The 70,959-nt window shown below is 47.2% G+C and overlaps 2 protein-coding genes across 5 annotated transcripts; both read right to left on the minus strand.

Annotated features, from left to right (window-relative positions):
- Window positions 1-790: 790 nt before the first annotated feature.
- LOC140522127 (inner centromere protein-like) lies at window positions 791-34,297 on the minus strand. Of its 2 annotated transcripts, XR_011973218.1 has the most exons (9): window positions 33,354-34,297; window positions 17,388-19,271; window positions 15,274-15,418; window positions 13,499-14,190; window positions 7,428-7,561; window positions 7,017-7,143; window positions 6,195-6,337; window positions 3,008-3,162; window positions 791-2,267 (listed from the first exon to the last, which is right to left on the minus strand). XR_011973218.1 is itself a non-coding variant. In XM_072637205.1 (5 exons), the coding sequence occupies exons 2-5, from the start codon at window positions 17,542-17,544 to the stop codon at window positions 7,488-7,490; spliced, it is 1,068 nt and encodes a 355-aa protein (XP_072493306.1). In that variant the 5' UTR covers window positions 17,545-19,271; window positions 30,732-31,678; the 3' UTR covers window positions 7,424-7,487. The 2 variants fall into 2 exon arrangements, 1 of the variants encoding a protein (XP_072493306.1); XM_072637205.1 differs by lacking the exons at window positions 791-2,267; window positions 3,008-3,162; window positions 6,195-6,337; window positions 7,017-7,143; window positions 33,354-34,297 and adding an exon at window positions 30,732-31,678 and having other exon boundaries at window positions 7,424-7,561.
- An 11,835-nt stretch (window positions 34,298-46,132) lies between these two features.
- On the minus strand, window positions 46,133-63,517 carry LOC140522115 (inner centromere protein-like). Of its 3 annotated transcripts, XM_072637183.1 has the most exons (15): window positions 63,352-63,517; window positions 61,305-61,424; window positions 60,981-61,092; window positions 59,688-59,890; window positions 59,415-59,466; window positions 58,130-58,250; window positions 57,910-58,044; window positions 54,274-54,383; window positions 54,075-54,171; window positions 53,863-53,979; window positions 53,027-53,172; window positions 49,819-49,882; window positions 49,495-49,629; window positions 47,756-47,906; window positions 46,133-46,610 (listed from the first exon to the last, which is right to left on the minus strand). In XM_072637183.1, exons 1-15 carry the CDS (start codon window positions 63,500-63,502, stop codon window positions 46,411-46,413), a joined length of 1,914 nt encoding a protein of 637 aa, XP_072493284.1. In that variant the 5' UTR covers window positions 63,503-63,517; the 3' UTR covers window positions 46,133-46,410. The 3 variants fall into 3 exon arrangements, with proteins under 3 accessions (XP_072493284.1, XP_072493285.1, XP_072493286.1); XM_072637184.1 differs by lacking the exon at window positions 61,305-61,424; XM_072637185.1 differs by lacking the exons at window positions 59,688-59,890; window positions 60,981-61,092; window positions 61,305-61,424.
- Window positions 63,518-70,959: the final 7,442 nt, after the last annotated feature.

Below are 70,959 nucleotides of genomic sequence, written 5' to 3' on the forward strand. Positions count from 1 at the left end.
CAGGGAACATATTTTGGACTTTCTTTGACTTCCAGGCATATGCTTTAGACTGAGACACAGAGCCTCTTACATAGGTGATGCCTAGGGCCGTGGTCTCAAGACCCTACTTTCTACTTCCTGCAGGGGTTCTGGCCGTGGTTGCCCTAAGAGCAGTCAGTACAGCTGCCAGCTACTTCAGAACAAAGACAACTTGGAGAAGCTGGTCCAGGTGGTGGCTGAGAATGGCTCCGTCCCTTGTGAGACCCAAAGCAAAGCAGCAGTGGTTCCCTCGGTGCCTGCATCACCCACGTTGTTCCCCAAAATGTCCGGGAACCTGCCATCCTCAGGTAAGCTCATACCCATCATGAAGATCTTAGCGAGCAGCAGAGTGCCGAGAAGTGCCTAGTGGCGAGCAAGGCTAGGACAGCCAGCCAGAAGCTCTCCTTTGTCCACGCTTTGGAGTGTGAAGAGACATCTGTGCCAAAGGAGCAGGTGGAAAGCCTAGCCGATCCAGCATCTGGGACCTCCTCAATGGGACTCCCTGAGGCACCCAAGGTGAAAGATATGAGACCTGCTCAGTCTGTGGCCAAACTCTGGATAGCCCAGCCAGCTTCTCCAGAAGATGTAGCACCTGTGCTGACCAAGTCAGATTATGTGTCCTCTTCTTTAGGAACACAGCCTCAGCCAGAGACTGAGCTCCTCTTGGACTTGCCAGAAAGCTCCCGGACCTGAAGGGGCTCCCGCTGTGACCCCTGTTCTGTCTGTAGGAGCCTGGTGCACAAGTCCTCACAGGCCCAACCAGAGTCTAGAAGCCAAGCAGATAGCGACAATGGTAAGGTCTTGTCGGGGTGATGGGCTGTAGGAAGGAAGGGGAAGCTCTGGGGCTGGTGGTTTTCTGCCTGCTGCTTCCTTGTCCAACCTGCTCTGACTTTGTGTTTACTGGAGGAGCACCTCCCTCTATTCCTCCATTTCCTCGTTTCTTGAGTAAGGGCTGTCAGAACAGATGATCTCCTGGGGGCCATCCCTTTAGAGGCTGTCCCAGGCAGGGGCAGACCTATTAGGTCAGCAGACAATCACCAGTAACGTCTCAGACTCCACAGAAAAAGCTTGACTTTTCTCTAAGGCAATTGAGATGTCAGGAGGGCACGGAATTGTGCTTCAGAGAGAAAGTTGTGGAGGAGGAGGCTGGTGATGCCAGATTAAACCTGGATAAGTCAGGCAAACTCCACAGGGGTTGGCATCCTGGTCCAGACTGGCTGCCAGGCTCTGGTGGATGGGAGCAGCACCAGCAAAGCATGCAATACGTGGGTATGGGCTCTAGCGTCTTGCTGTAGCATTGGGGGCAGATGAAGGAAAGGTTCATGTGATAGGACTGAGAATAAAGAGGTCACATGGAACGTTCCTGGGGGGTGTTGGGCCATTGTTTTTTCAGAGAATTCAGCAGCCCAGTGGTCAGTCCAGGTTGGCCACTTAATTGAATCTGAGGTTTGGCTTGAACTTCAGATGGTGATTGGCTCCTCAGTGGACTACCCCCTCCTGTTCACCTGGGCAGGGGGGAGAATTGGGGGGTCACTTGGCAGCCTGGTGCCCTGGGAGTCAGTGTGACCTTGTTCAGGTCTCTTCTTTTGTCCATTTCCACTACTGTAACTTGGTTCCCTCTGTGCCCTAAATCTCTGACGAGGATCTAACAAGATAGCAGAGGTGAAAGGATCTGAGTAAGGGTGGTTCTCCATTGTGTTCTTCTCTCCACAGAGAGCAAGATGGACCAAGATGAGGAGCCCAGCAAGTTTCCTCAAAGCTTCCTCAAAATTTTTCTTTGTTAACCTAACCTCATAACCTAACCTTTTCTTTACCTAACCTTATAACGCTGGAGCTTGACATCAGCCTCAAACTAGCTATGTAGCAAACTAGCATTTATGTACAGGTGAGGGACTGCTGGCTTAGCCATGTGGGCCGTGTGTGCGCCATTTTCCCTGGAGTTCGCCCACAGCTTCTGGGGGTCTCCATCTCTGCTGCCCCCAGGCCTGGCTTTGACTGCATAGGATGGACAAGAGGCACTTCCCTTCTCCCTTCTCAAGGCGTCTTCAGGCCATTCGACAGACCCCTCAAGCGCAGGGACACTGGCAGGGGTGGAGAATGCCAGAAGGCAGAGCTGGTGCGAGTGTGGCAACACGGTTTAGTCTTTTGGAATATGTCCTGGAGGTCCAGGTTGAGGATGGTGCCAAAGAGGTGGTCAATGTCAGGAGGAAGGTAGTACTGATGAATGACGGCCTGCCTGAGCTGGAACCCTGGGGCAGGAGAGTCAGGGGTCACAGCAGAGCAGGGCACTCACAAGGAGATGCCATCCAAGTCCTAATGGCTCCCCCCATCAAGGCTGCTCCAATACTTCCCTTCTCATCATCCCATGTAACGCCAGTCCTCGCAGCTGAGAACCTTCCTCCCCTGACCTCAGGCCCCAGGCTCTCAGTAAGCCAAAGTCCTCTCCCAGCACCTCAATCCAATCCCTTCCTCTCTTGTCCCTGAAGGAGCCTCCTGAGAGCCCGTCCTGCAGCACGTCTCTTCCCTTGCCCTCCCTCCCTCCACTGAACTCCTTTCAAAAGTCAGATGCTCATCACTCCCTTCAAGTGCAACTGTCCCCAGCAATCTCCTCAGTACCAAATGGAACAGTCTTGTCTCTGCAGCCGATGGACTCCAGGCCACCTGCCCCTTGCCTGTTTCTCCTCTTTCCTAACTGACTGCTCCTCAGCCGTCTGTATCTAGGCTCCCTCCTGGGCCCCCTTCTTTCTCTCTATACTGTCTCCTCTGGTGAAGTGGATCACTCCCAGAGCTATGCATGCATGTAGCCCTCTCCTCTCTGCTGAGTGCCAGCCCGGAATCATCAAGGTGCTGCCCCTCACCCCTGCCCTGTCCCAGGAAAACCCAAAGAGACCAGGGGCAGTAGCATTTGAAGGAACCAATGGAGGAGAGGGTAAGGGGTAGGGCTGTAGCCAAGACCAAGGACCATCCCAGGTCCCACCCAGTGCCTCACCCTCTACTGCTTCTCCTCCACTTCCCTCTGAAATCTCTCCTTGTGTAGCTGCAGGGCTCGCTCCTTGCAAACCAAGTGTCCGTCCTTATCAGTCACCAGCACGGCGGGGCGCCACCTCCTGTCACTTTGCCCAGGGCTTAACTACTCTTCACCTACTGATGACAATGAGACAGGAGAAACTGAATCAGGATGAAAGTCAGGGAAGCGTAAGGTCCCAGATGCCAGGGCCTGGTTTGTTTCTGTCTTTGTACCCCCAGACCTGAGATACAGTGTCTTGTACATATAGTATCTACTTAATAAATGCTCAATGAATTGAATTCTATTTTCTGTTCCACTTTATCCAAGGACATTCCCAAACACTGATGCAGGAGCCGGCAATCAGTACTGCCTCCCACCAGAACACCCCCACCATAGCACTCTGAGTCAAGTGCTTTGAAAGAAATGGAATGATGAATGTGAGAGATGCGTAACTATACATGTAAGTATCCGGATGTGATTTCATATCTGGACCAGTAATTTCACCAAAGCAGGGAACCTGATGCAGAAACTGCCCCATCCTGGAGACAGAGCCATACGTCACAAACGAAGTGTGTTAAATGAGTGTATGTAAAGCCCATCTACATAACCTGTCTTTGCCGCATCCACCCTCTTTCCCTTACAACTCTCCACCTTGAATTCTCGACCTGTTATGGTCCAAAATGTAAAAGGGATTAGCAGCTGCCATCAAATCCCAGAATGCAGTGAGCCAAAGGATCAGTCAAGAGATTGGCTCCAAGAATGAATACAGTAATCCTGCAGCAGGAACAAATGCGCTTTTAACAGAATAGAGCACTTTCAAATGCCCTGATGAAAAGCTCAGAGTTGAGGAGAAACTTTGAAATTCAAACACGGGAGTCAAGGGAAACCAAGAAAGGTAAGGAACAAGTGGTTGTCTACTGATGTGTTTGACAGGCCTGGGGATGCCTCTACCATGAGAGCCACTATTACAGGGAAGGCCAAGACTAGCGCCCAGGCAGAAAACTTGAAAGGAGTGGAGATGGCAGACAATTGGGGAAATTCTCACTGAAGCACGCTAGTAAGTCAGAAAAAGTGAAAAGTACACAGAAGAATCAGTACCAGACCATAATTACCCTACGGAAGTTTCACTGTAAAGGGAACCCAAGAGCCCAGTCAACACTTGATGTGCTCAGGAAATGGAAAGGCACCAGCTCAAAATACAGAGTGATCCGTAAAGTGCCACGAAGGACCAGGACAGAGATTAATTAGGAGCAGGGCTGCCTCAGACAACTGCGGGAAGACAAGCTGATATCGGATGTGGCTGGAGTGTCGAAGTAAGCCCACTGTCCTGAAAGCATCAAAGGATGCAAGTAGGATGTCAAAGAGATGAAAACATGGAAAAGGTCTGCCGATTTCTCTGGGGAGCTGGGTTGCTCTTCATTCTTTAAGTTCCCAGTCCCTGCTATGCTACCTGAGGATATAGAAGGGCTCTCAGCAACACTGAGAGGCCGCAGCTCCCTGGGCAGAGCTGGAACCCCACCAGCGTGGAGGAAGTATCTCTACCAAAGAAGGAACACACCAACTGGGGAGGGGCCGATCAAACTGATCTATGGGTATAACAAGAATATTATTATGCAGCAAGAAATGAAGCTCTGGTACTGAGAAAAGACCAAGGAGAAGAGCAGGCACAAGGACAGAAGAGTGTGAGCCAAGAATCGTACGGAAGGGGAGATGAACTGAACAGCCGCACCAGCCCCTCTTCTTCCTGGACCTCAGCCCATTTGCTGTAGGGAGGTGGAGGGCGCAATGCTCCCCACATGAGGTCAGGGCAGCCCAGCTCTCCTTTACACAAGAAGGAATACTATGGGAGAGCAAACAATGTCTGTCAAAGACATTAATAAATCCTATTTTTAAAATACAGAAATAAAAATAAACCGTTGCTCACGCTCAAATCTGCTTCCAACAAATTCAACTTGTGTCTCAAGTTGTCTAAGCCTCAGGTTTCTCTTCTGCAAAATGGGGATGATCCCTGCAAATACACAACTCTCAGAATTGTTGTCAGATTTGGCAGAAGCGAGGGAGTTTGTCCCGCACAGCTGGACAGTCAACCCAAGGGAGGAAAAAGACCTTGCCTTCTGCTCTGGGCTGAGTGCGAGGGATCAAAGTGCTTGCTCATGTTCTAAGAACTAATGAGAAATGGCCCATCCAAGGGAAGGAGAACAGCGAGTCCCAGAACGGCAAAAGACAAAGAGAGAAAAGCAGGATGTGCATGGGGAATCATGCTCCATGACCCCAAGCTCCCCATTCTGAAAACTCATCCTCTCCATAGCCCTGTCTGCCAGAGATGACACCACGATCTCAGACTCCTCCTAAGGAGGCGGGAAACTACAAGGAGGGCCCAGCATGACCCTGTGAGCCTAACGACAGAGCCCATTTACCACCCACACGTTTTGGGAAAAGAAACTGAGTTTTGGAGAGGGCAAGGGACATTCTCAATGCCACGTGGAAAGCAAATAATGGAGTCAGCATGTGGCCTGGGGTAACCCCACGCACCTCCCTGCCCAAGAGGCCTTCTCACAGATGTGGGGTATCTGCAGGGAGCTCACTCACTCACAGCCTCTCTCTCACACACACATATACAATCTCTCACACACTCATTCTCACACTCAGCCTCACACAGTCACACACACACAATCTCTCACAGACACGCACGTCACACACACACACTCAGACAGTCTCACTACCACTCACACACACAGTCACACAATCTCTCACAGACACACACAATCTCACACACATTTCAATCTCACACACTCAGTCTCAAACAGCGTCTCAGACACATAGTCACACACAGACAATCTTAGACACAGAAACAGTCTCACACATGAACACACACAAAGGCACACAGTCACACACAGGCACACAGTCACAAACATGCACACTGGCACACATGCATGCATCTATACACGCACAGACACACACTCATGCACATACACAGTAACACACTGTCACACAAACGCACAGTCACACACATGCAAACACACACACCTGCATGCACCCACACATGCACACACACTGTCACATGCCCTGTCACACGCACACACTCATGCACACAAACACACACACACACACAGACATGAACACAGAGGCAGGGAAGGAACAGCTGTTCAAGAGGCAGACAGGCCCTCACCACTTAGCTTGGAGCCTCTCCTCCTCCCTCTTCCTCTGCACCTTCCTCTCCAGCGCCAGCTGCCTCTCCCACTGCCCCTGCTGCACCGTGTTCCTTAGGGCTTCTGCCACCTTCCTCTGCCACTTCTGCTCCCACTCCTCCTCCTGCTGCAGGTGGAAAGGAGAGGGATCCCATCAGGGAGGTGGGGAGGGATAAGCCAGATGGGCCCTTGAGCTCAGACAACTCACTGAGCAGGAGGAGGACTGGTATGGGCACGGACCAGGCTGCTCTAGCTCGCCCTCAGTATCCCCCCTGCTCTCAACAGTCTAAGATCTCCTCAGCTCTAAAATCAGTGGTTGTACAAGAATCATCCATAGTGTCTCCAGAATGGGCCCATGCTTCTGACTGACTGCAGAGTGAATATTCTGCACTTGGCATCATCCTCCTCCTTGCCCCAGTAAGACACAAGGCAGTGAGGGGCATCACGTATCCCAGAATGGACGGTGAAGAACTGTCCCCAGTCTGTCTCTCTCAGGTTCCTCTCTGACACCAGGAAGAATGATGCAGATCACAACATTTCAAAAGTGCTTGGCTTGGGATGTCTCATCTGGTCCTTACCAACACTTCTAGGAGGCAAATATAACTTTGCAGAAGAGGAAACTGAGGCAGGCAGCAGTTAAAGCAGCTGCCCAAGGTGGCACAGCTGGATCTGAACTAAGGTCCTCTTGCCTCAAGGCTCAGCACACAGGGGCACACAGTTGGCTGCCCACAAGTAAGTGGGGCTTAAGGACCAGAGGCTGGCCAGCTCCACTCCTCCCTCCATGGTGGCCCATCTGCACTCACCTGCTGGAGTCTCTTCTGCCTCCAGGCTTCTTCCTCCTGCTTCAGCCTCATCTCAGCCTCCTCTAGCTTCTTGGCAGCTTTCTTCTTGGCTTTCTCAGCCAGCAGCTTCTGCTTCTCCTGTGAGACCCTGACCAAGCAGGTCAGGGGTCAAGACCCTGCCCTGTCCCACACAGCATCTCGCCAGGGGCCCAGGGTTTGGGGCTGTCTCTGACCTCCAACTTCTGTTCAGTGCATTTCTTCTTCTCTACCTGCAGCTGTTCTGCCTGCTTGTGGGCCTGCAGGGCCTTCCACAGGCACTGTTCCCATTTCAGTGGGGCACAAGGAGGAATGGACACATTCTTGGGCTTGGCAAGCCCCCTCAGTCCTCCCCAGCACCCCACCCGTCCAAGCCTCCGGAAGGTGGTCACTCACATCTTTATTTCCTCCAGGTGCTGGCGCTGGTCCTCCTCCACCTTCTGCTTTCTTAGGAGCTCAGCCTCCTCCTTCTTTTTCAGGTTTTCCAGCCGCTGTAGTTCCTTCTCCTGAGGACAGGAAGGGGACTGCAGCTGTGAGGCAGATGGGGAGACCACCAGGCACCAAGACAGGTCAGAATCCCCAGACTCCCTTCTCCCCACCCCCTTTCCCTGGGAGGCCCACCTTCCCCCCATTCCACCTGCAGAGAGTATGTCACGGGCAGGACCTGAACCAGGTTCTGAAGGCACCTGTCTCTTCTTTCCACATGCTCTAGCAACCATTCTTGACATCAATGGGTCAAAGGAAGGGAAGCTGAGGGCATGGGGGGTGGCTGGTGTCCTGCCAGTGCAGCCTCCCATGGCTTGCTCAGCCACTAACTGGCTAGGTGGCTGTACACCATTGCTTCCCCTCTCTTAGATCCAAAAGTCATCATCTGTTAAATTGGCTCATTGCCCTTCCCTTCCATGGAGGCAGTATAGAAACCAAGGCTCGGAGGCTGTCCTGACTCCTCTTGATAGTCAATGTCAGGGGGCCACTGATCCAGATGGGCAAGGGGCTCATCCAAGGCTGCACATACAAGACACGGCGAGCTGGGCTTCACACCCATCAAAAGCTGTGAGGTGCAGCCAAATGATCAATGCCATTGGACCCTAGGATAACTGAGCCCACTAGCTCGAGGAGAGTGCAGCACCCACAAGAACGCCTCACACACCCCTTGGCCACCTGTCTGGAAAGAAGTCGTGGACCTAGTGTGCTGGGAGAGACCCCCGAGGGCCTTCTTGGCCTGTCAGCTCTGGGTACCCCTCCAGGGGAAAGACTGAGTAAGGCTTGAGAAACCTATCACATGGGGGCTGAAGAAAAAGGAGAACAGAGGAGGACAGAGACTAGCTCTGCTCTGCCCGGCCTCAGACTGCACACCCAGAAGGAGTCAAAATCTGGAAGAAACCAACGGGAGAACAGAATGGAGCCTTCTAACTCGACCCAATGCACAGGACTTTGAGGTCCACTGCACTCAAGCATCATGCTGACAATCATGCCTTGTGAACTAGGGAGCTCCCTGCTGCTCTGAGGTATTCCAGTAAAGGCTAGACAGATGACCCCATCAGGATGCTGTGGAGGGTACACCTCCCTCTCACAGAGCTAGAGTTGACATAACCTCCCAAGCTCACCACACAGACGCTACTCAAGGGATCTATCCCCACTCAGCTCCAGCTCCCTCCTCGCACTGCCCTTTCTGCCATCATCCAGAGGTAAAATCTCCCGATTCAGGCAAGTGCTTCAGCTTGGACTAAGAAGTGGGAGAGTGGGAAGCGTAACAATGGGGAAGATAGTGGGAGACAACATTTTAGGGATGACTGGTACAACTGGGTTTGCCTGTTCAATAATTCAGGTGTCAACCAATGTTCATCAAATCGAATATACCAAAACCCTTCCAACTGATGAAACAAAAGTCCTTTCTGAAAGAAATTAAACCAGAAATGCTTTAAGCAGCACTTTCTTGCAGCACATTTAACTGACAAACTAGGGGGATTTGGGGGAGAGCCACGTCTCAGGAGAATTCCCAGTTTGTAAATTCCCTCCACCACTCACTATCTACATCTCTGGACAAGCTAAAGAAAGGGCCCGGAGCACTGAAGTTCCCGTGACCTGCCCTTTAGTTCACAATCTCTTGAAGGTCAAAGCACTCGGATCCCTCCCTAAACAGAGACTTTGGGGTGAACAGCCTTCCCTGGGACTCCAAGGCCTTCTGACTCTCAAGTTCAGTGGGTCATCATGGGACAAAGCTCTCCTCAGAGGAGAGCCAAGACACCACAACCCTGGCCAGAAATGCTACCCCGTGCCCCAACGCTCCAACGCAAGGAACTCCCCATTCCCAGAGGGAGAAAAATATGGTTTCATTGACTCCTAATCATCTGCTGGGCTCTTTCTGGTCTCTAGAACATAAAAGGAAAAGGCTGCTCCCCCTGGAGGAAGCATGCAAATATTTCAAGATAGAATCAGCTGCTTGGCCTGGACCTTGGGCATGGCCCTGAAGTTTCTTACGAAGTATCCAAGAAGGTCAGCAGGAATCTCACCCCAGGAACCCAGATTTAGGTAAGTGAGAGACCTCCCCCAAACCTCGCACAGACACCCTACAGACAACAACCCCCTGCCTTAGCATGTGGGGATCCCGGAGGCAGTACCCCTGGCTGGGCACAGGAAAGTAGGCGAGACTGTGCCGACAGCAGCCAAAAGTTATGGAGACAGCTGTCCTGCTCCCCCAGGGTCCTTTTCTGATTCCCAGAGGCTGGTGATGGTGATAGACCTGTCTCTGCCCAAGACTCAGGTTCCCTTCACTTTCATCACTCCAGGTCTGTCTCATGGCTCTTCCCCCTCTTCAATTCCAAAAGGCAAATCACTTCCACAACTTTAAAATCAACTGGCTAGAAGGTTTTGTGGAATATTCCTCAGGGCAGGAACCAGCCTCAACAGTAGTGTGCTCCTTACATCAAACTCAAAGGAAAGTTCCAACCTTCTTAAGCAAGGATCTCAGAGACTTTGGGAATTAGGAATGAGACTTTGAAAACGTAGTTCTTCTCACTAACAGTAGCTGAAAAGGTCAACCCTACCATTCTAATGTGGGGAGCAGTACCATGGAGCCAGGGTACGGGGAAAATCGGGGGCAGGACAGGCCAAGCGGCCACTTGTTTCTTTGTGGGCAAGACCTCAGGTTTGAGGCCTCAGGATCAAGGAGGGTCAGGCACTGGGTCGTGGCTGCTAACACAGCAAAAGGCATGCCCGTGTTGGGTCATCTGTGCCAGGCCAGCAACCCGGGACAAGCCCTGCAGGGACTCACTGGGTGACCCTGAACCAGCAACTCGACCTCCTGGGATTCCCTTCCCCAGGGAGTTACTCTGCTGACACACTCACAAATTTGGTGTTCAAAACAAGTGATTCTAGTACTTCAGGAAGTAGTGTTGCAGTAGGGAGGGTGGGGATGGGTGATAGGTGGGTGGATTACTCAGGAGAAAACTGCCCTGTGAAAAGAGGAAAGGAGAAAAACCTGGCATTAACTCCTCTGACTGTCTCAGACACCCCAGCCAGGCACACAGCCAGAGGACTTGACCAAACTACCCTTGAAGGCCAGTCCTCCAGGCTGCTCCAAGGCAGGGGGCTGCCTGCCCTCCCAACCTCTGACCCAGCCATTTCCTCTAAAGTCTCGGACAAGCTAACCATAGTAGGCTGAGTTTCCCCTGATGGTCTTGCACAATATTTGGGCCAACACAATATTTAAGCAAGCTAAACTCCTACAGCTATACTGTACACAACCCATATGGAACATTAAATTGAGCCTCAGCTCTTAGTCAGGACCTAGAGTGCCAGGGTCAAAGGTGCCTCTTGGGTACACTCAGACCAAACCTTTGACTCACCTACAGGCACTGCTTGGACTACTTGGACCCCAGTTCTCTGAGAAGGTCACCAACCCAAAACTGCACTCCCAGCGGTCCCGTGAAAGGCCCAGGAACAGGACAAGCAAAGAAGGCTGTCTCGTGCCTATCCTGGGCCCTGGTGCTGCTCTTGGCATCGAGATAGTGCGAAGTGTTGCACTTTTAGAATGATTTAATGACACTGGGGCGGCTGGCTGAGGTCAGCGTCATGAGCGTCTGGGTCTTCTGCAGTGTGTGTAGGAATGTCCGTAGGGGCTGCACCGCCTGCCCAGGGAGACAAGCATGAAGGCGTGGGCATGGTGCCAGCATAGCAGCAGCCAGGATGAGAGCTATGCGCACCTGCCTTACCTTGCTGCCAGGGCAGACGTTGATGGATGCAAGGAGGAGTGAGAGCCTCATCATCCATGTGGTCACAGTTCTCACCCAGCTCACTGACAGCCTGCTTGTAGTTCCTCTTCTTTCCGTGGGGTCAGAAGCAGCGCCCATGGGGGCCCTGACAGGGATGACAGCAGCCCCCTGCCACAGCCCAGGCAGCCAGGCCCTGACAGGTGGGGTCTCAGCCTTCCCCCTCCCTCCATGTCCTGACCCTGGCACACTTCAAAAATCACAGACGTAGTGGCTCACTCCTAGAGGGCTCTAGGTAGACCTGGGGAGGGACAAAGGTCAAGTCCCCCCACCTGCCCTCAGGCAACACACAATCTAACAGGAAGACCAGATGACAACAGCCAGGGTGAGAATAACACACCCACTACTGTGTAATCATAAGTGTTTGATTAAACCAAATAGAACTTCTCTAAGCACCTCCTGTATTAAAAAGCCTTGTTCTAGGTTCTGAGGCTCCAGCAGTAAAGAGGGAACAAGTTCTGCCTTCAAAGTCTCACATCCTGTTAGGAATGTCTACAGTTAGGTGTGTGTGTGTGTGTGTGTGTGTGTGTGTGTGTGTATGTATGTAGGTCACCTATACATGGTGCATGAGTTTATTAGGGGAGGGAGGGAGAGAGGACACTTCCGTCTCCATTGGAGGCCACAACTCCTCCTGGAGCCACACACCAAGGCCACAGGGAGGGTTTACTCAAGGTCCACCAGCACTTTGCCAGCAACAGAACATCAAGAAAGCTTGAGAGGCCTTCCAATTCACCCATTTGACAGAGAAGGAAACTGAGGCACAGAAGAGTCATCTGCCCAAAGTCACACCAATAAGTCTGAGGTCTTATCATCCAGAGAACTTAGAGAGTGACTTCTTCCTTTCCTTTCACCTGCCCCACTAACCAGACTCTTCTTAAACGGTGATTCTGAGAATGAAGTTATTTTGGACATGACAGCTGTGTGTCAGGATGGGTTAGGCAGAGACCAGATCAAGGCTCTCTGGAGTGCCTCTGGGACCCCAAGCTCATCTGGAAAGTGGTTTTCCCCAACAGCCTAGCTTGCCTTTGTATATGTAGTTGGGGGTTTTGAGAAGGGCTGAGTCTAACCACCTGGAGGGCAGACCTTCAGCCCAGTGCCAGGATGTTTTCCTGACTGAGGCACACAGTGGCGCTTTAGCATCACTGAATCCTTGTGTCCCTTGGCCAGCTCTGGGGGCCATCATGAGTGGTCTCTCCCTGCCACTTGTGCTCATGGATACTCTCGGGTCACCCTACCTGATGCTCTGAGGAAGCTTCCTGGCCTCCTTGCTCTCTACAGAGAGAAGAAGACAATGGAGACCCACCCTTACTCAGAGCTTTTCACCCCCACTATCTTGTGAGATCCTCGTCAGAGACTTAGGGCACAGAGGGAACCAAGTCACAGTAGTAGAACTGACCCAAAAAGGGGACCTGCCCAAGGTTGCACTGACTCCCAGGGCACCAGGCTGCCAAGTGGTTCCCCCTCAATTCTCCACCCTGCCTAGGTGAGCAGGTGGGGGTAGTCCACTGAGGAGCCAAGTCACCATCTGAAGTACAAGCCAAACCACAGATTCAATTAAGTGGCCAGCCTGGGTTGACCACTGGGCTGCTGAATTCCCTAAAACAAAAATACCCCAACAACCGCCAGCAACCGTCCCACGTGACCTCCTCCTCCTCAGTCCTGTCCCATGAACCTTTCCTTCATCTGCCCCCAATGCTACAGCAAGACGCTAGAGCCCACACCCACACTTGGCATGCGACGCTAGGACTGAACTGTCAGCCAGGATCTGGCAGCCAGTCTGGACCAGTCTGCCAACCCTTGTGGAGTAGGACTGCCCTATCCAGGTTCAGGCTGGCATTGCCATCCCACTCTTCCACAATTTCTTCTCTGAAGCACAGTTTCCCCACCTCCTGACATCCCAATTGCCTTAGAGAAAAGTCAAGCTTTTTCTGTGGAGTCTGAGACGTTACTGGTGATTGTCTGCTGACCTAATAGGTCTGCCCCTGCCTGGGACAGCCTCTAAAGGGATGGCCCCCAGGAGATCATCTGTTCTGACAGCCCTTACTCTAGAAATGAGGAAATGGAGGAATAGAGGGAGGTGCTCCTCCAGTAAACACAAAGTCAGAGCAGGTTGGACAAGGAGGCAGCAGGCAGACAACCACCAGCCCCAGAGCTTCCCCTTCCTTCCTACAGCAGATCACCCCGACAAGGCCTTACCACTGTCACTATCTGCTTGGCTTCTAGATTCTGGTTGGGCCTGTGAGGACTTGTGCACGTGGATCCTACACACAGAGCACAGGTCACAGCGGGAGCCCCTTTGAGTCCAGGGACTTTCTGGCAAGTCCAAGAGGAGCTCAGTCTCTGGCTGAGGCAGTGTTCTTAGAGAAGAGGAGGCATCACCTGACTCGGTCAGCACAGGCGCTACATCTTCTGGAGAAGCTGGCTGGGCCATCCAGAGTTTGGCCACAGACTGAGCAGGTCTCATATCTTTCACCTTGGGTGCCTCAGGGAGTCCCATTGAGGAGGTCCCAGATGCTGGATCGGCTAGGCTTTCCACCTGCTCCTTTGGCACAGATGTCTCCTCATACTCCAAAGCGTGGACAAAGGAGAGCTTCTGGCTGGCTGTCCTAGCCTTGCTCGCCACCAGGCACTTCTCAGCACTCTGCTGCTCTCTGACGAAGCTCTCCATGATGGGTACGAGCTTACCTGAGGGTGGCAGGTTCCCGGACATTTTGGGGAACAACGTGGGTGATGCAGGCACCGAGGGAACCACTGCTGCTTGGCTTTGGGTCCCACAAGGGACGGAGCGGTTCTCAGCCACCACCGGGACCAGCTTCTCCAAGTTGTCTTTGTTCTGAAGTAGCTGGCAGCTGTACTGACTGCTCTTGGGGCTACCATGGCCAGAACCCCTGCAGGAAACAGAAAGTAGGGTCTTGAGACCACGGCCCTAGGCATCACCTATCTAAGAGGCTCTGTCTCTCAGTCTACAAGCATGTGCCTGGCAATCGAACAAAGTCCAAAATATGTTCCCTGCCCTTAAGGAACTCACAGTGGATAGAGTACTGGCTTGGAGTCAGGAAGGCCCGAATTCAAATCCAGCCCCAGACACTGACTAGCTAGGTGACCATGTGCAAGGCATTTTACCTTTTACCTCAGTTCCTTCATCTGTAAAAATGAGAGTCTTGAACTCCGGGACCTCCAAGGTCCCTTCTGGATCCAAATCTGGGTCCTGGATGCTCTGGAGGGCCTGCACGTCAGCACCAAACTCTCCCCTGCCCTGCTCTTGCTGCTTGCCTGGGTCTCCTCTCCCCTCAACATCTCCTTCTTCCCTCCATGTTTCCCACAGCACCAAGCACAGTGTTGAGAGTTCTACCATCATCACTGGACCACCATTTGAATGGATGGGACCTTGGAAGCCTTCTGGCCCAGCTCCCACTATTTACAGAGGCCTAGGGAGGTAGCACAGACTAAGGGGGCTGGAGATGAATGCTGACTCCCAACCCAGGCCTTTCTCCATTGTCCTGCCTTGCCCACCTAGCCCTGGGGAAGCCAGATCCTGATGGAGCATAGGAAGGGCAGGTCCAGAAGACTGGTCAGATCCCTTTAGAACACAAGATCCAGTCCACAGAGAAGAGAGTGTCTCATTCTCTGGGCTCCATACAATGCCTGGCATAGAGGGAGGCAAGAAGGGAGAGAAGGATGGAAGGAGAAAGAAAGCAAAAGAAGAAAAGAAAGAGGAGGGGAAGGAAGGAATGAAAACAGCCCAAAATGGCAGAGCTTTGAGCAGGAGGGTAATGGGACACGCGCTCGTCCTTGTTTGTGCTTTCTCAGTTCCTTTGGCTCTGCCTTGCAACAGGGGCCAGATTTCCCACACATTTCCCCCATTTTCCATAATGGTTTCTGTCACCAATCCCTCAGGTCACTCAGTTTTTGCCCAATACCCCATGCCCTGGGCTGCTGCACCTACGTGTGTCCCTTGGCCCCAGGCTTACCTGGAAAACGTTGTCACAGCCTCCTTCTTAATCTTCTGCAGCCACACCATGTCCTCCTTCTCCACATTTTGCCTGAACTCCCTCACTGTGGTGTTGTCTGCCTCCCCGATGCTCACAGAGCCTTTGCTGGTCCCCATGGTGCCATCTGCAATTTCAGAGCAGAAGGGAAGGTCGAAATGAGAATTCCCAGGTCACCTGCTGAGGAAAACCGTCTGAAGCAGGCTCCAGCGTTGCTCAGGTGAAAGGGACCAGGCCCAGTCTTTAAGGTCAGTCCCATCCCTCCACCCTGAGCCCACTACCCAGTAGTAGCGTCCTCAGATGCGAAGAATGTCTTCACTACAGCAGCACTCTGGTTACCTTCATATCTGCGCATGTGGATGCATTTCACTTTTTCCATTTCAAGTCACAATTCTGCACGTTGGCCTAGATCATATGGTTTCCTTCAACTCTTCCAACAGACCAGAGATCTCAGAACGGCTAAATGGTTCCAAGGAATCAAATGAACAGTTAAAAGTCAAGTGTACTCATTCTGGGTGGTATGTTTCAATCAGTGCCCCAGACTGGTTACCACTTCCCTGTGTTATCTACCACATAAGAACATTAGTGACTCATGAAGGCTGACACCAGCTTGGATTACTTGTATCTGCCATGCTAAGCCCAGGGCCAGGCACAAAGGAAGCATTCCTCTCCCTTCGAGAGAAGTGACATGGGTCAGACATCACTGGCTGCTGCCCCTTAAAATAAGCCAGGACCCAGAGGCAGGGGCAACCCTGTAATTAAGGTGGAGTGCCGGCCCAGCAACAAGCTGGCATTCTTCTCCCTCAGATGCTTTACACCCCAAATGCAGTAAGCAGTTGGTTGGGGACTCAGGCAACCCTGCCCACGGAGGCCATGGGGCATCAGAAGGAGCTCACATGCTCATTTCATACTGCTGCCCTGAGGAAAGAGAATCCCCAGGAACCCAAAATCCTCCCTCTGATGGCTTACTATTCTGCAAAGCAACCTCGGGCCCAGCACCCCACTGCTCACCAGTGTCAACATGACCCCTCTTCACGTTGATTAGTTCCCTTCAATTCAACACCCTGGGAACTAGAGGGGATGCAAATCCCCAGCAGATCCATTCCCCACAGGAAGAACCTATAGCCCAAGGATGAATCCAGAAAAAAGGGCCAAAGTAGGATGAAGGCAGAAAAGGCAACCAAGACCTGTCCCTGATGACTCATATCAATCCAAGCCCCAACTGCAGGTCTTCAGGTCTCCTCAGCTAAGTGAGCCCTGAATTCCAGAAGGGAACAGGGCAGCCAGGTAGAAATTGGGAAGTACAGACAGGGAGAGCCAGGCCCGTACACCCACTCCAAGCTCCACTGGGAACAAAATCCCTGGCTGGGAAAGGAGTTTTGAGATCTTAAGTCCATTATAATTGATGGGAATAATCGTTTTTTAAAAGTGCTTTCAATTCTGCCAAGTGCCTTACCTATACTATCTCCCTTGATCCTCACCACCCTGGGAAACAGGTGCTATGACTCTTCCCATTTGACAGTTGCGGAAACTGAGGTGGACAGAAGTTCAGTGACTAGCCCAAGGTGACACAGCCAGTAAGTGACCAGGTCCAGAGGAGAATCACCAATATTGGACCCGCAGTCTCCCACTATGGAGGGCCACAAACACTGTGACAGGTGACGAGGAAAGAGGTCAGGCCTTTGCAGTGCTGGCTGCCCCAGTGTATCTGAAGCTGAGCCAATGTCAGGTGTTCAAGGCCCTCAAGGCACAAAGATGAAAGAGACAACCTAACCATTGTCTTGACTAGACCTTAGCTTATGGTCCACCAGGGGAGCTCTGAGACAGACACACACAGCAGTGTAACCCACATGACAGTGCATGGAGCCGGGCCAGTCAGGAAGATGTGGGGGACAGAGAGTCGTCTCAGACTTTGGGATCTCTTATCAAACTGAGAGGCCCCTGGGACAAAGAGGTTGTCCAAGTGCCTTCTATGGGAAGCTTTTGAACAGAAGAAGAAAAATGGAGCCAAGAATCCACAGCCCCAGCCTTGCCTCCCCCCACGAAATGAACCTCAAGCCAGACTGATGCTCCCCCTCTCCCCCACTCCTGCTTACCTAGGGGTCTGCAGCCACACCAGCGAGACCTGGTCACACCTTGGTCTCCTACTCCCCAGTTTGGGGCCATTTCTTGATCTCCAGAGTCAACAAGCAACCCTCCAAACCAACTGTCCCTTTTGCAGTTATGCAGACTGTTGGGGTTACAGAATTCCATGGCAGTTAGGGACAGAAGGACCAGTGGGGGAGGGACGGGGTGGGGCACTAAGGTCTGGCTAGAGGGATGTCTTTGGAGCTAGAAACCTGAGGGGCTGAATCCAGATGCTTTGGCCACTTTACTACAAATGTGGCTCAGGCAAATCGTGTCCCCATCCCTGTACCTCAGTTTTCTCATCTGTAAAACAAAGGGCAAGGGTAACTACTCCTGCTAGTGCCCCAACCTCCTAAGACACTGAATTTATGAAATACCCCGAAAATAATGTTCTTGCCACCAAAGTTCTTGGTTCAAAATCACAAAAACTTCCAAATTGGAAACATAAGAATGGTCTGAAGGAATTACATTAAAGGATGCTGGTTACCTTATGTTTTCCTCCTGCACCATAAGAATGATGGGAACATGTCATCTGACTGACATTTGAAACCTACACATTGCCCTCTCCATTTAGAATAGGAGTTCCTTGAGAGCAGGGACTACTTGGCACCGTACTTTGTACCTAGTAAGAGCTTAATAAATGTTGTTATCCATTCAGTCATTCATTCATTCTCCTTACAAGGACACTCTCTTTTCTTTCCTTTGTACCCCAGTCGTAGAGTGCCTGATATAGAGCCAGATCTTAAAAAATACTTATTGCCTTATTATCTTTGCCTTGCCATGATCTTGGAACAAAACGTATCTTGAGTTGTTCCTAAGACTGTTCTTCTGATTTGTTCCCAAGACTGTTCTTCTGATTTGTTCCCATTCTCCCCTGTGTTCACGATCCAATCGTCATGTCTTTTTTCCTTATGATTCTTCAGTCTTTTCCTTTCTATTGACTTCTTAAGTCTTTTGCCTTTTTTGTATCCTCAGAGCTTAGCACAGTGCCTGATAAGGAGAAGGTGCTTAATAAATGTTTTTTGATTGATTATCCCATGCTTAGAAATAGCCTCACTTGCCACAGATGCTTCATGACCCCCTGTTCTCAATTTGACATTTTGAAGAAGGTGGTCTACACTTCTATTAGATGTAGTACCTCTAGCACACTTGACATGTGAGCATTTGTGTGATAACCACCCATGCTATTCTCGTATGCATTTAAAAAATTGTAATTTATATTAATACTGGAGCCAGTTCTTTTCTAGATTTTCTATCTCCTTCAAAGCACAAGACTGTGCCCTGCACATACCTGTAGTTCATTCAATGCTCATTGAGAAAAATTGGATCTTTCATGGATTTCAGTGTTACCCTCAAACCTAGGAGTATGGCTGGTCATTCAATTGGACCCTTCAAAGAAGCAACCCAGGAAATATAGATATGCCTGCCAGAATATTCTCCTGGTTTGACAATGAGAAACCTGAGGTACAGACAGCTTAAGTGACTTCTACCCACCACATAGCCCATCATGAAAGCTCATTGTTTGGAGCCTCCAGGCCTCAGAGAACAATCAATTGGTGTGCTATAAACATCATTCAAACAATTGTACCCTTTCACCAACTTGGTGTTTTGTTTTTTGATTCGATTAAGTTCCACCACCTAATCTCAGACACAGCTAACTAAGTATGAGGACAGATTCAGGAAGGAACTGCCTTCGCTTTATTGAGGGGAGGCTTTGCGGTGGATCCTCAGGATCACAGGCAACGTTGAGGTTTACATTCTACAATGAGTGGGCCCTTCGTTGACAAGATGTCCATTTGGTTCCACAAAAGCTTCTAGGAGGCAACACCTTTTTTAATAGTCTGCCATTTTTCCTAAAAAAGACAGAAATATGTGACTGTAGTTCAGCTACATATGCTATAATGCTATAAATGCTATGAATGTCATTCCAACAATTGTACTCTTTCACCCGCTTGGTCCTTTTTGATTCCATGAAGTCCCACCACCCAATCTCAGACACAGCTAAGTAAGTATGAGGACAGATTCAGGAACAAACACCTTTTCTAAAAATAATCTTCCATTTTTCCTCAAAAAAAGACAGAAATATGTGACTGTGGCTCAGCCCTTTCTTTGAGAATTGAGTAAGCACAAATTCTTACATCCCTGTTACTCCAGTCATTCCACAGAAAACAGGGATCCCAGCAGCCAGAGGTTAGGGATTCAACGTTGATTCGGTGTTCAGTGTTGGCATGAGCACGTTCAGGGAGAGGAGGAAGAAAGGAGAATTTGGAAAATCCAGGAATAAGTGACACATTTTTTTAATATTAATTTTCTTCATTTTGGGTGTTCTACAATCCTGACCGTATAATTTACATTTCTTTCGCCTCCCTCCCTCCTCCGTCCCTCCTCCTGCCCTCAGATGGCAAACAGTTTTATATAGGATGCATGCATACAATCCTATTAAACGTATTTTCATTATAGTCACACTGCGTAGAAGAATTATAATGAATGGGAGAAACCATAGGACAAACCAAAACATAATACACAGGAAAAAAATTATCTGCTATATTTTGCTTTTGAATTCCCTAGTTCTTTCTGTGATATGAAAGGCATTTTGCCTTAGAAGATCATTGGGAATATTTTTTAAGTCTTTGCATTACTACAAAATTCCAAGTCTACCAGAAAAATCTCTCTCCCACTGTGGTCATTGCTGTGCACAAAATTCTCCTGGTTCTGCTCCTTTCGCTCAGCCTCAGATCATAAAAGTCCTTCCAGGCCTCTCTGAAGTCTTCCTGTTCATCATTTCTTCTGGTGCAATAGTACTCCATGACATTTCTATACCACAACTTATTCAGCCATTCGCAAATTGAGGGGCATCACCTTGATTTCCACTTTTTGGCAACTTCAAGGAGCGCTGCTAGAAATATTTTGGTACATGTCGGACCCTTTCCTTTTTTATGATGTTTTTGGATACAGTCCTAGTAGCGATATTGCTGGGTCAAAGGGTATGCACATTCTTGTAGCCCTTTGGGCATACTTCCAAACCTCTCTCCAGAATGGTTGGATCAGCTCACAGCTCCACCAACAATGAATTAGTGTTCCAACTCTCCCACATACTCTGCAACATTTATCATTTCCCTGTTCTGTCATGTTTGCCAATCCTACAGGTGTGATGCTGTACCTCAGAGTTGCTTTGATTTGCATCTCTCTAATCAAAAGTGATTTAGAGCATTTTGTTCATATGGCTATAGAAAGCTTTAATTTCTTCCTCTGAAAACTATCTGTTCACATCCTTTGACCATTTATCAATTGGGGAATGACTTGTAATTTTGTCAATTTGACTCACTTCTGTATATATTCTTGAAATGACGCATTTATCCCCGACATTCTGTCAAAATCCTTTCCCAGTTTTCTACATCTCTCCGATTTTTGGTGCATTGGGTTTGGTTGTGCCAAACCTTGTCAGTGGAAGGTAATCAAAATTACCCATCTTGCACTTCATACTACTATCTATCTCTTCTTTAGTCAGAGAAATACACTATTCCTTCCTCCATGAATTTCTCCATAGGATCAATCTTTACGCCTAGATTGTGCACAAATTTGGATTTTACTCTTCTATATGATGACAGGCATGGGTCTATGCCTAGTTTCTGCCATAGTCTTTTCCAGTTGTCCCAACCATTTTTGCCAAACAGTGACTTCTTATCCCAGAAGCTGGGTCCTTGGGTTTATCAAACAGTACATTGCTATATTCGTTGTCCACTCTGTCTTGAGTACCTAGCTCATTCCACTACTCTACCCTTCTCTTTCTTACTACGTATCGAGTGATTTTCATATTTGCTGCTTTGAAAGACAACTGGAGATCTGGTAGCGCTAGGCCACATTCCCTGGGATTTCTTGTCATGGATGTTCTGGACCTTTTGTTCTTCCAGATGAATTTTGATACTATTTTTCCAGCTCTAGAAAATAATTATCACACACTTTGATTGATATGGCACTAAATAAGTAAACTAATTGAGGGAAAATTGTCATTTTTATTATATTGCTTTGGCCTACCCACAAGCAACTGATGTTTTGCCTCTTCCTTAGATCTGACTTCATTTGTGTGAAAAGTGTCTTGCAGAGGTGTGCATATACTCAACTCCATCTCAGAAAAAGACATTGAATAAGTCTCAATGATTTCCCCAGAAAAAGATATTGCCAGGGCTGGACGGATGTACCAGTGAATTCCATCAAACATTTAAAGAACAGTTAATTCCAACACTATGTAGACTCTTTGTGAAAACAGAGGAAGGAGTCTTCCCAAACCCTCTTAATGATACTAATATGGCTTTCATACCTAACCCAGGAAGAGGCAAAACAGACAAGGAAAAATATAGACCAATTTCTCTCATGAATATAGATGCGAAAATTTTAAATAAGATTTTAGCAAAAAGAATAGAGCAGGTTATCATGAGAATAATACATTATGATCAGGTGGGATTCATACCAGGAGTGAAGGACTGGTTGAGTATTAGAAAAACTATTAGCATTATCCATCATATCAACAAGAAAACCAACAGATACCACAGGATTATCTCAGTAGATGCTGAAAAAAGTTTTTGACAAAATACAACACCCATTCCTATTAAAAATATTGGAGAGCATAAGAATAAAGGGAACTTTCCATAAAACAATAAGTAGTATCTCCCCAAAGTCTTCAGTAAGCATTGTGTGCAATGGAGATAAGCTAGATGTATTTCCCATAAGATCAGAGGTGAAACAAGGTTGTCAGTTATCACCATTATTATTCAGTATGACACTACAAATATTACCTGTAGCAATAACAGAAGAAAAAGAGAAGCCAAATGGGCAAACGAGACACTAAGTTATCCCTCTTTGCAGATGATACCAAGATATAGGCCGAAAATCCCAGAGATTCAAGCAAAAAACTTCTGGACATAATAAACAAGTTTGGCAAAGTTGCAGGTTACAAAATAAACCCACACAAATATTCTGCATTTCTATAGAGTAATAAGAAAGCCCAACAACAGGACATAGAAAGAGAAATCCCCTCTCAAGCTGGAGTAGATACGACCAACTCTCTGGCAGTTTACCAACGAAAACAAACTCAGGGACTAAAGGACACAAATCTTGAGAAGTCAGGATAATTTTTTTCAGCTATAGAATCACATTAGGCTGATTATCAGGCTGGGAAAGAAGGGGATCCAGGCTCAGTCCTGGTGCAGGGAAGGAAATACAGCTCAAGATCTCATCTAAGGAAAGGAGCCATGCTCAGGGATCTTACCTCAGGAAAGGGAGCTACTCTAAACACTGGCTGAGACAAAGTGGCCAGGCTCAGCTCTCTAACCCACAGTAGAGAGTCTGGCTCAGCTTATGAATCCAAGAAAATCAACTGGGTTTGGTTCTCTAGGCTAGCTAAGAAATAAAAGGACTGGTCTAAGAATCTAGGACATCTACTCTGTTATTCCTTACATCTGGTACTGGGCTCAAAAATAGCAGCTAAACATGAACAAGTTCTAAGAGGATTGGCAAAAGATATGACTACAAACTCACTGAAGAATTTCCATTTTTCCTCACTTAGTTGTTTGACACATTCATTCTTATCTATTATGGTCAGCATGAGATCTCTCAGAAAACTAACGCGGTCCAAGGTGAACTTTCTCGTCATATTCATGGAAGTGGATGAAATACACAAAGAGAAATTATGACAGTTAGAGACACTGCTTTGGGCTGTTATATAATCTTTCTTTGCTGCCTTTTGATCCTTTCCCCATCCTTGATATAATTCCTGACTGAAGACACTCCAGCACAGACAGCAAAGGCTGAAGAAACTGGAGAGAATATGGCAACTCATTTTTTTGTTAATTCAGCCTGGAGAGGCAGGGAAATGGACTACAGGACCTCTCATGGATTCTCCATACCTTATACTTTGAGTTCCTTGAAGTAGAGTGATCCAGAGCATGAATACCCTGAGACCTAAAATGAATGACCCAATAGGTTCCCTGCTGTCAGGGCCAGATGAGTGGGGAATGCAACCCTCGCAGGGAGGGATCAGGCAGGGCAAGGTGACTCACCTTCACAGTAGTAAATCACCAAGCTAGCAAGCAGCAAAACGACAAGGAAAGGTCTCATCATAAGAAAATAAGGTTCTAAGGTACTGGGCTTCAGGAGGCTGGGAGTGCTTTGGAACTTCCAGAGAGCACAGGGATATGTGTGCCCTGCAAGGCTGCCCAGACCTCCCCTAGGAGTGAGTCATGTGATGTTATGATAAAGCCTGGAGCACACACACACCCCTTCCACCTCTCTCCAACAAGACTCCTGACTTCTCTTAGTGAAGTAATTCCTGAGACTCTCAGTTTCCTCAAAGTGTTCAGGCTAGATGGCAACCTCCCCATCTTTACTTCACGGGACTTGCTCATGAGACTGTGTCTCCTCCAGACATGAAACCCAGGTTGAAGTCAGCTTACATCCAAATGACTTCTTATGGTATCAGTTCTGCAAACGTCTCTTTCTTGGACGTTGGAGGCCAGGTAGTTCCTGGCAATGGGGGTTTGAGGCAATTACCCGTATGCTACTTCAAGGTAGAAGAGGCTGCACAACACCAAACGAAGTCCCAGCTTCTCCTCTGCTAACTGGAGAGTTCTGCCATTTAACCATGTATATTTACAAAATGTCCTTAGAGTCATCTGAATCACCATCCAACGGGCAGTGAAGCTTAATCCCAGTTCCGGAAAAATGCTCGTCACTTTTCTATCAGAGCACCACTAATTTGTCCCCAACTGCATACATCACTGACTTTCTGGATGTTTCTTTTCTCTAATGGGATTCCCAGAAGGATTTCACAAGATCCTGACTCAGGTAGCATCCTCTGTTGCGTATATAGGAACAACAAATGGTTCTAGCTTCCATAATTCTCTGAGGAAAGTAGATTCAAGAACTGGAAGAGAACCTAGAGAATGTCCAATCCAATCCTCAACATCTAACATAAGTAATTGGAAGTACACAGAGCCTCAAAGATTGGTAAGGTCAAATCGATCTGCAAGTCAGGGGGGAAAATTGAACCCATGCTCTGGACCTGAGAGCCAGTAAACTTTCCATTACATCTTACTGCCTCGATTATCTTACCTGCTTTATAGATTTGGAACCCAAAAGGATAAGGGAGCCAAGGAATGAAAGAGTGAAGTGCAAGGACAGACTGGATTCCCCTGTCCCTGATTTCATAGTGTTAACTTTCATGGTTCTCTGTGGTTTATCAAATTTCACTACAAAGAATTCAAGGTTGGAGATAACACGAGAAAAGGATCTATAAGCCAGGTCATGATTCACATTCTGCCATTTGTACCTGGAAGTGAAACAAAGAAACACATTCTTTGTTCCCTGATGTTGAGGGACACGTTCTGCACTCAGAGGCAGGAAAAGTGGTTTTGAATCTACTCTAAAACACTCTTCACTGCAGACTTATCACACTGGCAAGAAGCCTCTCTGAACCTCAGTCAGTCAATCTGTAAGAAAGAAACACGAATATTGGTACTTCCTCCTTTAGAGGGCTCCTGTGAGTGTGAAAAGTGTGTTGGAAATCTGCAAGCACTATCAAATAGGATGGATTTGATGTTGAATTACAGTGATTCTGCTGTACCTTCTCTAGCCTGAAACCAATTTATTCAGTAGCTTGCACGACTTGGGAAAAGTCAATGGCTCCTTGAGCCATAGAGACTTAGCATCATTCTGACACTTTCATGCCACTCTTCTGGATTCCAAGGCCTGCGCATGGGTTTTCAGACTCCCTGATGCTGCTCCCCTGCCCCAGCCTCTGTCCTTGGAGCTTGTTAGCATCTGAGTCTTGCCTGCCCTCCCTTGCACGTGGTGACTGGTACAATATCTGTGACCAATTTTCCTCTTAAAATCCTAAGGTTCACAGTTCTACTCCATTCAAACCAAAGAGGTGAAATCTTGGACCCTCAGAGTCATGCCTTTCCATTGAGAAGGGAACTTAGGGATTATGAAGTCCCATTACCTGGTTTCAGCAAAGAAGATCTGGGTTGCAGTGCTGGGTGGTGGCCCTGGAGTAAGGAGGAGCACTGCTCTGGTGGTGTTTGTGGCAATAATGGAGAGGAAGTCCTCGTCACAGTTCCAGGGCAGAAAAGAATGTTTGGGATGGTTCACAGATCAAAGCACAGACCAGGAGAGGAATGAACATCTTTTCTTGGATCATCAAAGCTTGGAAGAACTGAAAATTTACAGGTGCCCAGAAATATCTCTGAAAACAGCTGCACAACACCCCTGAAGTGTGGGCCAGGACACCCTTCACACTGGAAGCAGAGACCTAATTTAACAAAGAGCCTCAAAGTCAAGGAAGTGGCTGGGAAAATAAGCAAATAATGGGGAAAAATCGGAATATGAAATCTCACTTAGGTAACAAGAAACATCAAAATATACAACCTGAAGAAGGGAACAAAATCAAACCTCCTAGACCTAAAGTCTCCAAGGAAAGTATGAATTGGCCACAGCACGTGGAACAACTCACAAAGAATATTTCAAGTCAAATAAGAGAAGTAGATGGAAAAGGGAAAAGAAATGAGAGTGATGCAAGAAAATAATGAAAAACAAATCAACAGCTTGCTAAAGGAGACCCAAAAAATAATGAAGAATATAACACTTTAACAAATAGACTAAACAAAATATCAAAAGAAGTCGAAAATACCAACGAGGAAAAGGCATTAAGAAACAGAAATTGCCAAATAGAAAAGGAAGTCCAAAAGCTCACTGAGGAAAATAATTCCTTCAAAATTAAAACGGAGTAGATCGAAGCTAATGACTTTGTGGGAGATCAAGAAATTATGAACAAATAGAAAAGAATGTGAAAATAGAAGAGAATGTGAAACACGTCACTGGAAAAATAACTAGCCTGGAAATTAGATTTAGGACAGATCATTTTAAAATTGTTGCAGTACCTGAAAGACGTGATCAAAAAGGAACCTAGACATCATGTTGTAAGAAATTATTAAGGATAATTACCCTGACACTCTAGAATCAGAGGAGAGCATAGATATTGAAAGAGTCTTCTAATCACATCCTGAGATCCCCAAAGGAAAAGTCCTAGGAATATTGCAACCAAATTCCAGAGTTCCCATATCGAGGAGAAAATATTGCAAGCAGCCAGAAAGAAACACTTCAAAAATTGTGGAAACACATGTAGGATAAGACAAGATTTAGTAGCTTCTACTAAAAGAGATTGGAGGACTTGGAATACGATATTGCAGAGGTCAAAGGAACCAGGATAAAAATCAAGAATTACCTACCTCGCAAAACTGAATATAACACTTCAGCGGGGAAATGAGCTTTCAATGAAATAGAGGACTTTATTTATTTATTTTTAGTTCTCAACATTCACTTCCATCAATTTTAAATTTTCTCCCCCTCTCTGCTCTCTTCCCTCCCAAAGATGGCATGCAATCCAATTTAGGCGAAATAGAGCACTTTCAAACATTCTTGATAAAAAGACCAGAGGTGAGGAGAAACTTTCACTTTCAAATACAAGAATCAAGAGAAGCATGAAAAGGTAAGCAGGAAAGAGAAATCATAAGGGGCTTATTAAAAGTTCAACTGTTTACAGTCCCACATGGAAAGACGCTATTGGTAACTCAGGAGACCTTTCTTAATATTAGGGTAGCTGGATGAAATATACATCCATCCGTAAATCCATCCATCCATACACATACACACACTCACACACTCGCACACACACTCACACACAAACCCGACAATGAATGAGTTGCATATGAAGGTATCGTATCTGCAAAATAAAACTAAGGGGTAAGAGAAGAATGTACTGGGAGAGGGAGAAAGGTAGAGGTAAAATGGGGTAAACTATCTCACAAAAAGAGGAAAGAAACAACTCTTACAATGGAGGGCAAGAAGGGGGAGGTGAAAAGGAATGAGTGTCCCTTACTCTCATCAGATTTAGCTTAGGGAGGTAATATTTGGGTATTGGCACACTCAGTTGGGTATGAAAATCTATCTTACTTTACAGGACAGTAGGGTGGACGTGGATAACAGGAGAGGATGATAGAAGTGAGGAAATGGGAGGAAATGTTAATCAGAAGGGAACACTGTAGAGGAAGGACAGGGTCAAAGGAAGGAAGAGAATAAATGTGAGTGGAATAGGATGGAGGGAAATACAGTTAGCCTTTCCCAACATGATGGTTATGGAAATATTTTGCATGAGTACACATGGATCACCTATATCAAACTGCTTGCCTCCTCAGTGAGGGTGAGTATGGAGGAAGGGAGAGAGAGAGAATGTGGAAGCCAAAATTTGAAAAATAAATGTTAATAATAATTAATAAGGAACATGGAGGAAAGAAATTAAAGTGCCCTGGTGTTATTATGAAAGTAATCTTGAAGAGAACAACCTACTGAAAGAGCCTTGGGCACACTTGGGGGTCTCCAGACTACACTTTGAGAATTGCAGCATGATATCAATCTGACCATATCATTTTCTAACCTGAAGGCAGAAGTGTCAGACATGTAGTACATCAACGCAGAAAAAATTGCACAAATTCTTATTCTCAACCTTATAGGGCATGTACATCCCTGTTCCATATTTTCTCCTTCACCCTGCTTTCAATGGTCTATAACCAGCTTATCTGAGTAGTTTACCTCTTCTCCCAGCTTCTCCTGCTCTGCATAGTCTATATTCTCCTGTTCTGAATGCTGAGGTATGAAGCTTTCCTGGCCACCTTTTCTGTGGCCAGTCTAAAGTATATTGAAGCCTGATTTCATTGCTTTCCTTCGAGTTGCTGTCTGAAAAGTTTTTCATTCATTTTCCCTAAACTCCAATCCCCTTCCTGCTGAGCACTTAGTGTTTCATATCCCAGTGAGATAGATCATCTTTATTGTCCAGCTGTTTTGCCTTTGTATTCCTAGTGACTGTAATTTAGCAAAACTTCTTTGTCTATTTCTTTGTTTAATTCTCGCTTCCTTCCCTCCCTCCCTCCTTCCCCCTTGCCCCCCTGCCCCCCTGCCTTTCTGCCTTCCTGCTTTTATCTTCCTGCCTTTCTTCCTTTTCCTTTCTTTTTAAACTTGCCACCAGAACACAACATTGTGTTAAGTCAAGGAGGAAAGTGGGCAGTGTCACCTCCTACGAGAATTCTATCTTGCCTACTCTCGTACAAGTGCACTGTCCCTGATGCTTACTCTTTATTTAATTTCCAAATCATTTTTTAATTTAATTGTTTTCACACCAAGAGAGCAACAGTTTCTTAAGGGTGGAGACGGCTTTATCTTCAGTGAGTAAATAAATGAAGAAATCAGTGAGTAAATAAATCAAGAGCACAGGCTTTAGCCTTTACACAGTCATTATTAAGTCTGTGACAAATGGGTAAATGATTTCCCTTCTCAGACTCTTTTTTCCACCTCTGAACCTTGAGTCAATACTCTCATTCCTGACCACAGTCTCCCAAAATACCTCACTGCGATCTCCAAGCAATCCCATAAATATAAACTTCATTTTAAAATAGAAGAGTCCCATTGAATACCCAAAGGTTGGTTCTATGTATAGGAGAAGATTAGACTGTTTTGAGGACTGTATTTTTGCATCTGGAGTTGAACTCAAAAGACTTCCTTAACGATAATGGGAAAAAAACCTTTAAAACTCATGCAGAAATATCACACACTTTTGCACACACACTATTTTTAGTCCTCAAATGAACATCTTACTTCTGCACAACATGAATGGATTTGGATGATAAGCCCTTAGGAGGCATTATCTGAAATACAGAAAAAGAACGACCATATAGGGAGGGTCTGCTTTTGGATAAGTCCCAAATTGACCTCTACTTAGCCATGATGCTGTGCTCCTCTTTGGCATGATTCCCCAATAAAAACACGTAGGTAGGGAAGGGAGAGGCTACTGGAGCAACGATGCATTCTTCTCTCTCTCTCTCTCTCTCTCTCTCTCTCTCTCTCTCTCTCTCTCTCTCTCTCTCTCTGTATGTGTGGGTGTGAGAGTACGTGCACTTACCAACGGCCTACTACGTGCCAGATTCTCTGGTCAGCACTTCACAAATACCATCTCATCTTGTTTGATACTCACAATAACCCTAAGAATTAGGCATTATTATGATGCCCATTTTACAGCTGAGGAACTGAAGCAAATAGAGGTGAAGTGACTGGTCCAAGGTCACGTTGCTAGTCAGGATCTGAGGCCAGCTTGGAATTCAGGCCTTCTGGACTCTAGCCTCAGACACTTGCTATCAGTGCGACTGAGCCTCAGTTTCCTTAAATGTAGAGCAGAGATAATAGCATCTACCTCCTACGGTTGTTATGCGGATTAAATGAGATATTTATCACGTGCTTAGATCATTGTAAGGCACATAGTAGGGGTTATACAAATGTTAGTTCTTCCCTTTCAGGTCTAATTTTGGTACCTCTGACCCTGTCCATAAGGATATATTTACTATTTAAGACTTTTGTGCGTGAGAGAGTGAACGGGAATGAATTCACATTGCTGCTGGGCAATTGATATTGACACATATTAGTAATTGCCTGCTGCTCCATCTTAGAGCTACAAGAACTTGAATGTAGGAAACAGTGGACAAAAAGTCCTGAATGAATATTAATCATTTTATAGCAAGCTTTCGAATCTGGATCCTGGCTCGGGAAAGTTGAGAACTGCTCCCCTCTCCCCCCCGCAATTGATTACAGTTTTTAAACATATCGCATAACAGATCTGGGAACGCTGAGATCAGATGACACCTCACTTCCCCACCAATCACTGCCGTGGAGCCTCTGCAAAGTGAGGAGGACTGGTATACAAGTCAAATAATGAAAGGGGAAAATGCCAAATAACGTTTGAAGACTTCACCTCCCCACTCCTCATGAATCAGCCCAGTGAAGACAGACAATTGCCTCATTCTCTGGCTCCAGCCAACCTGAACCCTCAGGTGAATGTCAATAATGTTCTTTAACAAATCCCACGTAGATGTGTAAGTTGGTTTGGGCTGAAGTTTTCATCTGTTCCTTTCCTAATATGAATGGGGATGTCCCAAAGCATTATTCATTTAGAGAATAATTGTGTACTACACGTAGGAATTAAAATGTGCAAGAGAAGATGAACAATCATTCTTTTAAAGAAAATGACACATGAACTCAGCCATCCTGATGGCTTTCTCTCTCACTTATGCACCAATGCCCTAAGCTTTGAGCTGTTTGTTGGATGATAAACGGATAGCCTCATGTTTCCTATTTTAGTTCTCCTATTTCTTGGGGGAAGTAGATGTAAATCATGACCCTCTTCCTAAGGAGAGCTCAGCTGGTGCAAGATTACTCACTTTCACAGCAGGAGATGGCTGGGGTGATCCTCAGCAGAGCATCAAGGAAAGGTCTCCTGGTGGAGATGTTGGCCCGTGAGTTTAAAGAGGCTCAGAGTGCTTTGGGATTAGCAGAGTTCACAGGGATCTTTGTGTCCTTCAAGGCTGCCCACTCCCTCCCCAAAAGTCAGTCAAGTGATATCATGGCAAATCTTGGCACACCTTCCATTTCTACCCCTGTCCCCATACCCTCTCCTGGCGTCTCTCAATGAAACCCCTCCCCAGGGCCTCCAACCTGGCATGAAACCTCTCCCATGTTCCCTAGCATCTCCTCACTGGCAGGGAAGGGCGTATCCTCAGGGCATGGAGCCCTGGCAGCTGGAGCCCCAGCTCTGTGAGATCCAGTCCTTCCTCTTTCTTGCCAGTTGGTGGTTGTGGTGGGAAACTGGGTGCCTTGGACGCCTTTTCAGAGTTTGGGTGCTTGGAGACAGAACTAAACCTGATGGGAAGTCCTAGGGTTAGAAGAAGAGCTGACTGCAGCTTCTAAGCACTTTACAAGGGACATTCACAAAGCCACTCTGGGAGACATCAACACCTGCTCCAGTTCCTCTGACTTTGACAGCATGTGATATTTCGCTGACCATTTTGGGTACATTTCTCACTGATTCTTCCATCCACAGGGATCATGGAAATATCCTAACCTGGGTGGCTTTCTTTAAGGGGCACAGGAAGGTGGAGACCAAAATCCATATTGCCAGTGACTAGGAGATTCCATTGAGAGACCAGATGGCATGATGGATAGAAGGCAAGCCTTGGATTCAGGGGAGATCTGGGTTTGAATGTCAATTCTAACAGCAGCTATCTGTCCATGGAGTGTCATTTGATCTCACTGAGCCTCACTTTCAAAATAATGATACTTTTCGCGGTCACCTCATGGGATTTGTGTGTGATTCCAAGGAGATAAGGGCTCTCTAAATCATAAGGTAATGTCTGAACACGAGCTACTATTGTTATTATTATTATTGACTTCTTGTGCCATGGGTAGCATCTTCACCCCTGTTTTGTCAAAATGGAGCCTGTAGGAACACAACTAAGGGACTCAATCCCATTGCACCACCGTTCAGGTAAAGAATCCCCAACTCCTAAATTTACAGTGTGACCTCACATGCTTTCCAATGGTTTGAGAATTGTCAACACGAGAAAGCAATTAACAAGCCCTTATTAAACCTATATTACATGCCAGGCACTGTGCTGGCTGTTCAAAGACACAAAGGCAATAGTATCCATCTTCGAGGAACTTCCATTCTGTCTGACAACAAAAACGCATTCACACACAGGCATATTCAAAATCGATCCAAGAATCTAGCACCTCCCAGGCGGTGGTGTGGAGGTGGGGAGGCGAGGGCAGGTGGGAAAACTGAGTCCTAGGGAAACAAGGAAGTCTGAGAATACAGTTTCTGATCTATATTTTACCCTTGGTGACTGGGAGGGAAAGGGGAAAAGGAGCCCTTGGAGACTGGCACAGATGAAGCATTAGATTCAGGGTCCAAGAAGTTGCTCTCACAGCCAATGAACTCAACAAGCATTGACTTATTGTCTGTTACTTGCCAGATCCTACACAAGGTGCTGGGAATATGAAGACAAAAACAAATCAGCCCCTGCCCTCAAGGAACTTACATTCTACTTGGCAGAAACAACAGATACAAAGAAATTGTTCAGTCATATCGCACTCTTCATGACCCTGTTTGGGGTTTTCCTGGCAAAGATATTAGTGTGGTTTGCCGTTTTCTTTTCCAGCTCATTTTACAGAGGAGGAAACTGAGGCAATCAGGGTATAAATGCTAAATATAATCTTCATTTTAATGCAAAATTTTTACTTTCATGAAAAGAGAGAAAGAGAGAAACACACAGAGAAACATAGAGCGAGGGGAGAGAGACAGAGACAGAGAGACGGAGACAGAGCACACTAACAGTGTGGGAATAACATCCTCTCTGGGGTGGTATCTAAGTTCTGCTTTGAAGGAATATGAGGATTCTCTGAACCACAGGTGAAGAGAGCATTCTCAGCACACAACACTACCTGTCTACAAAGGCCTGGAGGCAGGATATGGAATGTCTTGTAGAAGGAACAGCTGGAAGGGAGCATCTGTGAGGGGCAGCAAAGTGAGATGAGTCAGGAAAGGTCAGAAAGGTTGGAAAGATCATGATGGTGAAGGACGCTGTATGCCAGAAAGAGAAATGTGTATTCTGTCTTCGATAAAATAAAGTCACAAAGTTTTGGAGTTGAACACTGACACAGTCAGATGTGTGATTTACCAATATCAATCAGACAGCAATCCTCCTTACACCATGAGCTCCTTGAGAGCAGGGGTTGCTTCTTGGTTTGGTTTTGTTCCCCCTTCCAGCCTCTGTGTTCATCTCAACAACTGGTATGTAAGAGGTACTTCCTAATGCTTGTGGAAGAACGGCTTTAGGAAATCTTAGTTGGTAACTTGATAAAGAAAAGGAAAGACTGGAGGTAAGGAGATGGATTAGGAGGCAGCTGGATGATAATACATTTACTGAAACTCTCTGAGCCTCGGTTTGGTAAAATAGGCAGAATTGGGAATGGCACATTCCGAGATTTCCACTCATGTAACTCACCTGGTAGAGGAGGCTGGGGAGAGTCACAATGAAGGGTCATCAATGTGGCTTGGAGAGACTTGGGATCATGTGTAGTCATTCTATTCCTGGTTTCATTCTGCAAAGGACATGGTAGATGATGGCATCTTAAGGAACTTGGGGTTCCTTCAGAAGGTGCTACCAAACCAGAGCCTTGACCATTCTCCTTGGCAGTTCTTCCTTGGTCCATCTCTGTCTCTTTCTCCCCCTGTCTCTCTCTGTCTCAGTGTTTCTCTTCTCTCTCTTTTGTTAGTAGCTACTAAGAGATAATGTCATCAGGGGGAGGCCTTGGACCTTCTCTCTCTTTAACGTTGACATGTGGGTCCATGAATACGGCCTTCATTCTCTGTCTGTCTTGGTGTTTGTTTATTTTGTCATTGAGGTGAAAGAGATGACTTTGAGACTGCAATCTTGTGGATTTTCAAAGGCCAAAGAAGTGAGCCTCTGGAAATCTGTGAGTAGGCAAGTCCAGCTTCAAAGTCCTAAAGAGGAATGAATGGGACCCATCTCAGAAGTACCTGACACACTCACTCATGTGACATCCACCTCATTCACCCACCTTCAATCATTTGACAAATGAGGCAGCCTACAAAGGTTCTGTCCCTTGCCCATGCCCAGAAATTTGCAAGGCCAATATTTGAACTCAGCTCTACTCACTCCCAAGGAAGTATTCTTTTTCACTATGATATCCGGCCTCTCTGCACCTACCTGTACTTCTGCAGTTCAGGTCTGTGTTCTGCCTTCCATCCTTCCTTTAGTGCTCAGAATTCTTTACCCAGAATCTCAGCAGTCTCCAGATGGTGAGGACAAGGTTCTGAGTGTCCAGACCTCAGGCCATTGCTCTCTCTTCCACCAAAGACACGGGACACTGGATAAATCCTCAGGACCTAGCCCTCTCCCCTTGATTCCGTAGTTGGAGCCCAAAGGCAGGGAATCTCCATATTTGTTCCTATTGGGGTCTTTCCCTAGAATGAGATACCACGTGATAGTGTCTAGATACTGGCTCTATTTGATCCCTATTCTGAAATTTCCCAAGAGAAACTCCTGAGTGAGGGAAATGAGCCAAAGAGACGCTGTTTTAGAGAACTCGTCCTCAAGATAGTTGCGGATCCATGGAAGCGCAGAGGAGAAATTTAGATAAAGATTTTAAGAAAAAATGGAGGAGAAAGAGAGTTGGTGGTAGGGAGAGGTAATATCACCCCACACAGGTTGTCAGGCTAAGGCTGAATATGACCAGGTTGCAGGCAACAGTCTAGCATGGTAGAAATTCAGAGCAGGTAAAGGGGAATGGTGTGAAACATGGCTAGAAAACTAGACCAGCATGGATATGGAGGGTCTCACATTCAATGGAGACAAGAAGCAGCCACCGAAGATTTTTTGGTGCGAAGAGTGTTTTGGTCAGACCTGTGCCTTGGCAAGATCTTTTTATTTATTCAAAGATACAGAGAGGTTTGTTTGCCTCTGAGCCAAGCCTTCACATTTATGAGATTCCCAGGCTTCTTTGCTGAGGGGCGATCAGCTTCTTGGCACATCTTATGCACCCAGAGTGTGTGGGTGCCTCCCACTGATGCAGACGAGGTGCTGGGGGTGTAGGAAAGGGGAAGAAAGCAGCAACTGAAGGGACTGACTTAGCAGCTAAAGGGGGAAATCTGCAGGAAGCTGTTTGTAGGGAAGGACTCACCAGCAACGAGTTAAACAGGCTGTGACCTTGTGATATCTCTCCATGAACTTGGATATGACCCAGATTTGTGCAGTTCTACTTTAGGACTGCTGTCCCTAGGTAAACAAGCTTTGCTGAGCACACACAGACTTAACAGCTCACATGTTATGCATTTCAAGAAATTCTTTGTGGACAAATCCGGAAGTGTCCTAATTAAAAAAGACTGTAATCCATTTGCTGCAAATTTCCAAGCTTCCAAAACAATACCAGGTGACTCCATCCTCTTTCCCCAGGGGTGTTGGGATATTTCTTTTGGCCTAATGCCTAGCAGAGATGGAGAGCTTAATCAATTTTCTGTCTCTCTATCCATCTATCCATCCATCCATCTTTATCAACTATCCATGCATCTATATATCTCTATCATCTACTCATCCACTGACCTATTCCTCCATCTATATCATCTCTTGCCTATCTAGCCAACTATCTACTATTCAAATATCCATCCATCCATCCATCCATCCATCCATCCATCCATCCATCTCTATCTATCTATAATCATCTGGATTCTCCTCCTCCACGTTTGTCTTTTTTTAAATGAGAGAACTTTTTCCATATTGCATTTTAAACATGTATTGATATAGATTGTTTTGACATCCCTGACATTTCCCAAGGTATCCCTTCCCCTTTCTTTTCCTTTTTCAGAGAGCCATCCCTTATGAAAAAAAAGAATAAAAACAAGAGTTCATACAACAAGTCTGATATAAGCAATGTTCACCCCCATAGTCTCCCTCCTTTGTAAAGGACTGAAGCAGGTGCCTTCCCCTATCACTTCATTGGGGCCAAAGTTGCTCAGAATGGGAATCTGAAGGCAGGGACCTGGCACAACATGGAGTCAGTGGGACTGCACTGCTCACTGAGGTTTAAATCCGAGCAAGAGTAGACTGATGGAGCAGGTCCAGCAAAACCACTCAGACACAAGGAGAGCCGGTGGGCTGGAGTTCTGAGCCATGGCTCTTCCCTCTTCCTCCAATCGCTTGCTGACCCAATCTCAGGGTTGTACAAATCTGCAGTTCCTTCCCTTATTTGTTTCTGAAAACTCAAACTCATACTGTGTTTTATGAATAATGTTGATCAAGAGAGCAAATGTCCCAGGTATGGGGTGGAGACTGGAGAGCAGAGTACATGCCAGAAAGATATTGAGGCCAACAGCAGCTGCCAAGCATCAGGAGTTCAGGAAACTCCAGGTAGTGGGAGGAAGGAATGGTGTAAATATATGTGCTCAGTTCCCTCCAGTGGGCACTTATGATACTGAAAGCTGGAAGGAACATTATTCCATCATGTCAGAGCAGTTAGGCACCCCAGGACAGAGAATCCTGCAACTAGAAGGGTCATGTGGACTCTTTTACAGATGAGGAAACTGAGTCATACCGAAAGAGAGCCAGGAAATGATATAGCCTACACTTCGACCCTGGCTGTCCTTGCTCTAAATCTAGTGACACTGTGTTCTAGGACGAGAGCCATGACTTCTATCCTTACAGGTACTAGGAACTAGGAAGGATTAGTGCCTTATTTGGGTATGACAGACTTAGTGCCATCAGACCCCTAGAGGTAATCTCAGCAATGCACCCATTTATTGATCATGAGGAATGGGAGAGATGTCCTCTATGAATGGAGGAAAGCCAATGTTGAGAAATTTTTTAAAATAAGGGAAGCAGATGTATATCTTGAAACTCTAGGTGAGTGAAGGTAATTTTGGTTTCCTGGGACAATTCTAGAATAGATAATCATAGAGAGACTTTGGGGACATTGAATCAAGAATGTTCAAGAACCAGCCTGGTGCTCTCTGGAACCTCCTGCACAGGATACATCTGATTAAATTTTTGTGGATCAAAAGTCACTTTTCTCATCTTCAGAACAGGAATAAAAATAACCCACAGGTTTTGAATTGGTATGAGGAAAATGTGAGATAGTATTTGTAAAGTGTTTTGCACAAATATTAAAGTAGAATATATAGGTTAGCTTTTCATTAAACAGCAGGTTTTCTGAAAAGCATCCGGGATTCTTAGTGGTTTTCCAGTGACTGTTCAATGATGATCCATTAATCATCATTACAATTACAGCCAAGATTGAGATGACACTGAAAGTTTTGTGTGACATTTTCCCTAGGTGATCCTCCTGAGATGCAGTCTTTGGGGTAGGAGCTTTTATTATCCCTGTTTCACCAATGAGGAAGGTGAGGTTCTGACATATCAATGATTGTTTGAGACAGCGTTTGAAGTCAGGTCTTCATGACCCCTGATTCTGGGCTCTCGAGGATTGCTCAAAAGCAGTCACCAGGTCACACACCAGAAACTCTCTAACCCCAGAATTGTATGGGTAAGAAAGCTGATGCGCCAGGAAAATGAGTGACTTGCTGAAGGTCATGCAGCTGGTGAAATCCAGGTCACTTTACCCCAAACTTATTTCTCCTTTCACTCCATCCTGTACCTTTCTCTACCACACTGTTGACATCAGGGTTCAGCACAAGGCTTGGTGTGTAGTAGGTGCTTATTCAAAGCCAGTCAACTGACTGACTGACACCCCTGGCGTTCATGATATATCTAGACAGGCAAAAATGTTAGAAGGAAAAAAAAAGATTAAAAACACTGTCGGGACATGGAAGCACGATGGCAGAGTAGAAAGACAAACATACTCTAGCTCTTCCCCCACAGCCCATAAAAGCACTTGTCAGGAATGACTCGACAAATTCTAGAGCACCAGAAGCCACAGAACGATAGAGTAGAGGAGACTTTCAGCCCAGGGTGACCTGCAAGGCCTATGGGAAAAGGTCTGTCTCGCCAGACTCAGGGGACAGTGCAGCCCAGTCCTGGTCACTAGTTGCCAGGAGGAGCAGAGCTGGCGGAGGCCTCGGGGGAGCAATCCCCAGGGACAGCCCAAATCCCTCAACCCACAGGCGCCAAAGGCCAGTGAGAGGGCTTTTTCAGCTGTCTGAGAAGGGAGCACAGTCCCCTCACAGCTCTTGTGCCAGGCTGAGGCAACAGAGCCCGCAGCCTGCAGCTCTCACGGCAGGCAGCAGCTGGCATCTGTTGCAGGAGGACCCATTGTAAAGCCTCTGGGGGCACTGACCAGTTGATTTGAACTTCAGGCCTTAGTGGGACCCTACCCTCACCTCAAGCTCCTCGGGGAATTGAGCATCTCATCTGAAACTCGGCCCCCAGGGCTGGCATGGTGTAACTGGAAGCGAGGTATATGTGGAGAGGAAATTCTACCACTCACAGATTCTGGGCACAAAACTTTTCTGGTTGCTCCCAGACCAGTGTGCAGGCTTGCTTGGGCCACCTTGGAGGAACTAAGATCTTACAGGGTCCCACAGTACACCCTACTCTTGAGAAAAAACCCAAAAGTCAAGTATCTGGCTCTGAACTTGTCTCTGAAAGGGAAGAAAAATGAATCTATAGAAGGTGACATCCTTGGTGAACAGATATCTTCTCTCATCTGTTTGGATGAGGAATAACAATGCCTACCATCAGGGAAAGACATAAAAGTCAAGGCTTCTGCATCCCAAACATCCAGAATAAATTTTTAATGGTCTCAGGCCATAGAAGAGCTCAGAAAGGATTTTCAAAATCAAGTAAGAGAGGTGGAGAAAAAATTGGAAAGAGAAATGATAGAGATGCAAGAAAATCATGAGAAGCCAGTCAACAGCTTGCCAAAAGAGACACAAAAGTGCTGAGAAAAATATCATCTTTTAAAACAGGGTGCTAACTCAATTGGCAAAGGAGGTTCAGAAACCCAATGAGGAGAAGAATGCTTGAACAACACAGAATTAGAAAAATGGAAAAGAAGGTTCAAAAGCTCACTGAAAAAATAATTCTTGAAAATTAGAATGGAACAGATGGAAGCTATTGACTTTATGAGAGACCAAGAAATCGCAAATCAAAACCAAAAGAATGAAAACGTGGAAGACAATGTGAAATATTTCACTGGAAAAACAAGTGACCTGGAACATAAATCCAGGAGAGTCAATTTAAAAATCGTTGGACGACCTGAAAGCCATGGTCAAAGAATGAGCCTAGACATCCTTTTTCATGACATTATCCAAGATAACTGACCTGATACTCTAGAAGCAGAGGGCAAAATACATACGGAAAGAATCTACTGATCACCTCCTGAAAGAGATCGATAAAGAGCAACTCCTAGGAACATTGTAACCTAAATTCAGAGTTTGCAGGTGAAGGAGAAAATATTGCAGGCAAGGAGAAAGAAACAATTCAAGTACTGTGGAAATATGATCAGCATAACAGAAGAGTTAGCATTTTCTACATTAAGGGAGTGAAGAGCGTGGAAAGGATATTCCAGACGTCAAAGGAACTAGGATTACATCCAAGAATCATCTACCCAGAAAAACTGAGTATAATACCTTAAGAGGAAAATGGCCTTCCAGTGAAGTAGAGGACTTTCAGATATTCTTGCTGTAAAGAAAATTTGACTTTCAAATACAAGAATCAGGAGAAGTATGAAAAGATAAACAGGAAAGAGAAATCATAAGGGGCTTCCTAAAGCTGATCTTTTTACATTCCTACATGGAAAGACAATATTTGTGACCCTTGAAGCTTTTCTCAGCATCTGGGTACTTGGATGGATTACACACACACAATCACACACAGACACACACACACACAGACAGAGAACACAGCTTGAGTTAAAGAGGAAGAGGTCATATCTGAAAAAAGTAAAATTAAGGGGTGAGAGAGAAATATACTGGAAGAAGAAAGGGAGAAATGGAATGGGGAAAATTATCTCTCATAAAAGAGGCAAGAAAAGCCTTTTCAAAGGAGGGGAAAAGTGAGCATATGAGAGGGAAAAAGTGAAGCTTGCTCTCATCACATTTGGCTCAAGGAAGGAATAAAATGCATGTTCAATTTGGTATGAAAAGATATTTTACATCATAGCAAAGTAGGGGAGAAGGGGATAAGCAGGGTGGGGGAATGATGGAAGGGAGGGCAAATGGAAGGAGGGAGTAATTAGAAGTAAACACTTGGGGAGGAACAAGGTCAAAAGAGAATAGAAGAAATGGGAGGCAGGATAGGATGGAAGGAAATAGAGTTAGTGTTCCACAACATAACTATTATGGAAGAGGGGCAGCTAGTGAATAGAGAACCAGTGCAGGAGTCAGGAGGAAGTGAGTTCAAATTTCACCTCAGACACGTGACACTCACTAGCTGTGTTACCTTGGGTAAATCACTTAATCCCAAAGACCTCATGCTGGGTCATCTCCAGGCATCCCGATGAATATCTGGTCCCTGGATTCAGGGGACTCTGGAGGAAAAGTGAGGCTGGTGACCTGCACAGCCCTCCCTCACTCAAAACAAAGTCAAGTGCAAGTCATGTCATCATTTCTCTGATGGCATGCTGTTCTTTGGCAATGAAGGATGAACACACACACACACACACACACACACACACACACACACACACACACTGGAATTATGTAGGTCATTTGCCAAACTGCACATATATAGCATATTTTCAATTGCTTGCCTTCTCAGTGCTGATGGGTAGGGAGGGAGGAAGGAAGAAAAGTTGGAACTGAAAGTTGGAGGACAAAATGTTGAGTATTATGCTTGCACACAACTGGAAAATAAGAACTACAGGTGGGGTATAGAAATTTATCTTGCGCTACAGGACAAAAGAGAAGATAGGTTCAAGGGAAGTGGAGGAATGTTAGAAGGGAGGGCAGATTGGTGGTAGGGGTAATCAGAATGCTTGGTGTTTTGGGGGGGAGGGGAGAGAGGGGGAGAAAATATGGTAGTCAAGATTTTGTGGAGATGAATGCTGAAAATTTAGTAGAAACTCTGTCAAATCAGGGTGTCCTCTAGACCAAAGAAACACAGATTGTCAAAGGAAAAGAGAAATAATAACTGACTCTGAAAATTAATGTTGGCATCTAGATGAGCACTAGACTAGGAATAACTTACAAAACACAGCTTTTCACTAATAGGAAGAGGCTTAAATCAAGGTATACATTCATGTGTGTGCATGCACATGTGAGCATGTGTGTGAATATGTGTGCATGTGTGTGTATGTGTGTGTGTGTGTGTGTGTGAGAACCCCATGAATCTTAGGAGATTGAGTTGCTTCCCTCACTTTGGCTTAGCTGGATTTCTATTTCAATTCTCTTGAATTCCCTTCCATCTATAATCAAAGAGAACATGAGTCTTGGTTTCTGGTTCTTGAAGGAAGGACGTCTCTGCTTCTCAGGCCAGGTGGAAAAAACTCTGGCCTCAGAATCAGCGAGGCCAGAAATCAAGGTCTTAGCTGGGGAATTTTGGCCCAAATCTCTGTGGGTCTCAGTTTCTTCACAGTCCTTCCCAGCTCTGACATTCGATGTTCTGAACCACTTTGGTGTGTCGTATCCTGCCCAAGGTCACCCAGGTTACAGTAAGTGGTGAGCCCAACAAGGTGTGTGGATATTAGTGATTACCTTGACATGGTTGTGGAGGGTTGACATTGGCCATGGTCCCCACCAGACGGGGAGCTCCTTGAGGGCAGGGAATGTCTTTTGCCTCTCCTCCTATCCCCAGCACAGTGTCTGGCACTAAGTAGCTGCTTAATCAAGCTTGTTGACTAGTCCACTAACTTGACATTCTTTAAACCATTTCTGCTAAGGTCCTGCTCTAACATCCTATCTTCCCTATTACAAGGTTACTCCATCCCAGGTTTGACCTTTTGGTTTTTAAAATTCTTCCCAATAGCTGGACCAGTATTCAAGACGTACCCCAAGGTCAGGAGACTAAAGAAAGAGGAAAAAGATTGCTATATCCCAAGATACTTAGAGCATCTCTTTTCATGGTAGCTTGAAGATGGAATCTAAGGGGCTACTCTCCTACTGGGGAGCGGCTGGACAAATTGTGCTGTATGAGTGTGATGGAATATTGTGTCCCAAGAAATGACTAAATGGCCAGTTTCAGAGGATCCTGGAAAGACCTCAATAAACACACAGAGAGCAAAGTGAGCAGAACCAGAACAGTTTGTATAGGGAACACATTGTAGGGAAAACCAACGTCCAGATGTCCAAGCAAGCAGGGGAAAATTGTGAGTCCAGAAAACTCAAAAGGAAACCGCCATCTCACTTTGATGGGAGGCTGATGACCTCCCAGTGCCAAGAAGGATGTATATTTTTGGGCAGGATCAAGACTGAGGATTTGTTTTGCTGCATTGTGCATGTTTATGAGGAGAGAATTTTTCTTTTCCTTTGTTTGGGACTGGGGGGATGAATGGAAGGGAAGATTATAAATATAGAAGAAAAATCAATTTTAAGAATTATTTCTTTAAAAAGATCCTTCCCAGCCCTTATATTCCACATTCCACATTCTATCACCACTCTGGCTTTTACATTACATAATCTGTATAGCTTGACAAAACAAATATTTGCATCATGTACTTCTGGACTACACTTTCACCCCTGTAAGACCCAACTGTTAGATGTAGACTGAGTCCAGGCTTCATTTCTGCACTTGTCTACTCCTCACTTAGTTGACCACTTCAGGGGTCCAGCGTCTCGAACAATGAAGCAGGTCTTCTCACCAGCCAACACCCAGTGTTAGGCCTTTGGGTGAGCAATAGCTCTCGATTTCCCTTCTCCAGTACCTGCCTAGGAAAGCCCAAATGGATTCCCAGAGAGTTGGGCATGACTGAACAAGAGGAGTGGGGAACCGTGCGCAAGGATGGGATGGGAACAGAGGAGGTCTCCATAATCCAAAAAAGTGTTCCACTTTTTTAGCTGGGGAGTCAGGGAAGCGTTACCAGATATAGTGAGGCATGACTTGGGCCTTGAAGAAAGAATTCAGTGGTCCAAAGAGTCCAGCTTCTGGGATAAGAACTCATGATTTCCTAAAACCTGCTGGGAAAAAGGGAGAAAAATATGGCAGAAACTAGGCATACACCAATACCTTACACTGCATACAAAGAGAAGTTCAAAATGGGTACATGATTTAGACATAAAGGTTGATGCCATAAGCAAATGAAGAGAGCGTGGAATAGTTCACCTGTCAGATCTACAAAGAAGGGAAGACTTTGTGACCAATCAAGAGAAAGAGAGAATGATAAAATGCAAAATGAATCATTGTGGGTATATGAAATTAAAAGGTTTTTGCTCAGACAAAACCAATGCAACCAAGGGTAGAAGAAGGAAAGCAGAAAGACTGGACACAATTTTCAAAGCCAGTGTTTCTGTTAAAGGCCTCATTTCTCAAATATGCAGAGAAGTGAGTCCAATTTCTAAGAATACAAGTTATTCCCCAATTAATAAATGGTCAAAGCAATTCAACAGGTAATTTTCAGATTGAATCATTAAAAGCTAACTATAGTCATATGTCAAAGTGCTCTAAATCACTATTGATTAGACAAATACAAATGCAAACAAGTCTGAAGTACCATCTCACACCCATCAGATTGTCATGGGTAACATGACAGAAAAGGAAAATGATGTTAGAGGTGTGGGAAAATTAGAAGAGTAATGCGTTATTGGTGGAATTTTGAACCAATCCCACCATGGTGGAGAACAATTTAGAACTGTGTTCAAAGGCTACGAAACTGTGTATACCTCTTGATCCAGCAATACCACTACTAGGTTTGTATCATAGAAATCATAAAAAATAGTAAAGGACCCACATGGACAAGAATATGTAGAGCAGCACTTTTTGTGGTGGCCAAGAACTGGAGACTGAGGGGATGCCCATCTCTTGGGCAATGGCTGAATAAGTTGTGCTATAAAAATATATCTTCTAAGAAATGATGAGCAGGCAGACTTCAGAAAAAGCTGAACTTACAGAAACTGAGGCTGAGTGAAGTCCGCAGAACCAGAACTCTGTACACAGAGCAGCTGCAGCGTACAATGAACAACTATGATAGACATAGCTCTTCTCAGCAAGGCAAGGATCTAAGACAGTTGCAAGAGACTCAAGATGGAAAATGGTGCCCATGTGCAGAGCAAGAACTAGCGGGTCAGAATGGAGATCAAAGCATGCTATTTTTTGGGAGTATGACTTTGCCCTTTTCTTATGTTTCTTCTTTCATAACATGACTAATGCAGACATGTTTTCATCGTGGAGTCTGCATAACTTATAGGAAAGTGCTTGGCCTCTTGTGGAGGGGGGAGGGGAGAATAAAGTGACTGATAAACAAATGTGGAATTCAAAACCTTATTATCAACAAAGGAATATTTACATGCAGTTGAAAAAGGTAAACTACTATTTCCAGAAAAAGAAAATTGTAAGTCATTAATAACTACTTTTAAAAGAATTTATATGGGATCACAGTTGCAGAGCTAGAAGAGGCTTCAAAGGTCGTCTGATGGAGCCCCCTCCTTTTACATATGGGGAAACAGAGGCCAAGAAGTGAAATGAATTGTTCAACGACCAAGCAGCAATATGTCTGACACTTTACCACCATGAGCTCATTGGATTCTCACAACCACTTTATGACACATTCTGATGCCCATTTTAGAGATGCAAGAGTTGAGGCTCAGCTTAAGTGACTTGACAGGGTCACACAGCCAGTTTCATCCCCATGGAGACATTGAAATTCAGCTTCGGGTTCCCCACCAGCTCTGGTCCAGGTTACCTCTGAAACACTGATGTGGTGGGAGCAGGTATGCTCTGGGGAGGAATGGAGGGTGATTAACTGGGGAAACACCCAAGACCTTTTAAACACTACTTGGAAATAAATAGTTTCATTCAGATTGATTCTGATTTTGAAAAAAAAAAATAACCCCCTCAGGAGAAATCAAAGGGGAGACAAAAATTGCAGGTGTATGTCTGGCCTCTTCCCTTCCATTCCACATCCACGGGAGTTTGGGGCCCACATGAGAGGCGATGTAAGCATGGTATTGTGCTGAAAACCCAGCAGTGAGGTCAGAGGCTGGGTCCAAGCACCAGCACCGAGTCTGCTCCTTGAAGCAGGGAGGGGAGTCTGGGCCTCATTTTTCTCATTCTTAAGTAGTTGTGGTTCTTGTCAAGGATGCAGGTGAAGCCTGCTGTAAGCCACAAAGCACTTCATCATCAGCCTAAAGTACGTTCAGTCTTGTCCAATTCTGTAATCCCATTGGCGGTTCTCCTTGCACGTATATGGGAGCAGATTTGCCACAGCCTCCTCTAGCTTATTTTCCAGGTGAGGAAACAGAGGCAAGCTGGGCGAAGCGACTTGCGCAGGGTCACTCTACTAGTGAATGTCTGCAGCAAGATGAAGAGAGCCTGGGCTCGAAGTCAGGAAGACCCCAGTTTCCAATCCTGCCTTAGACATGTACCAGGTGCATGGAGTGCAGGGCGAGTCAAGGAGCTGCTGCCTGCCTTGATTTCCCCAGCTGAAAAGTGAGGATCACAGCACCGAGTTACCAGGGTTGTGAGGGATAGAATGAAATGACCTTTGCAAGGTGCTCTATCAGCCTTAGAGAGACATGTCATTGTTATAACTATTAGTGGTATGGGCCTTAATCATCCTCCCTGAGCAGGCGTGCATTTCAGAGTTAAGATGCTGCAACCCCCAGATGGGCTCCCATTTGGGCCACACTCTTAAAGAGAAAAGAATTTCTGAACATTTCCCACTGCACCCTGACTGCACACCTGCCCCGATTCTAGGTCTCTTCAACACATCCAGCCCCAACCGGCAGGGTGGCACCAGAGAACACAGTACAGGAATGTCCGGGCTGGGGAGACCAGACAGCATGGGACATGAAATGTCCAGGCTGAGGAGCAGGGCAGCAGAGGAGGTCAAATATCAGCACTGGAGGAACCAGAGAACCCAGGATGTAAAAGGTTCCAGCCAGGAAGGAGACAATGACTGGGACAGGAGGGCCAGGAAAAGGCAGAGCTGGACAGATCCTTGGAAGCCAGGCTGTCAGGGCACAAAGGCATCTCAGAACCTTCTCTTGCTCCTTGACTGCTGCTGAGGGTCAGCTGTTTCACCCCAGTGCCAAGCCCAGGTCCCTGCTGGACTCGGAAACCTGAAACCGACCATTGCCACTCCTCCCAGCCCAGGTCACGCTGCAGAGTTTCTTGATCAAGTACCAAGACCTTCCTAAAAGGAACAATGCCACATCGTATGCCAGAAAATTTTTATTTATTAACCTAACCTTATCATCTAACCTTTTCTTAACCTAACCTTGTAACACTGGAGTCTGACATCAGCTTTGAACTAGCTACCTAGCAAGCTAGCACTTATGTACAGGTGAGGGACTGCTGGCTTGACCATGTGGGTGCTGTGAGCACCATTGTCCCTCGAGCTCACCCACAGCTTTTGGGAGTCTCAGTGAGGTCCGGCTGTGACTGCACAGGATGGCCAAGAGGGGCCTCCCTGCTCCCATCTCAAGGCGTCTGCAGGTCATACGACAGTTCCCTCAAACTCCGGGACTCTGGCAAGTGGTGGGGAATCCCAGAGGGCAGAGCTGGTGCGAGTGTGATAACGTGGTTTACTCTTTTGGAATATGTCCTCGAGGTCCGGACTGAGGATGGTGCCAAAGATCTGGTCAATGTCAGGAGGGACGTAGTACTGATAGATGGTGGCCTGCCTGAGCTGGAACCCTGGGGCAGGAGAGTCAGGGGTCACATCAGAGCAGGGGTCTCACAAACAGATGCCACCCAAGTCCTAATGACTCTCCTCATCAAGGTTGTAACAGATATTCCCTTCTCCTCACCCCTTGTAATGCCAGCCCTTGCATCTGAGAACCTCCCTCCCCTGACCTCAGGCCCCAGGCTCTCAGTAAATTCCCTTTCTCTCCAGATACCTCAATCCCATCCCTTCCTCTCTTCTTCCTGAAGGAACCTCCTAAGAGCCCACCCTGCAGCATGTCTCCTCCTGGCCTTCCCTCCCTCCACTGAATTCCTTTCACATGTCAGATGTTCAGCACCCCCTTCACATACAACTGTCCCCAATAACCTCTTCAGTGCCAAAGGGAGCAATCTTATCTCTGCAGCTGATGGATCCCGGGCCACCTGCCCCTTGCCTGCTTCTCCTCTTTCCTAATTGACTTCTCATCAGCCCTCTGGATCAAGGATCCTTCTTGGGCCCCATTCTGCTTTCTCTCTCTACTGTTTCCTCTCGTGAAGTGGATCACTTCCAGAGCTATGCATCCATATAGCTTTCTGCTCTCTCCTGAGTGTCAGCCCCAGATCATCCACTGCCAGCTGGCTCTTTCAAAAAGGATGTCTCAAAGGCACCTCCAGTTCTCTATATCTGACATGCAGAATTCTCTCCCCTAACGGACACCTCCACCTTGTTGTGGAGAGCACTGCCCACCTGGCTCACAATCTCAGCATTACCCCAGACTCCTCACTCTTTTTCCACGCACATGGCCCATCGAGGGCCAACCAGACCTTACACTATCTGAACTGGATCTGACCCAGTTATTGATGCTGCCTCGCCCACCACAGCAGTTCACACAGCCCTCCGCGACTTCACCTGCACACTGCCCTCCCTGTGGATCTCCCCCACCCATCCTCCACAAGGCTACACGGGAATTTTTCCAAAGCCCAGCAGGACGGACCACATCCCTTCCCTGCTTAGCCTCTAGATCAAATGGAAGTTTCCACTGACATTGAAAGGCCAAGCTTTACAACTTGCTATCAGCCTACATTTCTAGCCTTTTAAACATTGCTCCCCTTAGTACACCTCACTCCAATCTCATGAGGGGTGTCATTTGTCATTCAGGGAGACGGTCTTCACTTACCGGTGGCCCAAGCAGGAATGGGCCTGCCGGGCTGGAACTCATCATCTGTGGAGTCATCACTACACAGGTCCATTCCATCACTGTCTGGGATGATCTTGAGGCTCCCCTTGGGGCTCTGGGGGGTCATTTCAGAAGAGTTGCCAACTGGAGACTGAAGAAGAAAGGAGACCTCTTTATCTCTTCCTGGCCCCTTGGGGTGCCAGAGCTGAAAGAAGCTGGGAGATGATTCAGTGCAAACCCACCCACACCCCATCTGACTGATGAAGAGACTGAGGTCCTGAGTGGCCACAGGCCAGGAAGAACACTCTCATTATGTCTCCACCTCTATGTGGATCCGTTTCTCGATGTGTCAAATGTGGATAAGTCACACGCAGCTTCCAGCTGGGAGTCTCAGAGGAAAGGATGTGAACACAGAAAGAAATCCCTGTTTATGTGGAGGAAATCTTGTGTCTGGCAGGGTCCAAAGACTTCTTTTCTGGGAAGGTGTGCACTGACCCCACAGGGTTTGTGGGGCATCTTCAACTCCTCATAGACCAAGGACCTGATCACTGAGAGCAATGGGGAAGGGCGGTGGAGATGGCCACATCTTGATGTGTGTAGCTAAACCCTAGATAACACTCCTGAGGGCCAGGACCTCTTGGACTTGACCCTCTGCTGACCGAAAAAAGCCAAACATCAGGAAACTGCTGGCAGACAGAGCTGAGGCAAGCCTGCAGAGCTTGGTTAAGCTTTGGGATGACAGGCGGCCAAGGGGTCCCCACACTGGGCTCCCCTTGGAGAGTTCTCCCTAGGCTTTCTTTCCCTTCTCCTCTGTAGAGGTCACAGAATGTGGAGGAGGTTCAGAGTTTGAACCAAGTGGCACCTTGTGGGGTCATTGAGGTCATCCCACTGCCCCACGTTGCAAAAGAGAACTCTGGGTGCTAGTAATTGAAGAGTTCACACAGGAAATGGTGCATGCTATAGGCTGAACCCCAACGTGGTGTCCTGTTTGGTCCTTAGCCCCCACTGCTCTCAGATACAGCCTTGGGCTACGTTGCACAATGCTGGCGGTGCCAGCCCACTGAGCCCTAGTTCAGTGTTGAGAAGATGGAATTAAATAGGCATTCATGTCAATGTCAAAATATGGTTTCAGACAATCCAAATTTGCAAGGGCGAAGTGTGGAGAGTCATAAGGTCATGTGAAAAGGCCCCAGGACGTTCAAGGGACAGGAAGTTCAGGGTAGGTCAGCAGTGACACAGCATCCCAGAAAGACAGGGAGAGGCAGGTGGGCAGGGCTTCCAAAAACAAAGAGGTGGCCCTGGTGCCTCTAGCCTCTGCTCCCTCTGAGGCCCAGGCTACACCCCATCGTACAATATTGAAAACCAGACAGTCTGCAGAAAAGGGCAATCCAATGCCAAAGGACGTGGGACTGCTGAGCCAGGACAAGAGGAGACTTAATTTGTGTCCTCACGTCCACGTGTGGTGGGCACCTGGCTGAGACAACAGAGGATAGAACCAGGGCCAAAGTGGGGAGGTCCCCTGGGCACATCCTGACATTCAGAACTCTCCCAAAATGCAATGGGCTGGCTGATCAATTGATGGGCTCCCTGGTCTTGAGAGATCTTGAAGTGGAGGCCAAGGGACCTCTTATCCTGAGCACTGGAAGAAGACCGAGCGTGGACCTGGCTAGTGGCCTAACAGCCCCCTAGGAGCCTGCCTTTCTACGTTTCTGGGCAGTGAGATGCAGAAGGGGCCTCACCTGCACGTGCGTGGTCTCCTCCAACCATCTGTCAGGGGCTCCAGCAGCGGCTGCCACCACCTTGGCCTCCTTGGCCTTCTTCTCCTGCTCCTTCTGCAGCTTCTTTGGCTCCTGCTCTTGGCGCTGATCTTGCTCCTGGGGCCACAACAACATTGCGTCAGCCCAGACAACTGCCCAAGGTGCTGCCCCTCATCCCTGCCCTGTTCCAGGAAAACCCAAAGAGCCCAGGGGCAGCAGCCTCTGAAGGGACCATTGGAGGAGGAGGTAAGGGCTGGGGCTGTAGCTAAGACCAAGGCCCACCCCAGGTCCTGCCCAGTGCCTCACCCTCTTCTGCTCCTCTTCCAGTTCCTTCAGTAATCTCTCCTTGTGGAGCTGCAGAGCTCGCTCCCTGAAAACCAAGAGTCCTTCCTCAGCAGTCACCAGCAGGAAGGGGGCCAGTGGGTTGGTCCTGACTCAAATCCCTCCCTGCGGCCCCTCCTGCCACTTTGCCCAGGTCTTAACTACTCTTCACCTACTCATGACAATGGGACAGGGGAAAGAGTATCAGGAGGAAAGTCAGGAAAGCCTAAGGTCCCAGATGGCAGGGCCTGCTTTGTTTCTGTCTTTGTACCCCCAGAGAACTGAGACAGTCTCTTGTACATAGTAGGCACTCAAGAAATGCTCAAGGAATTGAACTCTCTTTTCTGTTCCACTTTAATCCAAGAACATTCCCAAACACTGATGCAGGAGCTGGGAATCAGTACTGCCTCCCACTAAAACAGACACCCACCATAGGCCTCTGAGTCAAGAGCTTAGAAAACTAATGGAATGATGAATATAGGAGATGCAAAACTATACATGTAAATATCAGGATGTGATTTCATATCTGGACCAGTAATGTCATCAGAGCAGGGAACCTGATGCAGAAACTGCTGCATCCGTGGAGACAGAGCCATACGTTTCAAATGAAAAGTCCACCTGTCATGGTCCAAAACGTTAAAAGGATTTGTAGCTGCCATCAGATCCCAGAATGCTACAGGGCCTCCTTAGTGAGTCAAAGGATCGGTCAAGAGATTCGCTCAAAAACTGAGTATAATTATGCTGCAGAGGAACAAAAGGGGTCTTGAGCAGAATAGAGCACTTTCCAACACCCTGATGAAAAGCTCAGAGCTGAGGAAAAACTTTGAAATTCCAACACGGGAGTCAAGAGAAAGCGGGAAAGGCAAGAAACAAGTGGTTGTCTACTGAGGTGTGTGACGGGCCTGGGGATGCCTCTGCCAGCAGCGCCACTGTTACAGGGAAGGCCAAGACTAGCGCCCAGTCACAAAAGTTGGAACGAGAAGAGATGGCACACAGTTGGGGCAATTCTCACTTAAGTAGACTAGTAACTCAGAAAAAGTGCAAAGGACACAGAAGATTCAGTGCCAGACCATCATTGTCCTACAGAAGTCTCACTGTAAAGGTCAACACTTGATGCCCGCAGGAAGTGGAAAGGCAGCAGCCAAAAATACAGAGTGATCCGTAAAATTCCACGAAGGACCAGGACAGAGGTGAAATACGAGCAGGGCTGCCTCAGACCACCCCGGAAAACAAGCTGATATTGCATGGGGCTGGAGTGTCCAAGTAAGTGCACTGTCCTGAAAGCGTCAAAGGCTGCAACTAGGACAGCAAAGAGATGAAAACATAGAAAAGGTCTGCCGATTTCTCTGGTAAGCTGGGTTGCTTGTCATTCTTTAAATTCCCAGGCCCTGGTATGCTACCTGAGCATATAGAAGGGCTCTCAGCCACACTGAGAAGCCACAGCTACCTGGGCAGAGCTGGAACCCCACCAGCGTGGAGGAAGCATCTCCACCAAAGAAGGAACACACCAACTGGGGAGGGGCTGATCAAACTGGTCTATGGGTGTAACAGAATATTAGTATGCAGCAAGAAATGAAGCTCTGGTACCGAGAAAAGTCCAAGGAGAAGAGCAGGCATGAGGACAGAAGAGTGTGAGCCAAGAATCATATGGAAGGGGAGATGGACTGAACAGCCGCCCCAGCCCCTCTTGCTCCTGCACCTCAGCCCATTTGCGGTAGGGAGGTGGAGGGCACAGTGCTGCCCACCTGAGGTCAGGGCAGCCCACCTCCCTTGTCACAGGACGGAATACTATGGGAGAGCAGACAACGCCTGTCAAAGACATTAATAAAACCTATTTTCAAAATACAGAATTAAAAACAAACCGTTGCTCGTGCTCAAATCTGCTTCCAACAAATTCAACTTGTGTCTCAAATCGTCAAAGTCTCAGTTTCCTCATCTGCAAAATGGGGATGATCCCTGCAAATACACACCTCTCAAAATTGTTGTGATATTGGACAGAAGTGAAGGAGATTGTCCCACACAGCGGGACAGTCACCCCAAGGAAGGAAAAAGACCTTGACTTAGCATCTGCTCTGGGTTGAGTGCGAGGGATAAAGCGCTTGCTCATGTTCTAAGAAGTAAGGAGACATGGCCCATCGAAAGGAAGGAAAACAGCTAGTCCCAGAAGGGCAAAGGACAAAGAAGAAAAGCAGGATGTGTCTGGGGAATCGTGCTCCATGATCCCAAGCTCCCCAATGTGAAAATCCATCCTCTCCATGGCCCTGCCTGCCAGTGATGCCAACATGATCTCAGGCTCCCAAGGTGGTCAGGAACTACGAGGAGAGTTCAGCACGACCCTGTGAGTCTCCCGACAGGGCCCATGTAGCACCCACACCTTTTAGGAAAAGAAACTGAGTCTTGGAGAGGGCAAGGGACATTCTCAATGACCCGTTGAAAGTAAATAATGGAGCCAGCATGTGGCCTGGAGTAACCCCACGCACCTCCCTGCCCAAGAGGCCTTCTCACAGATGTCGGGTATCTGCAGGGAGCTCACTCACATTCACATCCTCTCTCTCTCTCTCTGTCTCTCTCTGTCTCTCTCTGTCTCTCTCTGTCTCTGTCTCTCTCTCTCTCTCTCTCTCTCTCTCTCTCTCTCTCTCTCACACACACACACACATGCACACGAATACAATCTCTCACACTCAGCCGCACATAGTCGCACACACACAATCTCTCACAGACTCACACAATTTCACACACATTCCAATCACACACAGTCTCCTCATTCACACGCTCACACAATCTCACACCCAGAAACAGCCACACACACAAGAACACACAGTTACACAAATATGAAGACACAACCAAACACACGCACACAGGCACACAGTGACATGCACACACACAAAATCTCAGATGACCAGTCATAAACACGCAAACATTCATGCACAGACAGGCACAGATTCATGCACACATACAGTCACACATAGAGTCGCACAGAAGCACACACAGTCAAACACATGTACACACACATGCACCCACATAATCACACACAGGAACCCACACTCATGCACACAGTCACACACACGCACACACGGCCACACTTCTGCACCCACACGCACACACAGAAACATCCACAGACGCGCACACACACACAGACATGAGCAGAGAGGCAGGGGAGGCACAGCTGCTCAGGGGGCAGACAGGCCCTCACCACTCAGCCTGCAGCCTCTCCTCCTCCCTCTTCCTCTGCATCTCCCTCTCCAGCGCCAGCTGCCTCTCCCGCTGCCTCCGCTGCACCGCGTTTCTTAGGGCTTCTGCCACCTTCCTCTGCCGCTTCTGCTCCCGCTCCTCCTCCTGCTGCAGGTGGAAAGGAGAGGGATCCCGTCAGGGAGGTGGGGAGGGACGGGCCACATGGGCCTCCGAGCACAGACAACTCACTGAGCAGGAGGAGGACTGGTGTGGGCACGGATCAGGCTGCTCTAGCTCGCCCTCAGTATCCCCGCTGCTCTCAACAGTCTTTAAGACCCCCTCAGCTCTAAAATCAATGGTTGTACAAGAACCATCCATGCTGCCTCCAGATTGGGCCCATGCTTCTGACTGACTACAGAATGAATATTCTGCACCTGGCACAGTCCTCCTCCTCGCCCCAATAACACACCAGGCAGTGAGGGGCATCAGGTATCCCAGAATGGACGGTGAACAACTGTCCCCAGTCTTTCTCTCTTAGGTTCCTCTCTCTTGTGGGGCTGGGCCCTGACAACAAGAATGATGAAGATCACATTTCAGTTGTGTTTGGCTTGGCTTATCTCCTCAGGTCCTTACCAACACTTCTACTAGGCAAATATAACGTTGCAGAAGAGGAAACTGAGGCAGGCAACAGTTAAAGGAGCTAACCAAGGTGGCACAGCTGGATCTGAACTAAGGTCCTCTTGCCTCGAGGCTCAGCACACAGGGGCACACAGTTGGCTGCCCACAAGTAAGTGGGGCCGAAGGACCAGAGGCTGGCCAGCTCCACTCCTCCCTCCATGGTGGCCCATCTGCACTCACCTGCTGGAGTCTCGTCTGCCTCCAGGCTTCTTCCTCCTGCTTCAGCATCATCTCAGCCTCCTCCAGCTTCCTGGCAGTTTTCTTGCTGGCCTTCTTAGCCAGCGGCTTCTGCTTTGCCTGAGAGACCCCGAGCCAGGAGGTCAGGGATCAAGACCCTGCCCTGTCCCACCCAGCATCTTGCCAGGGGCCCAGACTCTGGGGCTGCCTCTGACCTCCAACTTCTGCTCAGTGCGTTTCTTCTTCTCTACCTCCAGCTGTTCTGCCTGCTTGCGGGCCTTCAGGGCCTTCCACAGGTGCTCTTCCCGTTTCCTGGGGGAACAAGGAGCAATGGACCCATTCTTGGGCTTGGCGAGCCCCCTCAGTCCTCCCCATCATACCGCCCGCCCATGCCTCCAGAAGGTGCTCACTCACATCTTCATCTCCTCCAGGCGCTGGTGCTGGTCCTCCTCCACCTTCTGCTTTCTTAGGAGCTCAGCCTCCTCCTTCTTTTTCAGGTTTTCCAGCTGCTGCAGTTCCTTCTCCTGAGGACAAGAAGGGCATCGCAGCTGTGAGGCAGATGGGGAGACCGCCAGGGGCCAGAAGAGGTCAGAATGCCCAGACTCTCTTCTCCCCACCCCCTTTCCCTGGAAGGCCCACCTTCCCCCCATTCGATATGCAGAGAGCATGAGAAGGGCTGTGTCACAGACAGGACCTGAACCAGGCTCTGAAGGCAGCTGTCTCTTCTCTGCCCATGCTCTAACAACCGTTCTTGACATCAGTGAGTCAAAGGAAGGGAAGCTGAGGGCATGGGGGGTGGCTGGTGTCCTGCCAGGGTAGACTCCCAGGGCTTGGTCAGCCACTAACTGGCCAGGTGGCTGTACACCACTGCTTCCCCTCTCTGAGATCCAAAATTCATCATCTGTCAAATGGGCTCATTGTCCTTCCCTTCCATGGAGGCAGTATAGAAACCAAGGCTCGGAGGCTTTCCTGGCTCCTTTTGATAGTCAACATCAGGGCCTCACTGATCCAAAGAGGCAAGGGGCTGATCCAAGGCCTCACGTACAAGACACGGTGAGCTGGGCTTCACACCCATCAAAAGCTGTGAGGTGCAGCCAAATGATCGATACCATCGGACCCCAGGATACCTGAGCCCACCAGCTCGAGGAGAGTGCAGCCCCCACAAGAACACCTCGCACACCCCTTGGCCACCTGTCCGGAAAGAAGCCTTGGACCCAGTGTGCTGGGAGAGAACCTCGAGGGTCTTCTTGGCCTGCCAGATCTAGATACCCCTCCAGGGGAAAGACTGAGTCAGGCTTCAGAAATCCATCACATGGGGACTGAAGAAAAAGGAGAAGGGAGGAGGACAGTGACTAGCTCTACTCTGCCCAGCCTCAGAATGCACACCCAGAAGGGGTCAAAATCTGCAGGAAACCAACGGGACAGCAGAATGGAGCCTTCTAACTCGACCCAATGTACAGGGATTTGAGGTCCACTGCACTCAAGCATCATGCTGGCAACCATAGACACAGGCCATGCCTTGTGAACTAGTGAGCTCCCTGCTGCTCTGAGGTGTTCCAGTAAAGGCTAGACAGATGACCCCATCAGGATGCTGTGGACGGTACACCTCCCTCTCACAGAACGAGGGTTGACATAACTTCCGAAGCTCACCACACAGACGCTACCCAAGGGATCAATCCCCACTGAGTTCCAGCTCCCTCCTCGCACTGCCCTTTCTGCTGTCAACCAGAGGCAAAATCTCCCGATTCGTGCAGCTGGCTCAGCGTGGACTAAGAAGTGGGAGAGTGGGAAGCATGACAATGGAGAGAATAGTGGGAGACAGCATTTTCAGGATGACTGATACAACTGCGTTTGCTTGGTTCAAAAATTCAGGTGTCAGCCAATGTTCATCAAATCGAATAGACAAAAGTCCTTCAAATGGATGAAACCAAAGTCCTTTCTGAAAAGATTCGGCCCAGAAATCCTTTAAGCAGCAGCTCCTGAAGAACGTTTAACTGACAAACTTGGGGGCTTTGGGGAGCAGCCAAGTCTCGTGAGAATTCCCAGCTTGGTACCTCCCTCCACCACTCTCTATCGACATTTCTTCACCAGCTAAAGCAAGGGCCCAGAGCACTGCAGATCCCGTGACCTGCCTGGGAGTCCACAATCTCTTGAAGGTAACAACACTCTGATCCCTCCCTAAACAGAGACTTTGGGATGAACTGCCTTCCCTGGAATGCCATGACTCCCAAGTTCAGTAGGTCATTGTGGGACAAAGCTCTCCTCAGAGGAGAGCCAGGACACCACAACTCTGGCCAGAAATGCTACCCCGTTCCCCAAGGCTTCAAGGTAAGGAACTCCTCATTCCCAGAAGGAGGAAAATATAGTCTCCTTGAGTACTAATCACCTGCTGGGCTCTTTCTGGTCTCTAGAACATAAATGGAAAAGGCTGCTCCCCTTGGAGGAAGCATGCGAATATTCCAAGACAGAATCAGCTGCTTGGCCTGGACCTTGGGCATGGCCCTGAACTCTTAAGAAGTAGCCAAGAAGGCCAGGAAGAATCTCACCCCAGGAACCCAGATTTAGGTAAGTGGGAGAACTCTCCCAAATAACCCCCAGACCCCTTACAGAAAACTCCTGGCCTTAGGATGTGGGGATCCTGGGGGCAGTACCCCTAGCTGGGCACAGTGAAGTAGGCGAGACTGTGCAGTCCTCAGCACAAAGTTACAGACGCAGCTGCCCTGCTCCCCCAGGCTCCTTTCCTGATTCCCACAGGCTGATGATGGTGATGGGCCTTTCTCTGCCAAAGACTCAGGTTCCCTTCTCCTTCATCACTCAAGGTCTGTCTCATGGCTCTACCCCCACTTCAATTCCAAAAGGCAAGTCATTTCCACAACTTTAAAATCAACTGACCAGAAAGTTTGTGGAATGCCCCTGGGAGCAGGAACCAGCCCCAACAGTGGTGTGCTCCTTAGACCAAACTCAAAGGACAGGTACAAGCTCCTTAAGAAGGATCTCTCAGAGACTCTGGGAATTAGGAATGAGACTTTGAAAACATAGTTTTAATCACTAACAGGAGCTGAAAAGGTCAATACTAGCATTCTAAAGTGGGGAGCACCATCGCCTACCATCGAGCCAGGGTACGCGGGAAAATCAGGGGCAAGGTAGACCAGGGGGCCATTTGTTTCTTTGCTGGCAAGAGCCCAGGACTGAGGCCTCAGGATCCAGGAGGGTCAGGCGTTGGGTCGTGGCTGCCGACAGTGCAAAGGGAATGCCCGTGTTGGGCCATCTGTGCTGGGCCAGCAACCCGGGACAAGCCCTGCAAGGACTTGCTGGGTGACCCTGAACCAGCGACTCGACCTCCTGGGGCTCCCTTCCCCTGGGAGTTACTCTGCTCACACACTCACAAAGTTCAAGTGTAAAACAAGGGATTCTAGCACTTCAGGAAGTAGTGGTCCAGTAGGGAGGGTGGGGATGGGTGGCTGTACTACTAAGATGATAGGTGGGTGGATTACTCAGGACAAAAGTGCCCTGTGAAAGGAGAAAAGGAGGAAAACCTGGCATTAAGTCTTCTCGCTGCCTCACACACCCCTGCCAGGCACACAGCCAGAGGCCTTGGGCAGCCCTGCCCTTGAAGCCAGTCCTCCAGGCTGCTCCAGGGCAGGGGGGCTGCCTGCCTGCCCAACCTCTGACCCAGCCATTTCCTCTAAAACCTCGGGCAAGCTAAGCAGAGTAATCTGAGTTTCCCTTGATGCTCATGCACACTATGGGGCTGACACACCACTGAAGAAAACTCATCTCCTAAGACGATTCTGTATACAACCCACATGGAACGTTCAATTGAGCCTCAGCTCTTAGTCAGGACCTAGAGTGCCAGGATTAAACCTGCATCCTCTCTACACTCAAACCAAACCTCTGGCTCACGTACAGGCACTGCTTGGACTATTTGGACCCCAGTTCTCTGAGAAGGTCACCAACCCAAAACTGCACTCCCAGCTGTCCCGTGGAAGTCCCAGGCACAGGCCAAGCAGAGAAGTTCCTCTGGTGGCTACCCCTGGCCCCGGTGCTGACCTCGGCATCCAGATGGTGGACAGTGTTGCTTTTCATGAACGACTTCATGACACTGGGGCGGCTGGCGGAGGTCAGCGTCACGAGCATCTGCTTCTTTCGCACTGTCTGTAGGAACATTCGTACGGGCTGCACCACCTGCCCAGGGAGAAAAGGAGGAAGGCGTGGGCATGGCGCCAGCCTAGCAGCAGCCAGGATGGGGAGTGTGCCTCACCTGCCTTACCTTGCGGCCGGGGCAGACAGGTAAGGCTGTCTTGGTGCAAGGAGGAGTGAGAGCCTCATCGTCCATGTGGTGCCATTTCTCAGCCGCCTTATTGACAGCTTGCTTGTAGCTCCACCTCCGCCTGTGGGGGCAGAATCAGCACCCATGGGTGCCCTGGGACAGATGACAGCAGCCCCCTGCCACAGCAGAAGCAGCCAGACTCTGACAGGTGGAGTCTCAGCCTTCCTCCTCCCTCCACATCCTAGACCTGGCACACTTTAATAATCACAGGCCTAGGCACTCACTCCTGGAGGGCTCTATCTTGGCCTGGGGAGGGACAAAGGTCAAGTCCCCACTGCCCTCAGAGAACGCACAATCTTACAGGAACACCAGATGCCAACAGCCAGGATGAGAATCACACACACACACTGCTACGGAATCATATGTGTCTGATTAAATCAAATACAACTTTCCTAAGCACCTCCTCCATCAAAAAGCCTTGTTCTAGGTTCTGAGGCTCCAGCAGTAAAGATTGAACAAGTTCTGCTATCAGAGGCTCACATCCTACTGGGAATGTCCACAGGGAGGGGTGTTTGTGTGTGTGTGTGTGTGTGTGTGTGTGTGTGTGTGTAGGTCACCTATACATGGTAGACGAGATTATATGGGGAGGGAGGGAGAGAGGACACCTCCCTCTCCACTGGAGGCCAAAATTCTTCCTGGAGCCACCCACCAAGGCCACAAGGAGCGTTTACTCAGGATCCACCACCACTTTGTCACCAACTGAGCATCAAGAAAGCTTGAGAGGCCTTCCAATTCACCCATTTGACAGAGAAGGAAACTGAGGCCCAGAAACGTCATCTGCCCAAAGTCACACCAATATGTTTGAGGTCTTATCATCCAGAGAACTTAGGGAATGGCCTCCTCCTTTCCTTTCACCTGCCCCACTAAGCAGACTCTTCTTAAAGGCTGATTCTGAGAAGGAAGTTATTTTGGACGCCTTAGCTGGGTGTCAGCATGAGTTGTGCAAGGACCATATTAAGGATCTCTGGAATGCCTTGGGGACCCCAAGCTCATCTGGATGGCGGCTTTTCCCCAAAAGCCTAGCTTGCCTTGGAGGTTCTGAAAGAGGCTGAGTCAAAGCGTCCAGAGGGCAGACCCCCCAGCAGTGCCGGGATGTTTTGCTCACTGAGGCACACAGTGGCACTTTAGCAGCACTGAATTCGTGGATCCCTTGGCCAGCTCTGGGACCATCCTGTGTGGTCTCTCCCTGCCACTTGTGCTCACAGATACCTGCGGCTCCTCCTACCTGATGCTCTGAGGAAGCTTCCTGGGCGCCTCACCTTGGTCCATCGTGCTCTCTACGGAGAGAAGAAGACAATGGAGACCCAACCTTCCTCTGAACCTTTCACCCCCGATATCTTGTTAGATCCTTGTTGCAGATTTAGGGCACAGAGGGAACCAAGCCACAGTAGTAGAACTGGCCCAAAGAGAGGACCTGTGCTAGCCTTGCTCACCACCAGGCACTTCTCGGCACTCTGCTGATCGCTGACGCCAATCTCCACGACGGGTACGAGCTTACCTGAGCATGGCAGGTTCCCTGACATTTTGGGGAATTCCGTAGGGGAGGCAGGGAGGGAGGGGACCGCTGCTGATTGGCTTTGGGTCCCACAAGAGACGGAGCCGTTCTCAGCCACCCCCGGGACCAGCTTCTCCAAGCTCTCTTTGACCACAAGTAGCTGCTGGTGGTGCTGACTGCTCTTGGGCCTCCTGGGGCCAGACCCCCTGCAGGAAGCAGAAAATAGGGTCTTGACACCACGGTCCTAGGCATCGCCAATCTGGGAGGCTCTGTCTCTCAGTCTACAAACCTATGCCTGGCAAACAAAGAAAATCCCGAATATGTTCCCTGCCCTTAAGGAACTCACAGTGGATAGAGCACTGGCCTGGAATCAGGAAGGCCTGAGTTCAAATTCAGCCTCAGACACTGACTAGCTAGGGGACCATGGGCAAGTCATTTTGCCTGTGTACCTCAGTTTCTTCGTCTGTGAAAATGAGAGTCTTGGACTCCAGGACCTCCAAGGTCCCTTCTGGTTTCCAATCTGGGTCCTAGACTCTCTGCAGGGCCTGCACGTCGGCACCAAACTCTCCCCTGCCCTGCCCTTGCTGCTTGCCTGGGTCTCCTCTCCCCTCAACATCTCCTACTTCCCTCCATGTTTCCCACAGCACCAAGCACAGTGTTGAGAGTACTACCATCATCACTGGACCACCATTTGAATGGATGGGACCTTGGAAGCCTTCTGGCCCAGCTCCCACTATTTACAGAGGCCTAGGGAGCTAGCACAGACTAGGAGGGCTGGAGATAGATGCTGACACCAAACTCAGGCCTGTCTCCATTGTTCTGCCTTGCCCACTTAGCCTGGGGGAAGCCAGATACTGATGGAGCATAGGAAGGGCAAGTCCAGAAGACTGGTCACATCCCTTTACAACATAAGATCCAGTCCACAGAGAAGAGAGTTTCTCATTCTCTGGGCTCCATACAATGCCTGGCATAGAGGGAGGCAAGAAGGGAGAGAAGGATGGAAGGAGTAAGAAAGGAAAAGAAGAAAAGAAAGAGGAGGTGAGGGAAGGAAGGAAAACAGGCCAAAATGGCAGAGGTTGGAGCAAGAGTGTAATGGGACACATGCTTGTCCTTGTTTGTTTGTGCTTTCTCAGTTCCTGTGACTCTGCCTTGCAACAGGGTCCAGATTCCCCATACGGTTCCTAAATTATTTTAAATAATGGTTTCTGTCCCCAATCCCTCAGGTCACTCAATTTTGCCCAATGCCCCTTGCCCTGGGCTGCTGCACCCATGCGGGTCTCTTGGCCCCAGGCTAACCTGGAAAAAGTGCTCAAACCCTCCTCCTCCTGCATCTGCTGCAGCCACACCATCTCATTTCTGTGGGCCTCCAGGACTCTCCCAGAGCCTATGGTGGTCCCCATGGTGCCATCTGCAATTTCAGAGCAGAAGGGAAGGTCAAAATGAGAATTCCCAGGTCACCTGCTGAGAAAAATCATCTGAAGCAGGCTCCAGGGTTGATCAGGGGAAGGGGACCAGGTCCAGGCTTTAAGATCACTCCCATCCCTCCACCCTGAATGCACTAGCCATTGGCAGCATCTTCAGATGCCAAGAATGTCTTCACTGCGGCAGCAATCTGGATACCTTCGTATTTTCTGATGCTGATGCATCTCACTGGCTCCCTTTCCAGTCTCTGCACTCCATCTCTCTGGAGGTCGTAGGTGTTTCGACGACATTGGAAAGGCAGCAGTGATCTCAGAAAGGCTAAATGGTTGCAAGGAATCAAATCAACAGTTCAAAGTCAAGTGTACTCATTCTGGGTACTATGTTTCAGTCCATGCCCCACACTGGTTACCACTTCCTTGTGTTATCTACCATGTAAGAACCTAAATGCCCCATGAAGGCTGGCACCAGCTTGGCTTGCTTGTATCTGCCACGCTAAGCCCAGGGCCAGGCACAGAGAAAGCATTCCCTTCCTTCCTAATTGTCATCTGAATATTCTCAAGCTGTTAGAAGTTCCAACAAGTGCCATTTGATCTTTGTGTCTTGGCAGCAAGCTGGGAGGTCAGCACCTAGCAGCACGCTGGGCAGGAAGAAAGTGATTAATAGGAGCCTTGGCGCCTGGCTGGCGGGCCACAGGGACCAGTGAGTGTACATCTGTGGTCCCAGGGTGAGGCAAGGAAGAGAGAACTGACTTGAAGAGAGAGGCCCAGAAGTCAAACCTCTCTCAGACATGGGTCAGACATCACAGGCTGGTGCCCCTTAAACTGAGCCAGGATCCGGAGGCAGGGGCAAACAGGGAACGAAGGTGGAGTGCCGGCCCAGCAACTACCTGGCATTCTTCTCCCTCAGATGCTTTACACCCCAAATGCAGTAAGGAATTGGTTGGGTACTTAGGCAACCCAGCCCAGGGAGGCCATGGGGCATCAGAAGGAGCTCGCATGCTCATTTCATACTGCTGTCCTGAGGACGCCGAAGCCCCAGGAACCCAACATCCTCCCTCTGATGGCTTACCATTCCGCAAAGCAACCTCGGGCCAGCACCCCACTGCTCACCAATGTCAACATGACTCCTCTTCATGTTGATCAGTTCCCTTCAATTCAACACCCTGGGAGCTAGAGGGGATGCAAATCCCCAGCAGATCCATTCCCCACAGGAAGAATCCATATCCCAAGGAGGAAACCAGAGGAAAGGGATAAAGTAGGATGAAGGCAGGCAAGGCAACCAAAACCTGTCCCTCATGACTCACATCAACACAAGCCCCAACTGCAGGTCTTCAGGTCTCCTCAGCAAAGTGAGCCCTGAATTCCAGAAGGGAACAGGGCAGCCAGGCAGAAATTGGGGAGTACAGATAGGAAGAGCCAGGCCCATACACCCACTCCAAGCTCCACTGGGAACAAAATCCCTGCCTGGCAAAGAGGCTTTGGGATCTCAGGTCCATTACTATTGATGGGAATAATCATTTTCAAAAGTGCTTTCAATTCTGCAAAGTGCCTTACCTATACTATTTCCCTTAATCCTCACCACCTTGGGAATCAGGTGCTATGACTGTTCCCATTTGACAGTTGCGGAAAATGAGGCACACAGAAGTTCAGTGATTAGCCCGGGCTCACACAGCCAGTAAGTGCCCAGATCCAGAGTTCCAGCCACTAAGCCACCAGCTGAGGAAATATGCTACCAGGCTCCCCAGAGGAGAAAGCACCAACATGGGACCTAGAGTCTTCCCCTACGGAGGGCCACAAACACCGTGACGGGTGATGAGGAAAGAGGTCAAGCCTTTGCGGTGCTGGCTGCCCCAGTGCGTTCGAAGCTGAGGCAGCGTCAGGTATTCAAAGCCCTCAAGGTACAAAGATGAAAGAGCCAACCTGACCATTGCCTTCACCAGAACATAGCTCATGGTCCACCAGGGGAGCTCTGAGACAGACACACACAGCAGTGTAACCCGCACGACAGTGCAAGGAGCCAGGCCAGTCAGGGAGATTTGGGGGACAGAGAGTCGTCTTAGACTTTGGGATCTCTTATCCAACTGAGAGGTCCCTGGGACAAAGGGGTTGTCCAAGTGCCTTCTATGGGAGGCTTTTGATCAGAAGAAAAGAAAAGCAGCCAAGAATCCACAGTCCCAGCCTTGCCTCCCCTACGAGATGAACCCCAAGTCAGACTGATGTTTCCCCTCACCCCCACTCCTGCTTACCTAGGGGTCTGCCGCCACACCAGCAAGTCACCCTTTGGACACCTGCGCCCCAGGTTTGGCCCATTTCTTCACGACCGGAGTCACCAAGCAAACTTCCACAGCAACTGTCCCTTGTGAAGTAACGCAGCCTGTTGGAGTTGCAGAATTCCATGGCAGTTAGGGAGAGAAGGACCAGTGGGGGAGGGGATGGGTGGGGCACTGAGGTCTAGAGGGATGTCTTTGGAGCTAGACAACTGAGGAATTCAATCCGGCTCCTTTGGCCATTTTACGAGAAATGTGCCTCAGGGAAATCGTTTCCCCATCCCTGTGCCTCATTTTCCTCATCTGTAAAGCAAAGGGAAAGGATAACTCCTCCTGAAGGTGCTAGAGACCCAACCTCCTCAGGCATTCAATTTATAAAATACCCCGAAAACAACTTTCTTGCCACCAAAGTTCTTGCTTCAATACGCCAAATGCTTCCAAATTGGAAACATAAGAATTGCCCGAAGGAATTACATTAAGGGATGCTGGTTACCTTGTGTTTTCCTTCTGCACCCTAAGAATGCTGGCAATGTTTCATCTGACTGACAGTTGAAACCTATACATTACTCTCTCCATTCAGAATAGGAGTTCCTTGAGATCAGGGACTACTTGGCACAGAACTTTGTACCTAGTAAGAGCTTAATACATGTTATTCATTCATTCATTCATTCATTCATTCATTCATTCTCCTTACAAGGACTCTTTTCTTTCCTTTGTACCTCAGTACTTAGAGTGCCTGATATACAGTCAGCACTTAATAAATACTTGTTGCCTTATTATCTTTGCCTTGCCATAATCTTGGAACAAAATATATCTTGAGTTGTTCGTAAAACTACTCTTGTGAGTTGTTTCCATTCTACCCCTGTATCCACCGTCTAATACTCGTGTCTTTTTTCCTTATGATTCTTCAGTCTTTTCCTTCCTCTTGCCTCCTTAAGTCTTTTGCACTTTTTGTGACCTCACAGCTTAGCACAGTGCCTGATAAACAGAAGGTGCTTAATAAATGATAATTTTTTGATTATCCCACGCTTACACATAGCTTCACATGCCACAAATCCTTCATGGCCCCCTGTACTCAATTTGGCATTTTTAATGCTTCTATTAGACTTATTAGCTGTAAAATACCTGTCGTGTGAGCATTTGTATGATAGTCACCTATTCTATTGTCTTAAGCATTTAATAAATTGATATTTCTATGAATGCTGGAGCCAGTTCTTTGCTAGATTTTCTATTTTCCTCAAAGCACAAGACCGTGCCCTGCACAGCCCTGTAGTTGGACCAATACTCATTGAAAAAAATGGATCTTTTATGGATTTTCGTCTCATCCCCAAGCCTAGGAATTTGTCTGGTCATTCAGTTGGACCCTTGGAGGAAGAAGCCCAGGAAATATAGATATGACTGCCAGAATATTCCCGTGGTTTGCCAATGAGAAACCTGAGGTACAGACAGCTAAAGTGACTTCTACCCACCACGTAGCCCATTATGAATGCTCATTGTTTGCAGCCTCCAGCCCTTAGAGAACAATCAAGTGGCATGCTATAAACGTCATTCCAACAATTGGACCCTTTCACTCACTTGGTCCTTTTTGATTCTATTAAGTACCACCACCTAATCTCAGACAGAGCTAAGTAAGTATGAGGACACATTCAGGAAAGAACTGCATTTGCTTTATCGAGGGGAAGCTTTGCAGTGGATGCTCAGGATCACAGGCAACGTTGAGGCTTAGGTTCCACAGTGAGTGGGCCCTTGGTTGACAAGATGTGCATTTGGTTCCAACAAGCTTCTAGGAGGCAACATTTTTTTTAGTGGTCTTCCATTTTTCCTAAAAAGAGACAGAAACATGTGACTGTGGTTCAGCCCTTTCTTTGAGAATTGAGTTAGCACAAATGCTTACATCCTTGTTACTCCAGCCTTTCCACAGAAAACAGGGATCTGAGCAGCCAGAGATTACGGATCCAAAGTTAATTCAATATTCAGTGTTCAGGGAGTGCGTTCAGGGAGAGGAGGAAGGACGGAGAATTTGGCAAAATCCAAGAACAAATGACACATCTTTTTTTTTTCTTTTTATACTAATTTTATTAACTTTCTATTCACTAAGATAGAACTTAGATTTCTTTCTCCTACCTCACCTCTACGTCCCTCTTCCCTCCCTTAGACGGCAAACAATTTTATATAGGATGTATACATAAAATCCTATTAAACACATTTTCATTAAAGTCGTGCTGTGTAGAAGAATTATAACGAATGGGAGAAACCACAGAACAAACCAAAACGTAATACACAGAAAAAAATGATCTGCTATATTCTGCTATTGAATTCCCTAGTTCTTTCTCTGATATGGAAGGCATTTTTCCTTAGAAGATGATTGGGAATTTTTTTTAAGTCCTCGCATTGCTACGAAGTTGCAAGCGTACCAGAAAAATCTCTCTCCCACTGTGGTCATTGGTGTGCATAATGTTCTCCTGGTTCTGCTCCTTTCACTCAGCATCAGATCACATAAGTCTTTCCAGGTCTCTCTGAAGTCTTCCTGTTCATCATTTCTTATAGCACAATAGTGTTTCATTACATTGGTGTTCCAACTCTCCCACATCCTCACCAACATTTATCGTCCCCTTGTTCTATCATGTTTGCCAATCTGAGAGATGTGATGTGATATCTCAGAGTTATTTTCGTTTGCATCTCTCTAGTGGAAAGTGATTTAGAGCATTTTTTTTAAAATTTAATTATTTAATTTTTTCATGTTCTATAATCACTACAAAAAACTTAGATGTTTAAACCGCCACCAATCCCTCACCACCCCCCTCCCTCCCCAAGACGTCATACAATTCTATATAGGATCTACATATACTTTCCTATTGAATCCGTTTTCACTATAGTCATGCTGTGTAGACGAACTACAATAAATGGAAGAAATCATATAGCAAATCAAAATATAATGCACACACAGACACATATACAAACATGATCTGCTACATTCTGTAAATGCATTTCATAGTTCTTTCTCTGAGTGTGGAATGCATTTTGTCTTAGAAAACCACGGGGAATTATTTTTTTTTTAAGTTCTTGCGTTATTATGAAGTTCCAAGTCTACCAGAAAAGCTCTCACACACTGTGGATGTTGCTGTGCACAAAGTTCTCCTGGTTCTCCTCCTTTCTCCCATCATCAGATCCTATAAGTCCTACAAGCCCTCTCTGAAGTCTTCTTGTTCATCATTTCTTATGGCACAATCGTACTACATGACATTTATATACCACAACTTATTCAGCCATTCCCAAATTGAGGAGCATCACCTTGATTTCCAGTTCTTGGCAACTTCAAGGAGCATTGCTAGAAATATTTTGGTACATGTGGGACCCTTTCCCATTTTTATGATGTTTTGGGGATACAGTCCTAGTAGCGATATTGCTGAGTCAAAGGGTGTGCACATTTTTGTAGCCCTTTGGGCATAGTTCCAAATTGCTCTGCAGAATGGTTGGATGAGCTCACAGCTCCACCACCAAAGTATTGGTGTTCCAACTCTCCTACATCCTCTCCAACATTTACTGCCTCCTTGTTCTGTCATTTTTGCCAATCTGATAGATGTGATGTCGTACCTCAGAGCTGTTTTGATTTGCATCTCTCTAATGAAAAGTGATTTAGAACATTTTTTCATATGGCTATAGACACCTTTAATTGCTTCCTCTGAAAACTATCTGTTCATATCCTTTCACCATTTATCAACTGGGGAATGACTTGTATTTTTGTAACAATTTGACTCAGATCTCTATATATTCTCGAAATGAGACATTTATCCTGGACATTCTGTCAAAATTCTGTAAAAATTCTTTCCCGATTTTCGACATCTGTCCGATTTTTGGTTGCATTGGGATTGGTTGTGCAAAACCTTGTCAGTTGAAGGTAATCAAAATTACCCATCTTGCACTTCATACTACTATCTATCTCTTCTTTAGTCAGGGAAATACTCTATTCCTTGCTCCATCAATTTGTCCATAAGATCAATCTTTATCCCTGGATTGTGTACCCATTTGGATTTTACTCTTCTATATGATGTCACGCATGGGTCTATGCCTAGTTTCGGCCATACTGTTATCCAGTTGTCCCAGCAGTTTTTGACAAACAGTGGCTTCTTATCCCAGAAGCTGGGTCCTTGGGTTTATCAAACAGTACATTGCTATATTCACTGTCTACTCTGCCTTGAGTACCTAGCTCATTCCGCTTCTCTACCCTTCTCTTTCTTACTAAGTACCGAGTGGTTTTCATAATTGCTACTTTCAAATACACTTGGAGATCTGGAAGCGCTAGGCCACATACCCTAGGATTTCTTGTCATGGATATTCTGGAACTTTTGTTTTCCAGATGAATTTTGATACTATTTTTCCAGCTTTAGAAAATAATTATCTCATACTTTAATTGGTATGGCACTAAATAAGTAAACCAATCTAGGCAAAATTGTCCCTTTTATTACATTGCTTTGGCCTACCCACAAGCAAGTGATGTTTTGCCTCTTACTCAGATCTGACTTTATTTGTGTGAAAAGTGTCTTGCAGATGTGTTCGTATACTTAACTCCAACTCAGAAAAAGAAATTGAAAAGCCATCAATGATCTCCCTAGGAAAAAGTCTCCAGGGCTGAACGGATTTACCAGTGAATTCTATCAAACATCTAAAGAACAGTTAATTCCAATACAACATAGACTATTTCTGAAAATAGAGGAAGGAGTCCTCCAATATCCTTTTAATGATACAAATATGGTTTTGATACCTAAACCAGGAAGAGACAAATCAGAGAAAGAAAAATACACACCAATTTCTCTCATGAATATAGATGCGAAAATGTTAAATAAGATTTAACAAAAGCAATACAGCAACTTATCTCGAGAATAATACATTATGATCAGGTAGGATTCATACCAGCAGTGCAGGGCTGGTTCAATATTAGAAAAACTATCAGCATTATCCATCATATCAACAAGAAAAATAACAGAAACCACAGGATTATCTCAATAGATGCAGAACAAAGTTTTTGACAAAATACAACACCTACTCCTATTAAAAATATTGGAGAGCATATAAAAAAAGGGAACTTTCCATAAAACAATAAGTAGTATCTGCCTAAAATCTTCGGTAAGCATTGAGTGCAATGGAGATAAGCTAGATGCATTTCCAAAAAGATAATGGGTGAAACAAGGTTGTCAGTTATCACCATTATTATTCAGTATGACACTAGAAATATGATCTATCGCAATAACAGAAGGAAAAGAGAAGAAAGGAGAAACTACGTTATCACTCTTTGCAGATCATATAATGATAAACGTAGAAAATCCCAGAGATTCGAGCAAAAAACTTCTTGACAGAACAGGCAAGTTTGGCAAAGTTGCTAGTTACAAAATAAACCCACATAAATCTTCTGCATTTCTATAGAGTAGTACCAAACCCCAATAGCACGAGATAGAAAGAGAAATTCTCTTTAAAGATAGGGTAGACACTCCCAACTATCTGGCAGTTTACCTGCCAAGACAACGTCAAGGACTAAAGGACAGAAATCTTGAGAAGTCAGGATAATTTTTTCCAACTCTGGAATCATATTAGGCTGATTGTCAGACTGGGAATGAAGGCGATCCAGGCTCAGTCCTGGTCCAAGGAAGGAAATACAGCTCACGATCTCATCTAAGGAAAGGAGCCATGCTCAGGGAATCTTGCCTCAGGAAAGGGAACTACTCTAAACATTGGCTGAGACAAAGTGGCCAGGCTCAACTTTCTAACCCACAGAAAAAAATCTGGCTCAGATAATGAATCCAAGAAAATAAACTGCTTTTGGTTCTGTAGTCTAGCTAAGGAATAAAAGGACTGGTCTAAGAATCTAGGATGTCTACTCCCTTATTCCTTACATCTGGTACTGCGCTCAAAAATAGCAGCTAAATATGAACAAGTTATAACAGGATTATCAAGAGATACTACTATAAAGTCATTGAAGAATTTCAGTTGTTCCTCAATTAGTACTTTCACACATTCATTTTTCTCTATTATGGTCAGCATGAGATCTCTCAGAAAACGAATTAAGTCCAAGGTGAACTTTCTCACCATATCCATGGAAAAGGCTGAAATACACAAAGAGAAAATATGACAGTTAGAGATACCGCTTTAGGCTGTTATATAATCTTCACGTCTTGGTTTTAATCCATTCTCCATCCTTGATATAATTCCTGACTGAAGACACTACAGCACAGACAGCAAAGGCTGAAGAAACTGGAGAGAATACGACAGCTCATTTTTTTTGTTAGTTCGGCCTGGAGAGGCAGGGGAATGGGCTATAGGACCTCTCATGGATTCTCTATACCTTATAGTTGGAGTTCCTTGAAGTAGGGTGATCCAGAACATGAATACCCTGAGACCTAAAATGAATGGCCCGATAGGTTCCCTGGTGCCAGGGGCAAATGAGTGGGGAATGCAACCCTCTCAGGGAGGGATCAGGCAGGGCAAGGTGACTCACCTTCGCAGTAGTAAATTACCAAGCTAGCTAGCAGCAAAACAAAAAGGAAAGGTCTCACCATAAGAAAATGAGGTTCTAAGGTACTGGGCTTCAGGAAGCTAGGAGTGCTTTGGAACTTCCGGAGAGCACAGGGATATGTGTGCCCTGCAAGGCTGCCCAGGCCTCCCCTAGGAGTGAGTCATGTGATGTTACAATAAAGCCTTGCACACACACACCCCTTCCACCTCTCTCCAACCTGATCCCTGACATCTCTTAGTGAACTAATCTCTGACACTCTCAGTTTCCTCAAAGCTTTCAGGCTAGATTGGAACCTCTCCATCTTTACTTCATGGGACATGCTCATTGAAGTGTGTCTCCTCCAGACATGAAACCCAGGCTGAAGTCAGCTTCCATCCAAGTGACTTCTTATGGTGTTAGTTCTGCAAACGTCTCTGCCTTGGACGTTTAAGGCCAGGTAGTTCATGGCAATGGGGGTTTGAGGCAATTACCCGTATGCTACTTCGAGGTAGAAGAGGCTGCACAACACCAAACGAAGTCCCATTTTCTCCTCTACTAACTGGAGAGTTCTGCCATTTAACCATGTATATTTACAAAATGTCCTTAGAGTCACCTGAATCACCATCCAACGGGTAGTGAAACTTAATCTCAGTTACGGAAAAATGCTCTTCACTTTTGTGTCAGAACAACAGTGATTTGTCCCCAACTGCATACATCATTTTCTTTCTGGATGTTTCTATTCTCTAATGGGATTCCCAGAAGGATTTCACAAGATCCTGACTCAGGTAGGATTCTCTGTTGGGTATATAGGAACAACAAACGGTTCTAGGTTCCACAATTCTCTAAGGATCTTAGATTTAAAAATTGGAAGAGACCCTAGAGAGTATCTAATGCAATCCTCAACATCTAACATAACTAATTGGAAGTATGGGGAACCTCAGTGTCTGGTAAGGTCAAACTGTTCTCTAAGCCAGGGGTGAAATTTAAACCCATGCTCTGGACCTGAGAGCCAGGAATCTTTCCATCACTTCTTACTGCCTCTGTTATCTTACCTGTTTTATAGATTTCGAACCCAAAAGGAAAAAGGAGCCAAGGAGCAA

The sequence above is a fragment of the Notamacropus eugenii genome, chromosome 2 (genome assembly GCF_028372415.1).
Source record: "Notamacropus eugenii isolate mMacEug1 chromosome 2, mMacEug1.pri_v2, whole genome shotgun sequence".
Classification (NCBI taxonomy): domain Eukaryota; kingdom Metazoa; phylum Chordata; class Mammalia; order Diprotodontia; family Macropodidae; genus Notamacropus; species Notamacropus eugenii.

Coding starts and splice junctions, on each gene's coding strand:
- LOC140522115 (XM_072637183.1), bottom strand. CDS start 63,502: ATGGAATTCTGCAACTCCAACAGGCTGCGTTACTTCACAAGGGACAGT. Junction 61,425..63,351: donor GTGTGGCGGCAGACCCCTAG/GTAAGCAGGAGT, acceptor GCAACCATTTAG/CCTTTCTGAGATCACTGCTG. Junction 49,630..49,818: donor TGGAAGAGGAGCAGAAGAGG/GTGAGGCACTGG, acceptor TTGTGGCCCCAG/GAGCAAGATCAGCGCCAAGA.
- LOC140522127 (XM_072637205.1), bottom strand. CDS start 17,544: ATGGAATTCTGTAACCCCAACAGTCTGCATAACTGCAAAAGGGACAGT. Junction 15,419..17,387: donor GTGTGGCTGCAGACCCCTAG/GTAAGCAGGAGT, acceptor CTGAAATTGCAG/ATGGCACCATGGGGACCAGC. Junction 14,191..15,273: donor GCTGTGACAACGTTTTCCAG/GTAAGCCTGGGG, acceptor TGTTTCCTGCAG/GGGTTCTGGCCATGGTAGCC.